Below are 66,018 nucleotides of genomic sequence, written 5' to 3'. Positions count from 1 at the left end.
AAATAGATACACCATGTATGCTGGCTCTTATAGTTCCCAAGCAAGGTACTCTGGGTTTTGCAGTTCTTCAGCAGGGCACACTGACCCAAATACTACTTCTTAAGAACATGCTGGCTCCTGTAGTTCCTCAGCAGGACACATTAGCCCATGTAGACAACAACAAGGCATGCAGTTGTTACAAGGGCACACTAGCCGCTCAACAGCAATTGCTGGCTCTTGAGGTTCCTGAGAAGGAAACAATGGCTCTTGAAGGTCTTTTAAACACTGCAGCCATTATGAAGTTCCTCAGCACTGCATGCTGGTTTATGTAGTTCAACATGGAAAGCTGACTTCTATACATGCACGACAGTGCATGCTGGCTCTTTTAGTTCCTGAATTTGCAAGCTGGCCTTTGTAGTTCCTCAACAGGGCACACTGGCTCTTGTACAGCCACAATACTGCACACAGGCTATTGTAATTAGTTCCTCAGCAGGGCATGCTGGCTGTTGTAGTTCTACAACATGGCATGTTGGTTCTGGTAGTTCCTCAGCTGCCACACTGACTTGTGTAGATTCTCTATAGGGCACACTAGCTCTTGTGGATCCACAAGACTGCATGCTCGCTCTTATAGTTCCTCAACAGGGCATGCTAGTTTCTTGTAGTTTATCAACATGTCATACTGACTCTTGTAGTTCCCAACAGGGCACACTGACTCTTGTGGATCCACAAGACTGCATGCTGGCTCCTGTAGTTCCTCAACACAGCATGCTGGCTCCTGTAGTTCCTCAACAAGGCACGCTGGCTCCTGTAGTTCCTCAACAAGGCACGCTGGCTCCTGTAGTTCCTCAACATGGCACGCTGGCTCCTGTAGTTCCTCAACATGGCACGCTGGCTCCTGTAGTTCCTCAACATGGCATGCGGACTCTTGTAGTTCCTCAACAGGGTACACTGGCTCATAAAGATCCACAACACTGGCTCATGTAGCTGTTCAACACAGCATGCTGGCACATGTAGCTCCTCAACACAGGACACTTACTCTTGTAGTTCTTCATCAGCGCACACTGACTCTTGAGGATCCACAAGACAGCCTGCTGGCTCTTGTAGTTCCTAATCAGTGCACACTGGCTCTTGCAGCTCCTCAACACAACATGCTGGCTCTTGTAGATCCTCAACACGGCACATTGACTCTTGTAGGTCCTCATCAGGGCACACTGACTCTCGTAGGTCCTCATCAGGGCACACTGACTCTCGTAGGTCCTCATCAGGGCACACTGACTCTCGTAGGTCCTCATCAGGGCACACTGACTCTCGTAGGTCCTCATCAGGGCACACTGACTCTCGTAGGTCCTCATCAGGGCACACTGACTCTTGTGGATCCACAAGACTGCATGCAGGCTCTTGTAGTTCCTCAACACTGCCCACTGGCTCATGTAGCTCCTCAATAAGGCATTCTAGCTCCTATAGCTCCTCAGTACAGCATGCTGGCTCCTGTAGCTCAATATGGCACGCTGACTCTTGTAGTTCATCCGGGCACACCGACTCTTATAGTTCCATGCCTATTCTCAAATGGGTGTCCTGAACAGACGTAGATCTCCCCATCACACATACCCGATCTCCCCAACTTCCTACCTGCCTCCCCCCAGACTGACAACCACAGAGCTCCCCCCCTCCTCCTCCAACCACTGGAGTTTCCTGTAGTTCTTTGAACTTTTCCCACCATGCCTGTCCTAGTCTACCATCACTCCCTCCCCCCATGATGCTGACATCACAGTCCCAACCAAACAGCAAGGATTAACCCATTACTAACTGGATAAATGGTGTGACCGCAGACCAAGAGCCCCCAGGAGATCGAAAGCAGAAGGTGGGGTCCAAATCCAGTTGCAGCTGTCTTGGGGGGCCCAGGCAGGTGGATGATGGATGGAGAAGGGGGGGGGGGGTGTTGGAGATACAGAATGGCCAGGGATGGCAGAAAAAGGAGAATCAGGTAGGTGGGGGGGGGAGAGATCAGACTACATACAATGACAGCACAGACAGGAAAAAGGAGGGAAAGGGGCAGTGGAGGGAGAGCGGGGAGGGGTCTGGGGGAGAAGAATGGAGACAACCACCGACAACACAAATACAAGGGAAACAATCAGAAGGATGCAAGACGTGGCTTAAAGGGGGAAACCCCCAGCTGAGCAGGAAAGGAGGAGGAGAGCATAGACAGCCCTGTGATGCCCAATGCTGTGTGCTGATGGATGAACAGGCACAGTCACCCAGAGGGAGGAGCCACAGCAAAGCTTTCTGGGAAGTGTAGTTCAGTGGCTGTGGTTCTTCCTGCAAGGCATTGTGGTCCCTGATCTTTGCTGTGCTTAGTCTTTAATGCACTCTGATCCCCACAGATCTGATCTTGGCTGCTGCATCTGCTCCTTAACCCTTCATTAGGCTACAGCCATGCTAGCCTCCTGTACTTGGTAATGTGGGAGACATTTCCCCAGAGTGATACACAAACGTTATACTTCCCAGATCACCGTCTTCTATGTTGGTCCATTCACACTGCAATGTGTGCGTTGGTCTGTTCCAGGGGCGGACTGACAACTCATGGGGCCCCCGGGCAATAGGGGATCATGGGGCCCCTGTGTCCTTGCCCAAACTCAAAAAAAACCTATGAAAAAGGTACCAGGGGCATCTCATGGGGCCCCCTACTGACCCCGGGTACTTGGGCAGTGCCCGAGTTTCCAAATGGTCAGTCCGCCCCTGGTCTGTTCACACGTCAATGTATGCGCATTTTAACCATTTCCATACCGGGCAATTTTACCCCTTCCTGCCCTGGCCATTTTTCAGGTTTCAGCGCTCTCACACTTTGAATGACAATTGCGCGGTCATACAACACTCTACCCAAACTAAAATTTTATCATTTTCTTCACACAACTAGAGCTTTCTTTTGGTGGTATTTAATCACCGCTGGGGTTTTTATTTTTTGCTAAATTAACAAAAAAAGACCAAAAATTTTGAAAAAAAAACATTTTCTTTGTTTCTGTTATAAAAGTTTACAAATAAATAATTGTTCTTCATAAATTTAGGCTGAGATGTATTCTGCTACATGTCTTTGGTGAAAATAACCCAAATTAGGATGTATTTTTTAGTTTGTAGGAAAGTTATAGAGTTCACAAACTATGGTATAGATCTGAATATTGATCAATCCTGAAGTACTGACGGCAATCTAATTTCTTGAGGTCCAAGAATGTCAGAATAGTACAGATATCCCCAAATGACCCCTTTTTGCAGAGTAGACAGTCCGACGTACTTCATAAGAGGTATGGCGAGTTTTTTGAAGTTGTATTTTTTTGTCATAATTTTTCGGAAAATTAAAAAATTAAAAAAATTATTTTCACTATTTTTTTTTTTACATACTGTCACCAGTGCAGTACAGCGTCATCATATAACTGGCATGGCGGTGAACAGGGACACTGACTGGTGACAGTATGAAAAAAAAATATATATATATATATTTTTTTTTTTTATTATATTTAATTTTTTATTACTTTTTTTTTATTTTTTTTAAGATTTTTTTTTCATATTTTACTTTGACCAAAGTAGTGCAATGTTACCATAGTAACATTGTACTACTTTGGGGAAGTGATCAGTATTTTTTTTTTTTTTTTTTTTTACACAATTTGCTTATAGCAAAGAATTACTTTGCTATAAGCAAGCATTTACCTGAATGAAATAGATTCATTTCATTCAGGTAAATTTTTTTTTTTTTTTTTTTTTGTGCTTAGCTGTGATTTGGTCACAGCTAATCACATGACATGTGCATGTGATTAGCTGTGACCATTCACAGCTAGGCACTAGTATACAATGGATGGCATCATGAATGAAGCCATCCATTGTATACAACTGTCATGTGACCTGCTGTGATTGGTCACAGCAGGTCACATGGTACCAGCAACGGGAGCCGGTACTCGGATCTGTCATCGGCCGTGTCCGAGGTGCACGGCCGATGACAGATCACACTGCTGCGCTGCTCTGCATTACCGCAAACGGCGCATGTGCGGGAGCATGCCAAATGGCGTGCACCCGGAATGAAGAGGCACATCTGAAGCCGCCAAACGGCCATTGGCCGGGCGGCTAATGGTTAACATGCAATGCAATATCTTTCTTTTTCATCTTCAGTAAGCTTTATTTCTAAAGGAAACTTCAAAAGACTGTTTTCACTGTCGTGTTTTCACTGTCGTGTTTTCTCGTGTTTTCACTCTCGTGTTTTCCCTGTCGTGTATTGCCGCGAACGTCAGATCATGGGCAGTAATTCTAGCACCAGACCTCCTCTGTAAATCTAAAGTGGTAACCTGTAAAGGCCCTGGGCCATTTCTGGCACTTTCTGTGTTTAAAATCAGTATCTTTTGCTAGAAAATGTCTTAGAACCCCAACATTATACAGAGCTCAGCATAAATGAGTACACCCCAACAGATTTGTCAGAAAACCTTTACTTCAGAGGCATCCCTAGGGTTGGTGTCACCCGGTGCGGTAACACACGGTGTCACCCCTCCAGAGAAGAAGCGGTGCCGGTGTAGCGGTAAAATGAATATCCCGTGAAGATATGTATCCCCTGAAGCCAGTGGCGTCCCGAGGCAGGTGCGGGGGGTGCGTGCCGCAGCAGGTGACACCTACCGCACAGGGTGACACCAGACCCGCTCCACAAAAAAGGTAAGTTGTAAAGCAAGCCAATGATCCCGGCAGGATGGATCCGATCCATCCTGAGGGGATCATCGGCTTTCTTTACAACCTACCTTTTCGTGGAGCGGGTCCGGTGTCATCCTGTATAGGTTGCATGTCGACGATCCCCGCAGGATGGATCTGATCTGCAGATTGGGGAGCATAATGGATCATGCAGATCTGATCTATTCTGCGGGGATAGTCGGAGGGGGTGTCACCAAGTGTTATCGCACCGGGTGACACCAACCCTAGGGACGCCCCTGCCTGAAGCAACTGCGCATGTGGCGGTTTCAGGCTGAAGAAGCCGATCTCCGACTTTAGCGCAGAGCTGCCACAGTTAACCCCTTACAGGCTGCAAACTGCTGAAGCTGATCCCGCTTTCTGTTTTTAAAATCAGTATCTTTTGCTAGAAAATGTCTTAGAACCTCAACATTATACAGTGCTCAGCATAAATGAGTACACCCCAACAGATTTGAACCTTTACTTTACTTCAGAGGCGTCCCTAGGGTTGGTGTCACCCGGTGCGGTAACACATGGTGTCACAGCTCCAGAGGGGAAGGAACGGTGCCGGTGTAGTGGTAAAATGAGTAACCTGTGAAGATATGTATCCCCTGAAGCCAGTGGCATCCCGAGGCAGGTGCGGGGGGTGCACGCCGCACCGGGTGACACCTACCGCACGGGGTGACACCGGGCCCACTCCACGAAAAGGTAAGTTGTAAAGCAAGCCAAAGATCCATCCTGCGGGGATCATCGGCTTTCTTTACAACTTACCTTTTAGTGGAGCGGGTCCGGTGTCACCCTGTATAGGTTGCATGTCGACGATCCCCACAGGATGGATCTGATCCTGCAGACTCCGATCCATTATGCTCAATCCACTGATCCGAACCATCCTGCGGGGATCATCGGCATGCAACCTATATGGGGTGACACCGGTCCCGCTCCACGAAAAGGTAAGTTGTAAAGAAAGCCGACGATCCCCGCAGGATGGATCTGATCTGCGGATTGGGGAGCATAATAAATCAGACTCCGATCCATTATGCTCAATCCGCAGATCCGAACCATCCTGCTGGGATCATCGGCATGCAACCTATACGGGGTGACACCGGACCCGCTCCACGAAAAGGTAAGTTGTAAAGAAAGCCAATGATCCCCGCAGGATGGATCGGATCTGCGGATTGGGGAGCATAATGGATCAATCTGCAGATCTGATCCATTCTGCGGGGATCGTTGGAGAGGGTATCACCAAGTGTTATCGCAACGGGTGACACCAACCCTAGGGACGCCCCTGCCTGAACCAACTGCGCATGTGGCGCTTTCAGGCCACAGAAGCCAATCTCCGACTTTAACGCAGAGCTGCCACAGTTAACCCCTTACAGGCTGAAAACTGCTGAAGCTGATCCCGCGGATCACTACGGGTTGCAAGATCAGTTAACCCCTTATAGATTGAACCTATATGGGGTTAACTGATTTTGCAACCCACAGTGATTCGCGGGATCAGCTTCAGCAGTTTGCAGCCTGTAAGGGGTTAACTGTGGCAGCTCTGTGCTAAAGTCGAAGATCGGCGATTGGCTTCTTCGGCTTGAAACCGGCACATGCGCAGTTGCTTCAGGGGATACATATCTTCACAGCTCCGGGACACTCATTTTTCCGGTACATCGGGGCAACTGTCACTGTGACGGGAATCCGGGATCACCCCAATAACTGTCCAGGACCTTCACAGAGCCCAGAAGCTCTACTGGCATCCTGCTCCTGCACCCCCTGTGATGGTGTCACCCGATGCAGCCCGCACCCCCCTAGGGACGCCACTGCTTTACTTTCAGAATCAGCATTTTCTATGGGACACTATACTGCAAAATACTCCCACAAATGCTGGCCTTTGATTGCAAACAAGATTTGTTAATTTGCACACACAAAAAAAAGTATTTATTTATGATGAACAAATTCATTCAAGACTATGTTGCAAAAATTAATACACCCCAATGAAAGTCTTAAGCCGGCCATACACGTATAGATTTTCGTTTGAGAATTTTGTTTCATGAATATTCTTTTGATTTTCTAATCGTTAGTAGGGTCAAATTGATGTTTGTTTTCGACCGCAGTGACTGGAAAATTTGAATTCGATCAAACGAATTTTCGGCCAGTATATTTGGTTATCATTCAGAAATTACATTCATTTTAATCTCGAATGTTAAAAGTAAAAGACAATTTTCAAACGACATTCGTCCATTCATCGAATGTTCAAAAAAATTTCGTACGACTTTTCGTACAAATATTCTCGTCTGAAAATCTACACACGTATGGCCAGCTTTAGGAGCAAAGCTAAATTTTAGATAACAAAATCCTAAATAACAAAACTCCAACTACAGGTGAGTCTAACTATTCATTAAACAGGTGTCCAGCAGACAGGTGATTATAAAAGGGTGTTACTTAACAAAGAAAACCCCTTCCCATTTCATGCTGTCAGCAATGGCACCACATGAAAGGCCTTAGAAAAAAAAATTTTCTTTACACAAGAAAGGTGAAGGCTACAAGAAGATCAGCAAAACTCTACTTATTAGTCAGAATACTGTATCAGAATTGATACAAAAATTTTTTACAAAGATGGAACTGCAACCATTTCACAGAGACATCCAGGCCCTCTACAGAAGTTAACACCTCGGCAGGAGTGTCTTCTGATGAGAAGGGTTGAAGAAAATCGCCATGCAAGTTCACTGCGGTTAGCAAAAGAAGCAGAAAGCCAAACTGGGGTGATTGTTTCCCGTGACACAATACAGCGTACACTGCAGAGGAATGGCATGCATGGTGTTGTCCACGAAAGAAGCCTCTTCTATAGCCCATGTACAAAAAAGCCCGCCTAGTATTTGCTAGGGCCCATGCTGAAAAAGAAGAAGACTACTGGTTCTTTGTACTCCGGAGTGATGAGACCTAGATAAATGTTTCTGGAACTGATGGCTTCAAAACTGTAAGGTATCGCAAAGGTGAGGAGTACAAAGAATAATGCATGGTGCCTACAGTGAAATGTGGTGGTGGCAGTGTCCTTCTGTGGGGCTGCATGAGTGCTGCTGGTGTTGGGGAGCTGCATTGATGGTATCATGAATTCACTGATGTACTGCTCTATATTGAAAGAGAAGGTGCTACCATCACTCCATTCCCTTGGTCGTCGTGCACTTTCCTAACATGACAATGATCCAAAACACACATCTAAGGCCACTGTTGCATTTCTAAAGAAGAACAGTGTGAAAGTGATTCAGTGGCCAAGTGCTGTATGTTTCCTGATCTGAACCCAATCAAACATCTATGGGGAATTCTGAAGAGACAAGTTGAGCATCACTCTCCATCCAGCATCCAGGCTCTAAAAGAGATTGTTCTTGAAGAATGGAAAAAGATCGATGTTGCAATATGTCGCCAACTTGTTCATTCCATGCCTAGAAGACTTGGTGCTGTCCTTACAAATCATGGAGGTCATACAAAATACTAGATGGAGTAGTTTTTGTTGTGGGATGGATTCATTTCTGCATCAACTAATTTGAGTAAAACAAGATTTTTTTAATCTAAGTTATATTATTATCCTTACTTTGAAGTAACGAGCAAAGCAAATGTTCTATAAAACTCAGTTTTGTCAAAATTTTAGAAATGCATTTCTGAATAACAGGGTGAAAATGATTCAGTGGCAGGGGTGGACTGACCATTTAGGCGCTCGGGCACTGCGTGAGGGCCCAGGGTCATTAGGGGGCCCATGAGATGCCCCTGGTACCTTTCATAGGCTTTTTTGGGTGTGGTTTGAGTGTGGGCGAGGACACAGGGGCCCCATGATTTCCTATTGCCCAGGAGCCCCATGAGTTGTCAGTCCGCCCCTGTTCAGTGGCCAAGTATGTCTCCTAATCTGAACCCAATCGAGCACCTATGGGGAATTCTAAAGAGACAAGTTGACATCACTCTCCATCCAGCCTCTAAAAGAGGTCGTTCTTGAAAAAAAAAAAAAAAACAATGCTGCAATATGTCGCCAACTTGTTTATTCCATGCCTAGAAGACTTGATGCGGTCCTTACAACTCATGAAGGTCTTACAAAATACTAGATGGAGTAGTTTTTGCTGTGGGGTGTATTCATTTTTGCAGCAACTAATTTGAGTAAAACTGAAGATTTTGTAATCTAAGTTATATTATTAACCTTATTGTCATGTAATGAGCTAAACAAATGTTCTATAAAACTCAAGTTTTGTAAAAATTTTGGAAATTGTTCTTGTGTTCATTGAGCTATTGATTCAAATTTTACTTTTCAAAAGGGGAGTACTTATTTATGCTGAGCACTGTATGTGTGTGTGTGTGTGTGTGTGTATATATATATATATATATATATATATACAGTGGGGCAAAAAAGTATTTAGTCAGCCACCAATCGTGGCTGACTAAATACCAATTGTGGCAATCACATTGGCTGATTTGGAAATAATTTATTTGCAAATTATGGTGGAAAATAAGTATTTGGTCAATATCAATACTTTGTTATGTACCCTTTGTTGGCAGTGACTGAGGTCAAACGTTTCCTGTAAGTCTTCACAAGGTTGGCACACATTGTTGCTGGTATGTTGGCCCATTCCTCCATGCAGATCTCCTCTAGAGCAGTGATGTTTTGGGGCTGTCGCTGGGCAACACGGACTTTCAACTCCCTCCAAAGGTTTTCTATGGGGTTGAGATCTGGAGACTGGCTAGGCCACTCCAGGACCTTGAAATGCTTCTTACGAAGCCACTCCTTCATTGCCCGTGCGGTATGTTTGGGATCATTGTCATGTTGGAGGACCCAGCCACGTTTCATCTTCAATGCCCTTGCTGATGGAAGGAGGTTTGCACTCAAAATCTCACAATACATGGCCCCATTCATTCTGTCCTGTACATGGATCAGTCGTCCTGGTCCCTTTGCGGAGAAACAGCCCCAAAGCATGATGTTGCCACCCCCATGCTTCACAGTAGGTATGGTGTTCTTTGGATGCAACTCAGCATTCTCTCTCCTCCAAACACGACGAGTTGTGTTTCTACCAAACTGTTCTATTTTGGTTTCATCTGACCATATGACATTCTCCCAATCCTCTTCTGGATCATGAAAATGCTCTCTAGCCAACTTCAGACGGGCCCGGACATGTACTGGCTTAAGCAGGGTGACACGTCTGGTACTGCAGGATCTGAGTCCCTGGCGGCGTACTGTGTTACTGATGGTAGCCTTTGTTACGTTGGTCCCAGCTCTCTGCAGGTCATTCACTAGATCCCCCCGTGTGGTCCTGGGATTTTTGCTCACCGTTCTTGTGATCATTTTGACCCCACGGGGTGAGATCTTGCGTGGAGCCCCAGATCGAGGGAGATTATCAGTGATCTTGTATGTCTTCCATTTTCTAATTATTGCTCCCACATTGATTTGTTCACACCAAGCTGCTTGCCTATTGCAGATTCAGTCTTCCCAGCCTGGTGCAGGTCTACAATTTTGTTTCTGGTGTCCTTCGACAGCTCTTTGGTCTTCACCATAGTGGAGTTTGGAGTGTGACTGTTTGAGATTGTGGACAAGTGTCTTTTATACTGATAACAAGTTCAAACAGGTGCCATTGATACAGGTAATGAGTGCAGGACAGAGGAGCCTCTTAAAGAAGAAGGTACATGTCTGTGAGAGCCCGAAATCTTGCTTGTTTGTAGGTGACCAAATACTTATTTTCCACCATAATTTGCAAATAAATTCTTTCCAAATCAGCCAATGTGATTGTCTGGATTTTTTTTCTCATTTTGTCTCTCATAGTTGAGGTCTACCTATGATGCCAATTACAGGCCTCTCTCATCTTTTTAAGTGGGAGAACTTGCACAATTGGTGGCTGACTAAATACTTTTTTGCCCCACTGTATATATACTGTGTGTGTATGTGTGTATATATATATATATATATATATATATATATATAAAAAATTTTTTGAAAAAAGCAGAGGCCCTAGAAAATAAATTGGTGGTTTTTGCATTTTTTTATGTTACAGAGTATTTGTGCAGAGGTTTTTCAAATGCAGTTTTGGGGAAAAAATACACTTTGATAAATTTTATTGCAAAAAAACACAATACATAACAAATATCTTTTTGTTAAATATAAAAGATTATTATTATTATAGAGGCTTTATATAGCGCCAACAGTTTGCTCAGCGCTTTACAATATAAAGGGAGACAATACAGCAAGGATACAGTTCAAGTTAGGAGGGCCCTGCTCCTGGGAGCTTACAACTTAATAGGGAGGGGCTGGTGGAACAAAAGGTAATAACTGTGGGGGATGAACTGATGGGGAAAATAGAGCATTTGGTTATTAGCTGACGGCAGGATAGGCTTCCCTGAAGAGAGAGGTTTTCAGGGATCGCCTAAAAGTGGATGGAGTAGGAGATAGTCGGACAGATTGGGGTAGAGAGTTCCAGAGGATGGGAGGGCTCTGGAGAAGTCCTGGAGATGAGCATGAACAGAGGAGACGAGGGAGCTAGAGAGCAGGAGATCTTGGGATGAGTGGAGAGGACGGTTTGGGTGGTATTTGGAGATATGATTGGTGATGTAGTTTGGAGTGGAGTTGTAAATGGCTTTATATGTTATTTTTAAGGATGTTAAGCCAAGTAAATAGATACCAAACATGTAATGCTTTAAAATTGTGTACACCTGTGCAACAGCAACAAACGATGTAAATTTTACTATCCATAGGTGACACTTTAAGTGCCTTTACAGGTTACTACTTCAGATTCACAAAGGAGGTCTAGTGCTAGAATTACTGCCCATGATCTGACATTTGTGGCGATATGTGTGGGACGCTTGCTTTTTGCGTGCGTGACCTACGCGTGCATTTCGCCTTTGCGTGCAAACACGGGGGAACAGGGCCACTTTGATTTTTAATTAAATTAAAATTTTATTTTTACACTTGAAATTCGCTTGAAATTCTTTTTATCACTTTTATTGCTGTCACAAGAAATGTAAACATCCCCTGTGACAGCAATTGACACGTGACAGGTACTCTTTATAGAGGGATATGGGGTCCAAAAGACCCCAAATCTCTCCTCGGCACTTGAAAGAATTCAAAATACCAAGATTTGTGTTTTTGAATGCTTTCAGATTTTTTTAAATGGCGCTGAAAGTTTCCGAGTAAACCGGAAGTGATGTCAGATCATCGCTTCTGGAAGAGCCGATCAAAGCTGATCCCAGCTTTGTTCGGCTGTCCAGCCAAGTGGCGGATGTGCCAGCTGGTTGCTCGGGACTCCTAGTGGAACGGGAGATCTCAAGAGAGCCGTAGAAGGTGGCGGGAGGTGGGTACATCCTCTCCCGCTGCTTGTACAAGCAATCGAGCGACTCGTTAGCCACTTCACTTGATATTACAAGAGAGCCGACCACTCTAAAACACGGTAGCGGGGAGATGCCTGCAGCTCCAGTATCACTCCTGTATAACCACCGAAAGCCCAGCATCATACGGGTCATGCAACACTGTACACAAATGAAATTTATATAATTTTTTTCACACAAGTAGAGCTTTCTTTTGGTGGTATTTGATCACTACTTTTTTATTTGTTATCATATAAACGAAAAAAAAACCAAACATTTTGAAAAATAAAAACCCCAATATTTACTACTTTCTGTTATAATTTATATCCAAATAAAATCAAATTTCTTCATAAACTTAGGCCTAAATGTATTCTGCTCAGAGGCGGACTGACCATTTGGAAACTCGGGCCCTGCCCGAGGGCCCGGGGTCAGTAGGGGGCCCCATGGGATGCCCCTGGTACCTTTTTCATAGGCTTTTTTGAGTTTGGGCAATGACACAGGGGCCCATGATCCCCTATTGCCTGGGGGCCCCATGAGTTGTCAGTCTGCCCCTGATTCTGCTGCATATCTTTAATAAAAATCAATCAGGGACACTATACTACTGGGGACTCTAGTATAATTCTGACCGTGATAAGGATTCTGATCTGTACAGACACTATAGTATAATTCTGACCGTGATAAGGATTCTGATCTGTACAGACACTATAGTAGTAATTGCGGTGATCAGTGACTTATAGCGTGACCGTGATGGCGGGCAAACTGGCACTGGCTGGGAGAGACACTAAGGGGTTTATTTACTAAAGCTGGAGTGTCCAAAATCAGACTCCCTTCTGCATAGAAACCAATCAGCTTCTAACCTCAGCTTGTTCAATGAAGCTTTGGCAATGAAACCTGGAAGCTGATTGGTTTCTATGCAGAAGGGAGTCTGATTTTGGACTCTCCAGCTTTAGTAAATAAACCCCTAACTGTCTAACTGACACTGACATTGCTAGTGACACCAATACAGTGATCAGTGATAATACTGTACACTGTACTAATTACACTGGCTGAATGATAAGGAGGGCAATCAAGGGGTTAACTGTGTGCCTAACAAGTGTATGTGTGCTGCTTTTACTTACAGATCTGGCTGGGTCAGTTCTGAATGGTAACTGAAAGCAGGAAGAAATCCAGCAAGAATTTGTGTGTTGTGTTTACAAATACACAAGTCTCTGTGCTGTGATTGGCCACAGACGATCAGCAGGTATACAAGAAGAAAAAAATAAAAAGCAAAACGCATCAAAAATGCAGCAAAAACGCAAAATGCAATGCAAAAATGGATCAAATGCAACCTGCATAGATGTGAACCTAGCCTTAGGCCCCATTCACATGAGAGCATTTTGAATTGTGGGGCAGAATCGCTGTGATTCCGTTTTTAAAACGCTATGCTAAAATGACAAATTGCAGAACCACATGTTCAGGTCCCATTAACTTTAATGGTACTTGAAAACGCTCTGCTGCGATTGTCGCGTGAAAAACTGTGCTGCAATCGCACTAATCCGCATCATTCGACACCCAATAGAAGTTACTAAACTTCTTTTGGATCAGAAGCGTCATGGGATGCGATTTGTCGCAAATGCATTGTGATTTATCGCACGACAATTGCAGCAGAACCACACCGCATTTTCAAGTGCCATTCAAATGCCACAAGCTTTCAAAACGCTCTGCTAAAATGACAAATCGCAGAACCACTTGTTCAGGACCCATTATGTTTAATGGCACTTTAAAACGCAGTGCTGTTCTGCCGCAATTGTCGTGTGATGGGCAGACTACATGTGACATTTGCATTGCCCGTTAGCAAGAAATTTAACCCCCTTTTTTTTTTTTTGTTTAACGTGCCGTTTTCAGCAGAGGAGGTCACCAACAAGGGGTTAAATCTTTTGCTGACAACTGAACTGAATCCTGTACCTGCTTACCTTGTCCATGCAGGCTTCAGCTTGTTAATGCTGGTCAGTATTTGTACAGCAAGCTTTAAGACGCCTTCCAGCAGCTGTCCTGGAGAATTTTAAGTAAACCTGTCAGACAGAAAAAGAAAAAACACAGCCCACCCATTAATAACTGGACATAAGGCTGAAATTTAATCTGCCTAGATTGTGCCTTCCCCGGTTCCTCCTTACCCCAACATCAACATGCTAATGATTTTTTTATCTTTTCAATAAAACCTTTTCCGTTTTTATTACACACCTTATTATAGACCCAGTAATGTCATCACTGGGTCTCTGTCCTTGTCTATGCAATTCAGGCAGATCATGGCTGGGGTGAGGGGATGACAGGGTGCTGTACATAGCTTCCTGAAAACATCACAGCACCCTGTTTCACACTAGCCATCAGTGGGCTAACTTTTTGGAGGAGTTGTGCAAATATCAAAATGCTTTGATGAATAGGTGTCAGTCTGGCGGAGTGCAATAGGTAACGCCCAGGGGCGGACTGACCATTTGGAAACTCAGGCACTGCCCGAGGGCCTGTGGTCAGCAGGGGGCCCCATGAGATGCCCCTGGTACCTTTTTCATAGGCTTTTTTGAGTTTGGGCAAGGACACAGGGGCCCCATGATCCCCTATTGCCCGGGGGCCCCATGAGTTGTCAGTCCGCCCCTGGTAACACCCACATGTCATGTATAGCATCCATAATAGAAGTAGCTGAAATCCAATGAATTGAAGGATTGAGCTAGAAAGGAAAATGGTAAATGGTGCTAGATGTCATCCCACCAAGAAATACGGTGGGCTGTGTATGACTTCCTGCAGCTTCTAATGCTCATTGTGAGAAGCTCACAGTGTGCAGTGAAATCAGAGGAAGTTCAGTCCAGGAAAGGAGGCGGTACAACTGTGCAAGACTGAGCTCATCTTTAAGGCTAGGGTCACATCTGTGCAGGTGGTGCCGCTGCGGATCTGCAAAAAAATCTGTACAGCTGCACCACCCGCACAGAGGAATGCGGACCCGCGTGCGGGTGCCATTATTTCTAATGGCACGTCACCCGCACTGGAAATCACAACCGTACTGGGAACCAAGGTTCCCGTGCGTTCTGCGTTTGCAGAAGTGCATGGACTTCCCTGCGTGTCCCGGGGCACGGGAGTCCATGTGAACCAGGGGTAAAGGGTTACTGTCAGACCTCATGCACACTGCAGCTGTCAAACGTCTATTTACAGGCGTTTGATTTTTTTTTTTTCTGCTCCCAAATGCCCCTCTATGTTAGTCTATGTCTCCATGCACACATAGGCATTTAAAGGCAGAAACCTGAATGCACCAAAATCACATTTAGAAGAGAAGCGTTCATTCATTTCAATGGCCAGAATAAATTAAAGTGGTTGGGGGGGGGGGGGGGGTGTCTCTTCTCTCCAATCAGCTCTCAGACCTCTCCTCACTGATCTCTGCAGTGTGTAATTTCAGCTCTCCATCCCCTTTTTTCTGAACTCTCAGACAAGCTTTATAAATTCAGTTCTTTGAACAGATGTAGAGAAGAAACAGATAAACTGGTACAACTTATGTAGAAGGATTTGATTAATTTCTGTGTATCACCTGAAGGCAGTCACTTCGCTGGGTATATGGAAGGGTTTACAACCACTTTAATATTCTGGACAATGAATATGGGGCTCTCTTCTCTCCAATCAGCGCTCAGAGCTCTCCCCACTGATCTCTGCAGTGTGTAATTTCAGCTCTCCATCCCCTTTTTTCTGAACTCTCTGACAAGCTTTATAAATTCAGATGTAGAGAAGAAACAGATAAACTGGTACAACTTATGTAGAAGGATTTGACTCATTTCTGTGTATCACCTGAAGGGAGTCACTTCGCTGGATATATGGAAGGGTTTACAACCACTTTAATATTCTGGCCAATGAAATGAATGAATGCCCATATGCTTGACGCGCCTGAACGCTTCTAAACGCATGTAAAAACACGTTTTTCCATGCTGCTTTTCTCCTGCCAGGAAGAAGAGCTGTGTGTGAGGCCTAAAACTTAACTTTGAGTTACCAATCCCCCCCCCCACACACACACTCAGCAAGGACTGATTGCTCATTATGTCTGCAGCCTGTGCTCACAGTGCCCTTTTTTTTTTCCGTGATGCCATCATGTTGCACAGTCTTCTGGAGCCTGGAAGAACCCCACCACTGGACAACCAATGGGAAGTGTCCACACCTCTCAGGCAGCAACATAGACACCCTGAAGAAGGACCCTCCCCCTCTGCAGGGAAGAAGATTGGAGACCTGGTGCATCACATGACCAAGGGTTAAAGTAAGTAAAATGGGCTTTTGGCCTACCTAGACCAAGGTCAGCCATAGATGAGTCAAAAACTGAACGTTCTGTCCATCAAAAAACAAAAATGGTGCATACGGTTGTGCCATCATTTGTTTTGTTTTTTTTTCAAAACAAAATCCAGCATGTTAAATCAGGCACTTTTGATTACGACACAAAAATCGCGTTTTGCAGCTGGCACACTAATGATGCAAAAAAATAACGACTAAGAATTTTCATTCCGTTTTCGACTCATCAATTGCCTGCTTAACCGCTTTCCCGTATATTTCCCCAAAAATAGTGCTACAGGGCGGAAGGGCTGTGCCATTGGTGGCCTCAGCTGTCAATCACCGGGTCCTGGTCGGTGATTCCCAACCAGCACCCAGTGATCACTGATTATCACTGACAAGGGAGAGACCTGTATGTAAACAATACAGATCTCTCCCCTGTCAGCTCCTGCACACTGCTTTGTATGGCTCTGCATAGCACAGCCATACAAAGCGGTGTGCTTACACAGTAAAGCACACAGTAAAACACACACATCACACTGTTAGCCCTTTGGTCACCCCAGATATTAACCCCTTCCTGCCCAGTTCCATTAGTACAGTATCAGTGTTGGTACATCTCGGTGCAGTTCCTGGCTTTTGGGCACACGTGCAAGTGCCCCCTGCTGATCTGTGCTCTGATTGGACACACTACAAGTTTGTCAGTAGGTTACAGCCAATGATTTTGGCTGTACAGCTGCTTATCGGCTGTTGACAATCACAGCACAGGGTTCTGTGTTTACAAACACACAGAACATCAAATACAGTACAGCGATCTGGCTGTTTCTTCTCCCTGAAGTCAATTCTGATTCAGGGAGAAAAGACAGCCAGATCCTGTGAGTAAAAGCAACACAAATACACTTGTTTGGCACACAGTTAACCCCTTGACTGACCTTATGATCAACCCTGTCACCTATTAGTGTCACTACTGCTGTGTTCAGTGTACAGTATTATCACTGATCACTGTTTAGTATCACTAACAATGTCAGTGTCAGGTAGTGTCCCTCCCAGGCAGTGTCAGCGCCAGATTGCCTGCCACACTATCACAGTCACACTGTAAGTCACTGATCACCACATTATAGTGTAGCGTCTATAGCTTGGTAAATTCCAGTATCTATACCATAGTTTGTAGACGTCATAACTTTCACACAAACCAATCAATATACACGCATTGGGATTTTTGTTTACCAAAGACATGTAGCAGAAATGTATGAAGAAATTTGATTTTATTGGATATATTTTATAACAGAATGTAGAAAATATCAGGATTTTTTCCAACATTTTCAATCTCTTTTGGTTTATATCATAAAAACCAAAAAACAAGCGGTGATCAAATACCACCAAAAGAACACTCTATTTGTGCAAAAGAAATTATATAAATGTCAGAGTGTTGCATGACCGCGCAATTGCCCTGCTCAAGTGGGTAAAGTGAGCCTGTCTTTACTATAGTCACATGATCATTCTTAATGTTGGTATAGGCTAGGTTCACATCTATGCAGATTGCGGCTGATGCGTTTTTACAGCACATTTTGCATTTTTGAACATGCTATTTTGCAGCTTCTTGCTTTTTTTTTCTAATAAAAATAATGACAGTTGTCTTGTAGTGCGACTTTGATGTGAATTTACACTCTCTGGCACTCAAGTAGCATCAAAGTCACATCAAAGTAGTACAGGAACCTCTATGTGACAAAAGTCGCATGGCAGGGTTAGGGTTAAGAGCTAGGGTTATTATTAGGGTAATTATTAGCGTTTCACCCCTAACAATTCCGACTAACCCTGACTCTATCTCTAACACTAATCCTAACATCTAACCCTAACATGCGACTTTTGACACATTAACCATTTGCCTACTGGGCAATTTTGCCCCCTTCATGCCCAGGCCAGTTTTCAGCTTTCAGCGTTCTCACACTTTGAATGGCAATTGCGCGGTCATGCAACATTGTACCCATATGAAATTTTTATAATTTTGTTCACACAAATAAAGCTTTCTTTTAGTGGTATTTAATCACCACTGGGGTGGTTTTCTTTGTTTCTATTATAAAATTTTGCAAACAGGTAATTTTTCTCCTTCACTGATGTGCGTTCATGAGGATGCACTGATAGGCAGCACTGATGAGGTGGCATGGACAGGCAGCACTGATGGGCACTGATAGGCTGCACTGATGAAGTGGCATGGATAGGCAGCACTGATGGGCACTGATAGGCTGCACTGATGAGGCAGCACTGGTGTGCATTGATGAGAAGGCACTGATATGCAGCAATTATGGGCACTGATAGGCGGCACTGATGGGCGGATCTGACTGGCGGCACTGACTGACGGCACTGCTAGGCACTGATGGGCGGCACTGCTGGCTACTGATGAGCACAACTGCTTGGCAGCACTGATGGGTGGCACTGCTGGGCACTGGTGGGAGCACTGCTGGGTGGCACTGCTGGGCACTGATCAGGGGCAGACTGACAACTCATGGGGCCCCCGGGCAATAGGGGATCATGGGGCACCCTGTGTCCTTGCCCAAACTCAAAAAAGCCTATGAAAAAGGTACCAGGGGCATCTCATGGGGCCCCCTACTGACCCCGGGCCCTCGGGCAGTGCCCAGGTTTCCAAATGGTCAGTCCGCCCCTGGCATTGATCATCAGGGCACTGATGATCAGTGAGATGTCCTCAGTGTTATTTGCAGGTTATTGGCAGTACTTTCCTGTGATAGCGTGAGGAAAGTGCAGTCGATAACCGGAAACTGTATTTAATCTGTGATTTACTGTGTCATTGGACACAGCTGATCACATGGTAAAAGGCCAATCACAGCGGCCTTTTACCATGTGATCAGCTGTGTCCAATGACACAGCAGATCACAGAGTAAATACAGTTTCCGGTTATCGGCTGCACTTTCCTCACGCTATCACAGGAAAGTACTGTGTCCGGTCATGGAGAGCGCCAGGGGCGTGCCGTTGTGGGCGCGCAGGAGGGCACGTTCTGGGAGGACTTCATATGACGCCCTTCCAGAACTGTACAACCGCGCTGTAGCCGTCATTCAGCTATAGCGCGGTTGGCAAGTGGTTAAGGTTCCTATCACTGCTTTGATGCCACTTGAGTGCCAGAGAGTATAAAGTTGCATCAAAGTCGCTCTACATAAACAGAACTGTCATAAACTTCTGTTAGCAAAAAAAAAAAGAAGCAAAACACAGCAAAAACGCGTGTTCAAAAACATAACACACACTGCAAAACACGCCGGAAAAACGCATCAACCTCTACCTACATAGATGTAAACCTAGCCTATAACAACATATTACGAAGTGATAGTAAAGTCTTTATTTCATGTTTTAGCTACAGATAAGCCTTTAATAAGGCTTACCTCTAGGTAATGTAAATTTCTCCTAAATTTGTGCCGTTTAGGAGATATTTACTTTAAGAGCGCCAGTGATGTAACTGGCACATGCGCACTGTGCTTTCATTGGACCGCGTGCTGTCCATTCAGAAAGCCATGCCGTGGCTGAGACTCCTGTACACATGCGCAGGAGTGACATCATCGTGGCTCGGCGAGTCAAACGGCTGCAGCCCCGGAACCCCGAAGGAAGACCAGGTGAAGATGCCCTGGGGAGCCGTGACAGCGCAACACTGGAGTACATTATGCTCTTACCTTGCAGGGAGAAGTTAGATTTTTTTGGGGGGTTTACTACTACTTTAAAGCGGAGTTCCACTCAACCTATCAAAAAATAAAGTCAGCTGCTGATAGCTGTAGCTGCTGATTTTTAAAAAACAGCCACTTACCTGTTCCTCTGTCCCGCAGTGTGTCCCCTGCAGCCCGATTCACCGGCTGTCCTGTATTCCAGGAGACCGGCATCTTCAGTGTGGGCACCTGGCTGTGACATTTTGCAGCTTCACAGCCGGATGCCCACTGCGCATGCGCGAGTAGTGCTGCGTTTCATGAATGGTCCTGTAGTCATCTGGGACCTGTCACGTGTCCAAAAAGACTACGGGGAGGGAGGACACCTTCCGTTTCTGATCTCCTAGGTGATCGGACCGGAAGTGGGAGCGGGTACCTGTCAAATTCGGGTACCCGCTCCCCCCCCCCCCACACTCCCCAAAGGTGCCAATTCTTAATGGGGAGCGGGGGAGCAGTCCTTAAAGCAGGACTTCCCCTTTTGGGTGGAGCTCTGCTTTAAGAATTATTCCTGCACTACTTTGATGCTACTTGAATGCCAGAGAGTGTAAAGTCATATCAAAGTCCCACTGCATGAAAAGAACTGTCATACATTTCTATTAGCAAAAAAAAAAAAAAGCAAAATGCTGCAAAAACACAACACTTGCTTTTTGGTGCAGGTCCATTAAAGTCTATTACATGCATAACACCATCTGCCACAGGAAAAAAAGTCTCTGACTCATTCCAAAAAGCACGCTGGCTCAAAACGCACCAATGTGAACTAGATCCATAGGAAATCATGTTAAATGGACTGTAGTGCATTTCTGCAAACTGGAAAATGCACTGAAATCCGCATAAGTGTGCACCTAGGGTTAAATCCATTAAACAAATGTATTTTGATTAATGCTAACATAAGTACCTGAAGTCTAATTTTATATTAGACTAGCACCGGGGGGGGGGGGGGGGGGGCTTGCAGTGTGAGCCACTTAAGGCTCGTTTACACAAGCTTTGGTCTCTGCAGAGTGATTCGCATCTGGATTGCTCTTCAGAGAGCATTTGACAGGAGGCGAGGAGGCGTTGTATTTCTTCCTCACCACCTGCTTTAATCCCTTGATTGCTGCAGTAGTGTGTCACAACGGCGTGCACTGCATGCCATTACGGGGTGCTTGCAGAATGGCCTCATTCACTTGAATGGGTTGCATTCAGCGGACATAGTGAAAGTAACAGGGGGTATAGTTCCTGCCACGAAGCAAAGCATTGTGGCTCTTGCATGTGTTCACCCCCAGCTGCTGCCTCTGCAGCTAGAGGGAGTTGCGGCTGGGGGGGGGGCGGAAAAGGCACTGCACAACCTCAGGGTTTTACAGCCCCTCAATTGCTAGTGTGAACAAGCACTTTAAGTGATATTGCATCGCAGTCAACCTAAGGCAGTGGTTCTCAACCTGTGGGTCGCGACCCCTTTGGGGGTCGAACGACCCTTTCACAGGGGTCGCCTAAGACCATCGGAAAACACATATTTCTGATGTGTAAAGAGCAGCTACTGTGTAGAAAGCAGCTGCTGTGTTGAAAGCAGCTACTCTGTTAAAAGCAGCTACTGTGCTGAAAGCAGCTACTCTGTTAAAAGCAGCTACTGTGCTGAAAGCAGCTACTCTGTTAAAAGCAGCTACTGTGTTGAAAGCAGCAGTATTGGAGGTAAAACGACACTCATGAATTATAATTACTGGGTAAATAATTTTATGGTTGGGGGTCACCACAACATGAGGAACTGTATTAAAGGGTGACGGCTTTAGGAAGCTTGAGAACAACTGACCTAAGGGCTTGTTCACACCATCAGCTGCGTTATACTACGGCCGCTAGTGTGCGATGTGATGAAGAGAGCGGTGCTGATGTTTCCCAAGCGGTGCATCGCACTGTTTACTTTTCTATTTTTTTTTTTCAAAGCGAGTGAGAAAATACTGGGTTGATCACTGTGCTGCTGATCCTTCTTTGTCCAATCAGCAGGCTCGGGACAAAGTGGTGGCCAAGTGAGAGCATTTGTATCTTTAGTAAGGAAAAGTGAGGTCACCCACCTGACTATGCAGCACGGCAGGTGTCGCTGAATCTCATATCTGCCTGGAAAGGACTGTAAATCTTTTGTTGTGGATGCATATTTCAGCTGTGGGTCGGAGTTCAGCTTTAAATGCAACCGGTCCACATCCGACTCCATGCTGCGACTAGAACCGCTCTGCCTTTTCCAGTCTCCATGTAACCCTTTCTATTGATCTGTCTCCCAATGAACTCTGAGCCCTGCCATTGTCCTGTACAGGGCCGCAGCTTCTGATCTCCTGTCTGGTTCATCCCTCTGATCCTAAACCGTGCAGAATGTTCACTCTGTGTGCTCCTGGGCCCGGCTATGGACAGCATGGTGAACCCCCCCCCCCCCCCAATGATCACTTCCGCATCAGAATGCCTCATTGGCTGCATTTCATATCATTGTTCGAAAGGTTGGACCATGTCACATGTCAATCAAAGGTCACATCTGCCAATCACATGTCAATCTGCTGGCCAATAGTGAGAACATTTTAAAGTCCAATGTGTCCGTCTGCCGTCAGACTCGGTGGAAATATATCAAACTCCCTTCGTAGTACAGCCTGTCATGGCTCTTCCTGGGGTGAATACAACTTTATTTTTATTTTTAAGGGCCCCTTCACTCTGATTAGTTTTTCAGTTAAAAAAAAAGCAGAAGAAAATGCATTACAAAACGCAGCAAAAAGCGCGTGTGCGTTTTTACAGAGTTTTTGCAATGAAGCAGTATGAAAGCAGTCTTATAAAAATGCACCATAAACGCACAACCCTATTGAAGTATATGGAAACCGCACCAAAAACATTTTAGAATGGAACTCGCAGTTGCGTTTTTGGTGCATTTTTTGGAAGACGCATCAAAAAGGCGGTTTTTTAGAGTTTTTGCAAAGGAGCAGTATGAAACCAGCCTTATAAAAATGCACCATAAACGCACAACCCTATTGAAGTATATGGAAACCGCACCAAAAACATTTTAGAATGGAACTCGCAGTTGCGTTTTTGGTGCAATTTTTGGAAGACGCATCAAGAAGGCGTTTTTATAGAGTTTTTGCAAAGGAGCAGTATGAAAGCAGCCTTATAAAAATGCACCATAAACGCACAACCCTATTGAAGTATATGGAAACCGCACCAAAAACATTTTAGAATGGAACTCGCAGTTGCGTTTTTGGTGCATTTTTTGGAAGACGCATCAAAAAGGCGTTTTTAGAGAGTTTTTGCAAAGGAGCAGTATGAAAGCAGCCTTATAAAAATGTACCATAAACGCACAACTCTATTGAAGTATATGGAAACCGCACCAAAAACATTTTAAAATTAAACTCGCAGTTGTATTTTTGGTGCATTTTTTGGAAGACGCATCAAAAAGGCGTTTTTACAGAGTTTTTGCAAAGGAGCAAAGAAAGCATGAAAGCAGCCTTATAAAAACGCACCAAGAATGCACCACTCCATTGAAATGAATAGAAACCGCACCAAAAACGTTTTGGAATGGAACCTGCAGTTGCATTTTTGGTGCGTTTTTTTGAGTCACGTGTCCAAGTTTCACAGCTAGCAAGCATGTGGTGGAGTGGTACCACAATGCCGGCTCCTCCTTCCTAAACGTGTTGCGCCCCCTCTCAGGGCTTCCTACAGGGCCGTTCTACCAAAACCTTTATATAGCCACAGCCATAGGTGTAGAATGGCTGTCTATGTACTGAGGAAGCCCTGAGAGGGGGTGCAACGTGTCTAGGAAGGAGGATCCGGCATTGTGGTACCACGTCGCCACGTTCTCGCTAGCTGAGCGGTGAGCTGCATGTGGACACATTTTATGCTTTTCATGTTTTCATGCCTGTAAGTACAATTTTAGTGGGGGATACAATGAAGTGTTATACAGAGAGCACTATGTTTTTGTCTTTCTGTTGCACGTGATAATTTTTGGCCTGATGTCAGAGTAAGTGGAAGGCGAGAGGAGATAAGAAGAAGATATGCCACTGTGATTGAGGAGTTTGAAAACACCCAGATGAGGGCATATTATTTTTTCTTGAGGTGAGCAGGTATTTCACCTGGTGTGGTGGCGGAACACTGAATATTATCAAAGGAGAAGATATTCATGGAAGTGATACTCGTCACAGGGGGGATTGTTTATGGACTTTAAGTTTGGGGGTCTCTTATATATGATTTTCACAGAATTACTTTTGTTTTCCAACAATTATTAATTTAGAAAGTTGCGCTGCACTAGTTACACTTTATTGTATCCCCCACTAAAATTGCACTTACAGGCATAAAAACAAGAAAAGCATAAAATGCTCACCGCTCCGCTAGCAAAAACATGGTGGCATGGTACCACATGCCGGGTCCTCTTTCCTAGACGCGTTGCGCCCCCTCTCAGGGCTTCCTCAGTAGGTACAGGGCCGTTCTACCAAAACCTTTATATAGCCAAAGCCATAGATGTAGAATGGCTGTCTATGTACTGAGGAAGCCCTGAGAGGGGGCGCAACGTGTCTAGGAAGCAGGATCCGGCATTGTGGTACCACGCCGCCACGTTCTCACTAGCGGAGCGGTGAGCTGCATGTGGACATATTTTATGCTTTTCATGTTTTCATGCCTGTAAGTACAATTTTAGTGGGGGATACAATGAAGTGTTATACAGAGAGCACTATGTTTTTGTCTTTCTGTTGCATGTGATAATTTTTGGCCTGATGTCAGAGTAAGTGGAAGGCGAGAGGATATAAGAAGAAGATATGCCACTGTGATTGAGGAGTTTGAAAACACCCAGATGAGGGCATATTATTTTTTTTTGAGGTGAGCAGGTATTTCACCTGGTGTGGTGGCGGAACCAGTGGCGGACTGACAACTCATGGGGCCCCCGGGCAATAGGGGATCATGGGGCCCCTGTGTCCTTGCCCAAACTCAAAAAAGCCTATGAAAAAGGTACCAGGGGCATCTCATGGGGCCCCCTACTGACCCACTGCCCTCGTGCAGTGCCCAAGTTTCCAAATGGTCAGTCCGCCCCTGGGCAGAACACTGTATATTATCAAAGGAGAAGATATTCACGGAAGTGATACTCGTCACAGGGGGGATTGTTTATGGACTTTACGTTTGGGGGTCTCTTATATATGTTTTTCACCGAATTACTTTTGTTTTCCAACAATTATTAAATTAGAGAGTTGCGCTGCACTAGTTACACTTTATTGTATCCCCCACTAAAATTGCACTTACAGGCAGAAAAACATGAAAAGCATAAAATGCGTTCACATCCAGCTCACCGCTCTGCTAGCAAGAACGTGGCGGCGTGGTACCACAATGCCGGATCCTCCTTCCTAGACGCGTTGCACCCCCTCTCAGGTCTTCCTCAGTAGGTATACTCATCACTGGGGGGATTGTTTATGGACTTTAGGTTTGAGGGTCTCTTATATATGTTTTTCACAGAATTACTTTTGTTTTCCAACAATTATTAATTTAGAGAGTTGCGCTGCACTAGTTACTTGTGTATGTTATCAGCAAACTGTTCAGGTTGCAAACCCTCAGTTCCCTCAGGTAGGCCAATGGCCCTTACGCTGTTTGGATGCCTAGCTCTGCACCATCCACCTTAGAAGAAGGAAGCTCAACAGTTTGTTGCAATTCTACTCACATGGCAAAGTGTGTAAAAGAGATAAACCTCCGAGGCGTGGGATTCTGCTGAAGACTAGAGGCCCCAAGATCTTGTCTAGGTCATGTCTGATCAGGGTCAGTCCAGTGGCTTAGTAGTTATCACTTCTGAAATGCCATGCAGACATTGCTAGGGTGCCAGTAGTCTGGAAGTAACTGCAAAGAGGCTGCATGAGATCAGTAGCATTGAAATACAACAAAGCGTGAAAAAAATGGTGAAGACAGGTATTTCATCAAAATAAATAAATAAAAGAAAAGCCGTGGCAGTTGTTTATGACACACACGGGTTTATTTACTAAAACTGGAGAGTGGAAAAAATCTGGTGCAGCGCTGCATAGAAACCAATCAGCTTCCAGGTTTTTTTGCAAAAACTTAAAGCGGAGTTCCACTCACCCTGTCAAAAAATAAAAGTCAGCAGCTACAAAAACTGTAGCTGCTGACTTTTAAAAAACAACCACTTACCTGTCCCTCGGTCCCATGGTGTGTCCCCTGCAGCCCGTTTCACCAGCCGTCCTGTATTCCAGGAGGCTGGCATCTTCAGTGTGGGCACCCGGCTGTGACAGCTTGCGGGTACCCACTGCGCATGCGCAAGTAGCGCTGCGCTTCATGAATGGTCCTGTAGTCTTCTGGGACCTGTCATGCGTCCCAAAAGACTACAGGGAGGGAGGGAGGACACCTTCCGCTTCCGATCGCCTAGGCAATCGGACTGGAAGTGGGAGCGGGTACCTGTCAAAATCGGGTACCCGCCACCCAAAGGTACCAATCCTTAATGGGGAGCAGTCCTTAAAGCGGAACTTCCCTTTTTGGGTGGAGCTCCGCTTTAATTGAACAAGCTAAAGTTAGAAGCTGATTGGCTGCCATACACAGCTGAACCAGATTCTGAGTGCTCCAGTTTCAGTAAATCAACCCCACAGTGTGTTAGCAAGCAAAATGCATTCAGTATGGGTCCTTTCACACGGGGCGGACCCGTTTAGCGGATCTGATTGCTCAGCATCTCTCCTTTGATCCCCGCCGAGCAAGCGGATGTCTGCTCTGTCTCTGCTCCACTGCTGCAGTGCAGACACAGAGCAGCTCTCTCTCCTCAATGGGCGGTCGGATGAAAATGGACCGCCTGTCCGTTTTCATCCGATCCAATCCAACGGATGGAAAGGGAATTGGATCCCCATCCATCCCTTTTTTGGCAGATCAGATGTCGGTGGGTGTAAACGGACACATGTCCGTTTACACCCGCTGCTCCATAGAGGAGAATGAAGGTTCTGATTGGGTCCACCTGAAAATCGGGCAGGCGGACCCAATGTTCATATGACAGAGCTCTTAGGGTTTACCCCATCCTATATGGTGACAAAACTCTGTCCCCATCTGCATTGTCAGCATGTCACATGTTCTCCCAATGTCAGCTACAGATGACTGTACCCACTCACACTGCACAGGCATGTGTAACTGTTGTAACCGTCAGGAAACCCACTCTGAGAAGTGACATGCGTATTCTGCTGATGGGTATGCATGTGGGCAGGAAATGGCTGTTTGCTGTTCCTCTTATCTGACTTCAAGTCTACCAGACTGAATCGTTTTGACCAAAATCAATAAACTCTTGTCAGTCTCTAAAATTCACAGGTCGAAAAAAATCATTGGTGTAAACAACCCCCCCCCCCTCATCTATATCCAAAAGTGCCCCTTAAAGCCCCCCCCCCTTACATCTAGCAGTGCCCATCAGCCCCCCATCCCCTCTACATCCAGGAGTGCCCAACAGACCCCCCCCTTCTATATCCAGGAGTGCCAAGCAGAGTCCTCATCCCTCCCACATCTAGGTGTGCTCAGCACAGTTCCCCCCTTATATCCATGTGTGCTCAGCAGAGTCCCCCCTTACATCCATGTCTGCTTAGCAGTATCCCCCTTATATCCATGTCTGCTTAGCAGTATCCCCCTTATATCCATGTGTGCCCAGCAGAGACCCCCTTTATATCCATGTGTGCCCAGCAGAGTTTCCTCTTACATCCATGTGTGCCCAGCAGAGTGCACAACTAACATTGACGTGTGCCCAGCAGAGACCCCCTTTATATCCATGTGTGCCCAGCAGAGTTTCCTCTTACATCCATGTGTGCCCAGCAGAGACCCGCTTACATCTATGTGTGCCCAGCAGCATCCCCCCTTACATCCATGTGTGCCCAGCAGAATCCCCCCTTATATCTATGTATGCCCAACAAAGTTCCCCCTTACATCTATGTCTGCCCAACAGTGTCACCCTTACATCAGTGTGTGCCCAGCAGAGTCCCCCCTTACATCTATGTGTGCCCAGCAGAGTTTCCCCTTACATCAAGGTGTGCCCAGCAGAGTTCCCCCTTACATCAATGTGTGCCCAGCAGAGTTCTCCCTTACATCAATGTGTGCCCAGCAGAGTTCTCCCTTACATTCATGTGTGCCCAGAAGAGACCCCCTTATATCCATGTGTGTCCAGCAGAGTTCCCCCTTACATCAATGTGTGCCCAGCAGAGTTCTCCCTTACATCAATGTGTGCCCAGCAGAGTTCCCCCTTACATCAATGTGTGCCAAGCAGAGTTCTCCCTTATATCTATGTGTGCCCAACAAAGTTCCCCCTTACATCCATGTCTGCCCAACAGTGTCACCCTTACATCAGTGTGTGCCCAGCAGAGTCCCCCCTTACATCTATGTGTGCCCAGCAGAGTTTCCCCTTACATCAAGGTGTGCCCAGCAGAGTTCCCCCTTACATCAATGTGTGCCCAGCAGAGTTCTCCCTTACATCAACGTGTGCCCAGCAGAGTTCTCCCTTACATTCATGTGTGCCCAGAAGAGACCCCCTTATATCCATGTGTGCCCAGCAGAGTTCCCCCTTACATCAATGTGTGCCCAGCAGAGGTCTCCCTTACATTCATGTGTGCCCAGAAGAGACGCCCTTATATCCATGTGTGCCCAGCAGAGACCCCTTTACATTCATGTGTGCCCAGCAGAGTCCCCCCTTACATCCATGTCTGCTCAGCAGAGTCCCCCTTACATCCATGTGTGCCCAGCAGTGACCCCTTTACATCCATGTGTGCCCAGCAGAGACCCCTTTACATCCATGTGTGCCCAGCAGAGTCCCCCCTTACATCCATGTCTGCTCAGCAGAGTCCCCCTTACATCCATGTGTGCCCAGCAGAGACCCCTTTACATCCATGTGTGCCCAACAGAGACCCCTTTACATCCATGTCTGCTCAGCAGAGTCCCCCTTATATCCATGTGTGCCCAGCAGAGACCCCTTTACATTCATGTGTGCCCAGCAGAGTCCCCCCTTACATCCATGTCTGCTCAGCAGAGTCCCCCTTACATCCATGTGTGCCCAGCAGTGACCCCTTTACATCCATGTGTGCCCAGCAGAGACCCCTTTACATTCATGTGTGCCCAGCAGAGTCCCCCCTTACATCCATGTCTGCTCAGCAGAGTCCCCCTTACATCCATGTGTGCCCAGCAGAGACCCCTTTACATCCATGTGTGCCCAACAGAGACCCCTTTACATCCATGTCTGCTCAGCAGAGTCCCCCTTACATCCATGTCTGCCCAGCAGAGTCCCCCTTACATCCATGTCTGCTCAGCAGAGTCCCCCTTACATCCATGTCTGCTCAGCAGAGTCCCCCTTACATCCATGTCTGCTCAGCAGAGTCCCCCTTACATCCATGTGTGCCCAGCGGATACCCCCTTATATCCAAGTGTTGTGCCCAGCAGAGACCTCCTTACATCCATGTGTTGTGCCCAGCAGAGACCCCCTTACATCCATGTCTGCCCAGCAGAGACCCCCTTACATCCATGTCTGCCCAGCACAGACCCCCTTACATCAATGTGTGCCCAGCAGAGTTCTCCCTTACATCAATGTGTGCCCAGCAGAGTTCTCCCTTACATTCATGTGTGCCCAGAAGAGACCCCCTTATATCCATGTGTGTCCAGCAGAGTTCCCCCTTACATCAATGTGTGCCCAGCAGAGTTCTCCCTTACATCAATGTGTGCCCAGCAGAGTTCCCCCTTACATCAATGTGTGCCAAGCAGAGTTCTCCCTTATATCTATGTGTGCCCAACAAAGTTCCCCCTTACATCCATGTCTGCCCAACAGTGTCACCCTTACATCAGTGTGTGCCCAGCAGAGTCCCCCCTTACATCTATGTGTGCCCAGCAGAGTTTCCCCTTACATCAAGGTGTGCCCAGCAGAGTTCCCCCTTACATCAATGTGTGCCCAGCAGAGTTCTCCCTTACATCAACGTGTGCCCAGCAGAGTTCTCCCTTACATTCATGTGTGCCCAGAAGAGACCCCCTTATATCCATGTGTGCCCAGCAGAGTTCCCCCTTACATCAATGTGTGCCCAGCAGAGGTCTCCCTTACATTCATGTGTGCCCAGAAGAGACGCCCTTATATCCATGTGTGCCCAGCAGAGACCCCTTTACATTCATGTGTGCCCAGCAGAGTCCCCCCTTACATCCATGTCTGCTCAGCAGAGTCCCCCTTACATCCATGTGTGCCCAGCAGTGACCCCTTTACATCCATGTGTGCCCAGCAGAGACCCCTTTACATTCATGTGTGCCCAGCAGAGTCCCCCCTTACATCCATGTCTGCTCAGCAGAGTCCCCCTTACATCCATGTGTGCCCAGCAGAGACCCCTTTACATCCATGTGTGCCCAACAGAGACCCCTTTACATCCATGTCTGCTCAGCAGAGTCCCCCTTATATCCATGTGTGCCCAGCAGAGACCCCTTTACATTCATGTGTGCCCAGCAGAGTCCCCCCTTACATCCATGTCTGCTCAGCAGAGTCCCCCTTACATCCATGTGTGCCCAGCAGTGACCCCTTTACATCCATGTGTGCCCAGCAGAGACCCCTTTACATTCATGTGTGCCCAGCAGAGTCCCCCCTTACATCCATGTCTACTCAGCAGAGTCCCCCTTACATCCATGTGTGCCCAGCAGAGACCCCTTTACATCCATGTGTGCCCAACAGAGACCCCTTTACATCCATGTCTGCTCAGCAGAGTCCCCCTTACATCCATGTCTGCCCAGCAGAGTCCCCCTTACATCCATGTCTGCTCAGCAGAGTCCCCCTTACATCCATGTCTGCTCAGCAGAGTCCCCCTTACATCCATGTCTGCTCAGCAGAGTCCCCCTTACATCCATGTGTGCCCAGCGGATACCCCCTTATATCCAAGTGTTGTGCCCAGCAGAGACCTCCTTACATCCATGTGTTGTGCCCAGCAGAGACCCCCTTACATCCATGTCTGCCCAGCAGAGACCCCCTTACATCCATGTCTGCCCAGCAGAGACCCCCTTACATCCATGTGTGCTCAGTACAGTCCCCCTTATGTCTACATTTTCCCAGCAGAGTCCCTACTTACGTTTCAGGAGGCAGAGGAGCAGGGTGGAAGCCTGGAGGTGGACCAGGTTTGGACAGAGGACATCCAGGCCTACAGCAAATGCTGGGGGTGGGGAAACACGCCATTGGTTCCTAGGATGCTGGCTTTGGGGATGGGGAGGGTCATGACTGGCTGTTTAGAAGTGGATGTGCTGGTCTCTGTATTATGATTGGTGCAATCATTCGCAGATTTGGCGTGCGGTGTGCTATCTAATGTTGACAGTTTTACCACAATATTAAAAGTGACACCAATAAGGGCTGTCAAGCTTCAAGTTTGAGTAAAACATGTTTTTGAGTTTATGAGGTTTCATTACTAGGGAGGTCTTTTGATAAATTGAAGTATTTCTAAAGTTGTATTTTTTACTTGGTATATGTGAATAAAAGAAATGTTGTTTTAGATTGTTGTAGTCCTTGGCCACCTGAACCGTCCACTGACTGTAAACTTTAGAGATCTATAGCTGTAGAGTTTGTTCTAAAAGATGTCCCTCTTTCTCAGCGGAGAACGCCGGGAGCCATGCTTGGACCTTTTACATCTGAAGTCTCTGTCTCTGCCAGTCTGGGGAAGTGCAGTATTGCCAAATTGTATTTTTACAGAAATTTGAGGTACGGAAGATAAGACTTCCTTCCTTCCCCAAAGACTGACTTTTCATCTGTCTTCTAAATTAACAGGAATGAATAAGGTCTCATTCACACGTGTAATGAAGCCTGCACCCATGGGAGGGCAGTGTTTTACCTGCACAAGATGCTCAGGTGTTCCGTGTATCGGCGTGCAGGCTGCCCCATTCGAGTCAACTGGGACACAGACATTGCTCCCAATTTGACATTCGTGTGGGTGCAGGGTGCGTCCCCTCCAGCTGAACGGCTCTCTGTGCTGTGTCTGTCACTGACCCAGTGTAGCAATACTCCCACAGGAGCTGCTTGGATTTTGCCCATGTCTTCACCTATCTTCCCCAAGCAGCCAGGAACAAGGTATTTTCTATAGCCAGGTGTACAGACACTTCAGCTCGTTGTCTCCAATGATCAGTCTAGGGGACATTGTTTTTACACTTTTATTGGAGAGCTGGGATAAGGATGGGGAATTTAGTAGGATACTCCAAAAACAAAACTAATTACAGCTGAGGACCAGGGGAGAACTGACCATTCAAGCACTCCGGCACTGCTCGAGGGCCCAGGGTCAGTAGGGGGCCCCATTAAAATGCCCCTGGTACCTTTTATAGGCTTTTTTGGGTGTGCTTTGAGTGTGGGCAAGGACACAGGGGCCCCATGATCCCCTATTGCCTGGGGGCCCCATGAGTTGTCAGTCCGCCCCTGCTGAGGACACTATCTGATCTCTCGGTCAAGCTTTAGGTAAAGTCCTTGCTGGAGAAGGGCTTCTCATTTGTAGTAACTTCAGGTTAGAGCAAAGTCCCTTGCAGCACAGAGTAAATGGACAGAACACCAACCAGTGGACCCTTAGCACTGACACTGTACTAATGACACTGGCTGGGAAGGGGTTAAACATCTAGGGCAGGGGTCTTCAAAGTTTTTAAACAAAGGAACAGTTGATTGTCCTTAAGGCTTTGGGGGGCCGAACTGTGGTCAGTGTAAGTAGAAAATGTCCCAGCATCAGTGGGAGTAAACACTGCTCCATTGTTGGTTTTAATAGGAGGAATAGTTCCCCGTTGTTGGCTTTAGCTGGAGGAATAGTGAACCGTGATTGGTATCAATTGCACATATAGTGCCCTATCAATGGTGTCAGTGGGAGAAATAGTGCTTCACCATTGGTCTTAACAGGAAGAATAGTACCCCATCAATGGTATCAGTAGGAAGAAGTGTGACCCATAAATGGTGAAAGTGGGAGGAATGGTGCCTCATCATTGGTGTCAGTTAATAGTATCCCAAGGGCCACATAGAGGCAAGCAAAGGGCCACAGTTTGGAGACCACTGATCTAGTGTGATCAAGGGGCTAACTATGTGCCTAGCTATGTGTAATGCTTAAGATGTGAGGTGTTTTCACTAGGTAATGTGCTGGATTCTCTCTCCCTGCCTTGCAGGGAAAGGGAATCCAGCACTTAGCCACCGACAGAACACACCTCTGACTTGTTTTATAGGCAGAGCTGTGTTCTGTCCATCTCCTAGATCAGGGGTCTTCAAACTTTTGAAACAAAGGGCCAATTTACTGCCTTTTTAGACTATAGGGGAGCCAGACCGTGGACAATGGATGCATTGCTGGGAGTAAATTTCATAGGGTTGATGGGGGAGTAAAAAAAATTACATCATTGGTGTCAGTGGGAGGTATAATGTCCCATCATTGGTGTCAGTGGGAGTTATAGTGCCCCATCATTGGTGTCAATGGGAGGAATAGTGCTCCATCATTGGTGTCAGTGGGAGGAATAGTGCCCTGTAAGTGGTGTCAGTGTGAGAATGAATTCCCTATTTCTGGTGTCAGCGCCCTATTGTTGGTGTCAGTGGGAGGAATAGTGCCTTGTATCAGTGGAAGGAATAGTGCTTCAAGGGCCATATAAAGGCAAGCATAGAGCCACATCTGGCCTCTAGTCGTATTTTGGAGCCCCATGTCCTAAACGATTGGCGGGTGCCGGCGCTCATCCATTGGTCGTCACCCGCTGATCAGCTTCTGCTGTGACCAATCAAGCAGAAGCGGTGCGCCGATTGATTGGTCACAGCAGATAGTGCCCCATCATTGGTGTCAGTGGGAGGTATAATGCCCCATCATTGGTGTCAGTGGGAGGTATAATGCCCCATCATTGGTGTCAGTGGGAGGTATAGTGCCCCATCATTGGTGCAAGTGGGAGGAATAGTGCCTCATCATTGGTGTCAGTGGAAAGAATAGTGCCCCATAAGTGGTGTCAGTGTGAGCATGAGTTCCCTATCTCTGGTGTCAGTGCCCTATTGTTGGTGTCAGTGGGAGGAATAGTGCCCTGTATTAGCGGAAGGAATAGTGCCCCAAGGACCAGATAAAGGTAAGAAAAGGGCCACATCTGGCCTCTGGCCATAGTTTGGAGACCTCTGTCCTACACGATTGGCGGGTGCCAGCACTCATCTATTGGTCGGCACACACTTCTGCTGTGACCAATCAAGCAGAAGCGGTGCGCCGCTTGATTGGTCACAGCAGATTGTGCCCCATCATTGGTGTCAGTGGGAGGTATAATGCCCTATCATTGGTGTCAGTGGGAGGTATAATGCCCCATCATTGGTGTCAGTGGGAGGTATAGTGCCCTATCATTGGTGTCAGTGGGAGGAATAGTGCCCCAAAAGTGGTGTCAGTTGGAGAATTGGTTCTCTATCTCTGGTGTCAGTGCCCTATTGTTTGTGTCAGTGGGAGGAATAGTGCCCTGTATCAGCAGAAGGAATAGTGTCCCAAGGGCCAGATAAAGGCAAGCAAAGGGCCACATCTTGCCTCTGGCCGTAGTCTGGAGACCCCCTGTCTTAAACGATTGGTGAGTGCCGGTGTTCATCCATTGGTCGGCTCCCACTGATCCGCTTCTGCTGTGACCAATCACGAACATGTATGTAAAAAGTGATGACGTCTCAAATAGAGTTGCTACCTCACCCCTTTAAATCCGAACACATTAATTACATAGGTTGTGTGACTAATTTAATGCAGACAAGGCACTAAGAGAGTTCAACCCTTTGGTACCGGCGTGGCAAGCCATTTAAGGGGTTTGTGAGGCCAGGAAGCGGGGCGGGGTTTAGGGTCATGTGATCGCCGTGATTGGCTATCATGGCGGTCACATCATCGGAAAGCTCCCGACACAAGCAGCAGTTCCGTGAGGCGCTAGTGAATGTGTCAGTAGCACGCAGGGTGAATGTGATGAATGTAAAATGTTATTCCGCTGTCACCTGATAAGTAACAGAGCATATACACTATACTGCCAAAAGTATTGGGCCAGCCCTCCAAATCATTAGATTTAGGTGTTCCAATCACCTCCATGACCACAGGTGTATAAAATCATCACCTAGGCATGCAGACTGCTTCTACAAACATTTGTGAAAGAATGGGTCGCTCTCAGGAGCTCAGTGACTCCAGTCGTGGTCCCGTGATAGGTTGTCACCTATGCAATAAGTCCATCCGTGACATTTCTTGGCTACTAAATTTTCCACGGTCAACTGTTAGTGGTATTATAACAAAGTGGAAGCAACTGGGAACAACAGCAACTCAGCCACCAAGTGGTAGGCCAAGTAAAATGACAGTGCAGGGTCAGCTCATGCTGAAGCGCACAGTGCGCAGAAGTCACCAACTGTCTGCAGAGTCAATAGCTAAAGACTTCCAAACTTCATGTGGCCTTCAGATTAGCACAACAACAGTGCATAGAGAGCATCATGGAATGGGTTTCCATGGCCGAGCAACTGCATCCAAGCCTTACATCACCAAGTGCAATGCAAAGTGTTGGATGCAGTGGTGTAAAGCACGCCGCCACTGGACTCTAGAGCAGTGGAGACGTGTTCTCTGGAGTGACAAATCATGCTTCTCTGGCAATCCGATGGACGTGTCTGGGTTTGGCGGTGGCCAGGAGAACAGCACTTGCTTGACTGCATTGTGCCAAGAGTAAAGTTTGGTGGAGGGGGGATTATGGTGTGGGGTTGTTTTTCAGGGGTTTGGCTTGGCCCCTTAGTTCCAGTGAAGGGAACTCTTAAGGCGTCAGCATACCAAGACATTTTGGACAATTTCAGGCTCCCAACTTTGTGGGAACAGTTTGGGGATGGCCCCTTTCTGTTACAACATGACTGCACACCAGTGCACAAAGCAAGGTCCATAAAGACATGGATGAGCCAGTTTGGGGTGGAGGAACTTGACTGGCCTGCACAGAGTTCTGACCTTAGGGTTGCCGCCTCATCCCTTTAAAACCGAACACATATTAGTTTCACAGGTTCTGGGGCTGATTTAATGCAGATAAGGCATTGAGTTTAATTACCACCTTAATCAACCACAGAACCTGTGAAATTAATATGTGTTCAGATATTCAATAGAGAAGATGGGACTTTCAGGGTGCATGAACATGAATACCAAACATATTAAAAAGTTATATAATTTTTATTTCGTATTTTTAAAAAAAAAACAAAAAAAGGAAAAAATACAGAAACATAAAAGCAATTTCAGTACTAAGAGTGGAACTGAGATTCAAACTTGATTATATAATTGTAGTTACTCCCTACATGTTTCGCCCTCACAGGCTTCTTTAGGAGAGATTTTTGAACTCTACTGTTACTAATATGTGTTCAGTTTTAAAGGGATGAGGTGGCAACCCTAAGATACTGCAAGCCAGGCCTTCTCGTCCGACATCAGTGCCTGACCTCACAAATGTGCTTCAGGAAGAATGGTCAAACCTTCCCATAGACACCCTCCTAAGCCTTGTGGACGGCCTTCCCAGAAGAGTTGAAGCTGTTATAGCTGCAAAGGGCGGGGCCATCTCAATATTGAACCCTACGGACTAAGACTGGGATGTCATTAACTACTTGCCGACCGCAGATAGCCGAATGACAGCTACACTGCGGCCGGCCACTTCTGGGTGGCCATCATATGACGTCCTCCCAGAACGCGCTCTCCTGCGCGCCCCTTGGGGCGCGCACCTGGCGATCTCCGTGATCGCTGTGTCCTACGGACACAGCTGATCACGTGATGTGGTAAAAGGCCAATCACAGCGGCCTTTTACCATGTGATCAGCCGTGTCCAATAACATGCTGATCACCGGAAAATGCAATTGCCGGTTTCTTGGCTGCACTTTCCTCACGCTGTCAGATCGTGAGGAAAGTACTGCTGAGAGTTGTTAGAGCAGGGATCGGCACCGATCATCAGGGCACTGATGATCGGTGCCCTGATGATCGGTGCCCAGCAGTGCCACCCACAAGTTCTGCCCACCTGTGCCCAGCAATGCGCCCACTAGCTCTGCCCACCCGTGCCCAGCAGTGCACCCACATGTGCCACCCAGCAGTGCCACCCACCTGTGCCCAGAAGTGCCACCTAGCTGTGCCCAGCAGTGCCACCCACCTGTGCCCACCAGTGCCACTCACCAGTGCCCATCAGTGCAGCCCAGCAGTGCTGCCAGTCAGTGCCCAGCGGTTGTGCCAGTCAGTGCCTAGCAGTGCCGCCAGTCAGTGCCCAGCAGTGATGCCAGTCAGTGCCACCTATCAGTGCTGTCTATCAGTACCCATCATCAGTGGCGCCTATCAGTGGCGCCTATCCGTGCCACCTCATTAGTGCTGCCTATCAGTGCTGCCTATCAGTGCCCTTCAGTGCTGCCTATCAGTGTCCATCAGTGCCGCCTATCAGTGCCCATCAGTGCTGCCTCATCAACGCACATCAGTGAAGGAGAAAAATAACTGTTTGAAAAATTTTATAATAGAAACAAAGAAACTTTTTTTTTCAAATTTTTTTGCACTTTTTTTGTTTATAGCACAAAACGTAAAGTGCCCAGCGGCGATTAAATACCACCAAAAGAAAGCTCTATTTGTGAGAAAAAAATGATAAAAATTTCACATGGGTAAAATCTTGCATGACCGCGCAATTGTCAAAGTGCTACAGCGCTGAAAGCTTAAATTTGGCCTGGTAAAGAAGCTTAAATAAGTGCCCGGTAGGGAAATGGTTAAAGTTCATGTGTGTGGAAAGGTGGGCGTCCCAATACTTTTGGCAATATAGTGTATGTAAGAAAAATGTTGATGACCGGCCTAGTGGGCCTATCTCAACAAAACATTACTATGATATTCAGTGTTGTTTACATATATTGTCTGCTGTCCCTGCGTGTCAATAAAGTTCAGTTTAGAGGAAAAAAAAGTGTGACATTTGCTTACATAACCGTGTGGAACATAACTATGACACACAGCCATTCCGGCCAATCAGGAGCTCCCTCTCCTCCCGTCCTGCCTATCAGCGCTGTCTTCTCTGAATTACATGTCCTTGCATCACGCAGAGAAGGCGGGACACATTTGTCCAATCAGCTTCGAAATCTGTGATGTAAAGTTATATGGACCAATGGGACGCGCTGTTTTGGCACTCCTTTGCCCAATCAGCTAAGTGACGTCTCCCGTGACGCTCCGCCCGGTGCCCGGCTAGGTTCCGGTCTCTCGGTTGCCATGGCGGCGGCTGCTGGCAGCCCCGGGGCGGCTTATGAATGTAATATCTGCTTGGAGACGGCCCGGGAGCCGGTGGTCAGTGTGTGCGGCCATCTGTACTGGTAAGAGGACCTGTTTGCGCCTCCGATGGGATGATGTGGGTCAAGGATGGTAGCTGTGGGTATAGGATGGGGCCCCTGAGAGTCCTATAGGGCCACATATGTATCCACGTGATCATTGAGTATGACTGAACCGATCAGATGAACTGGAGACCTTCCATGGGATCAGATCAGTGAGGGTTACATTGATCATGCAGTGCTGATAGACCACCAATGACATTTGTCACATTGGATTCCCATCGTTCCATTTTTGTTTGATGCGTTTTACATCGAACTTCAGTGAAACGCATCAACGCGCATCATCTTGCGTCACAATACATGTAAACACCGTGACGCTCATTGACATTCAGTAACGTGCATTGAAAATGTGCAACAACACAGATTAACTAGCATGCATTGCGGTGGGGTGATCCGTGTATTGATGTGCTTCTATTGGTTCAATCAAAATTGCATCGGTTGTGGGGGGGGGGGTTGCATCCAGGTTTGAATCTGACCTTCACCCTCCCCCCACCCACCAATGGTCATTCCACTCCTACCCCTCCCCCTCTCCAACAATTGGAATTTTTTACTTTTTTTAACCCTTTGCTGTCGCAGCCCAGTGGACCTTTAAGAGGGTTTTAAAGTGTTACTAAACCCACAACAGTACAATCAGTCTGTATATGCAGTGAAGCATGCTTGTTGTACTCACTGTGGAACCTAAGGGGTTAATCCCCTGCATTGTGTAAAAAAAACAGTTTGATCCTGTCTTCTCTGATTTTCCCTTTCTGCTACTGTCCCCAATCCATCTGCCGATAGAACAGAGCCTTGGGGTGAAGCTGAGCATGCTCAGTTTGGTGTGTATTGCTAGAGTGGTGGGGGTTTTTTTTCTGGGAGGGTGAATGTGATCAACAGAGGGCCAATCAGCACTTTCCAGACAGAGGGTCAGGGGTCATGCAGCCTCATAGGACAGTCAAAAGAGAATGAAAACAACTCCTACAAGCTTTAACCAGTGCTTATCTGGACACTGATAGAAGTCACAAGATTTCTATATACTGCTGATGAGAAAATGTATTTAGCAGTTTATATTTACTAAAATAATTGCATTTCCATTTAGTGTGTACTGTGGGAGACCAGATATAGTGGATGCAGGGTCCGGGGAGACCAGATATAGTGGATGCAGGGTCCAGGGAGACCAGATATAGTGGATGCAGGGTCCGGGAGACCAGATATAGTGGATGCAGGGTCCGGGAGACCAGATATAGTGAATGCAGGGTCCCGGGAGACCGGATATAGTGAATGCAGGGTCCCGGGAGACCGGATATAGTGAATGCAGGGTCCCGGGAGACCGGATATAGTGAATGCAGGGTCCGGGGAGACCGGATATAGTGAATGCAGGGTCCGGGGAGACCGGATATAGTGAATGCAGGGTCCGGGGAGACCGGATATAGTGAATGCAGGGTCCGGGGAGACCGGATATAGTGAATGCGGGGTCCGGGGAGACCGGATATAGTGAATGCGGGGTCCGGGGAGACCGGATATAGTGAATGCGGGGTCTGGGGAGACCAGATATAGTGAATGCGGGGTCCGGGGAGACCAGATATAGTGAATGCGGGGTCCGGGGAGACCGGATATAGTGGATGCAGGGTCCGGGGAGACCGGATATAGTGAATGCAGGGTCCGGGGAGACCGGATATAGTGAATGCAGGGTCCCGGGAGACCGGATATAGTGAATGCAGGGTCCGGGGAGACCGGATATAGTGAATGCAGGGTCCCGGGAGACCGGATATAGTGAATGCAGGGTCCCGGGAGACCGGATATAGTGAATGCAGGGTCCCGGGAGACCGGATATAGTGAATGCAGGGTCCCGGGAGACCGGATATAGTGAATGCAGGGTCCGGGGAGACCGGATATAGTGAATGCGGGGTCCGGGGAGACCGGATATAGTGAATGCGGGGTCTGGGGAGACCAGATATAGTGAATGCGGGGTCTGGGGAGACCAGATATAGTGAATGCGGGGTCCGGGGAGACCAGATATAGTGAATGCAGGGTGCGGGGAGACCAGATATAGTGAATGCGGGGTCCGGGGAGACCAGATATAGTGAATGCGGGGTCCGGGGAGACCAGATATAGTGAATGCAGGGTCCAGGGTTTAGTAACACTTTAAGGGGGGAGGGGTGCAGGTTTGAGTGTAAGGCCCCTTTCACATGGAGGGACTCTGTCCCTAGCAGTATCGGCTCTCAGATCCCCCGGTGATCAGAGCAGATGACAGGTCTGTGTCCGCTCAGTTTCTGCAGAGTGAATCTGGACATGGCCAGCTCTGCTCTATGGGCGGCCGGGATAAGTGGACTCCGCTGTCGGTTTACACCTGACTGCCTCCAATCCTATCTGCCTACATGGAGGAGGATGGATCTGAATCCATTTGTTTTTAGTGGACCAGATCGGTTCAGAGGTAGGTGGGTGTAAATGAATACAAGTCCATATACACCCACCAATCCATAGTGATGAATGGACCTTATTTATTACAGGTACTTATATAGCGCCCCCAATTTTTGTAGCACTTTACATATATATTGTACATTCACATCAGTCCCTAACCCTCAAGGGGTGTACAATCTAAGGTCCCTAACTCACATTCATTCATATACCTACTAGGGCCAATTAAACTACCAGCATGTCTTTGGGGTGTAGGAGGAAACTGGAGTACCTGGAGGAAACCTGCACAGGGAGAACATGTAAACTCCATGAAGGTGGTGCCGTGGTTGGGATTCAAACCAACAGCTCTAGTGCTGCCAGGTGGAAATGTTAACCACTTAGCCACTGACCTTCCAATCAGGTTTACCTGAAAAACTGGTAGGATGACCTGACAGGAACAGTCGTGAAAAGGGCCTAAGCCGTCATGCACTCCGGGCATTTACCCACCTCTCCTAGAAGCTTTTCTTCCTGGCTGCAGCGTTGTGGCAGACAAAATGCTTGACACCTGTAAGTGCATCTAGACACGTTTAGGCACATCAAGTGCTTGGGCATTAATTCATTTAATTGATCATCATAATTTTTTCTGGACATTGAAATGAATTAACAGTCGGCACTTGATGTGCCTATGTGTGTATGGACAGGATAAACTAGGGGGGTGTTTAGAGGCAGAAAAAAAACGCACCAGGTACCTCTAAGGCCTTGTTCACATTTGCTCAAAATACTGATGCTGAACAAATGCGCTTGTAGCATTGATGCACAACTTTTGACGTAAGTAAACAAAAGTTCCCCAAATTCCCTATGCACAATAAACATGCACCCCAGATGTCTATTTTTTTGTGGGGTTTTTGTCTGTTGTGAACAAGGCCTAATGCGTTGCAAACATGTACCAGCATGTTTATGGTGATCACCCTAGACTTGAATGGAAGGAGTTGAGATGCTTCAGCTCCTTTCTTAGACCTGTTTCACATGGGTTTCAGCTTGTATAAGAGCAGTGTGAACAGCAAGTTTAGAAAAAGTACACTATATTACCAAAAGTATTGTCCCCGCCCTCCAAATCATTAGACTCAGGTGTTCCGATCACCTCCATGGCCACAGGTGTATAAAATCATCACCTAGGCATGCAGACTGCTTCTACAAACATTCGTGAAAGAATGGGTCGCTCTCAGGAGCTCAGTGACTCCAAGCGTGGTACCGTGATAGGTTGTCACCTGTGCAATAAGTCCATCCGTGACATTTAATGGCTACTAAATATTCCACAGTCAGCTGTTAGTGGGATTATAACAAAGTGGAAGCAACTGGGAACAACAGGAACTCAGCCACCAAGTGGTAGGCAACGTAAAATGGCACAGCGGGGTCATCGCATGCTGAAGCGCACAGTGCGCAGAAGTCGCCAACTGTCTGCAGAGTCAGTAGCTAAAGACCTCCAAACTTCATGCGGCCTTCAGATTAGCACAACAACTGTGTAGAGAGCTTCATGGAATGGGTTTCCATGGCCGAGCAGCTGCATTCAAGCCGTACATCACCAAGTGCAATGCAAAGCGTCAGATGCAGTGGTGTAAAGCACGCTGCCACTGGACTCTAGAGCAGTGGAGACGAGTTCTTTGGAGTGATGAATCACACTTCTCTGTCTGGAAATCCGATGGACGTGTCCGGGTTTGGCAGTTGTCAGGAGAACGGTACTTGCCTGACTGCATTGTGCCAAGTGTAAAGTTTGGTGGAGGGGGGATTATGGTGTGGGGGTGTTTTCCAGGGGTTGGGTTTTGGCCCCCTAGTTCCAGTGAAGGGAACTCTTAAAGCATCGGCATACCAAGACATTTTGGACAATTTCATGCCCCCAACTTGTGGGAACAGTTTGGGGATGGCCCCTTCCTGTTCCAACATGACTGCACACCAGTGCACAAAGCAAGGTCCATATAGACATGGATGAGAGAGTTTAGGGTGGAGGAACTTGACTGGCCTGCACAGAGTCCTGACCTTAGGGTTGTCACCTCATCCCTTTAAAACTGAACACATATTAGTTTCACAGGTTCTGGGGCTGATTTAATGCAGATAGTCCTGACCTCAACCCCATAGAACACCTTTGGGATGAATTAGAGCGGAGACTGTGATCCAGGCCTCCTCCCCCGACATCAGTGCCTGACCTCACAAATGCTCTTCTGGAAGAATGGTCAAACCTTCCCATAGACACCCTCCTAAACCTTGAGAACAGCCTTCCCAGGAGAGTTGAAGCTGTTATATCTGCAAAGGGCGGGCCAACTCAATATTGAACCCTACAGACTAAGACTGGGATGCCATTAAAGTTCATGTGTGTGTAAAGGCCGGCCGACCAATACTTTTGGCAATATAGTGTATGTGCAGAGCTTTCCGTGAGCTTTGTTGAAGCTGTTAAAGTACCCTGCAGCACTAGTTTGTGGATGTTGAGCACAGATCCTAATCTGTGTTCGACATTCACAAACTGAAGCTGAATGCTGCTTGAACAAAACTTGATGTTCACACTGTTCTTATACAAGCTGAAGCCTGAAACCTCAATGAATGGGAAAGAAAGGGGATTTAAGTGACTTTGAATGTGGCATGGCTGAATATACTGTCTGTAGTGTGTATGTGCATAGAAGGGAGATAAGATAGTGAGCTCTTCACATTTGCTCTGTATAGTTCTTTCTGATTCACATAGACGCTGATCTGTACACTCATGCGAAGGGCCGTCTTCACCCACATAAAATGCACAGATGTTCAATGCAGGCAGCCTGTTCAAATCAATGAGAGGTGAGCTGTCCCGCTGACATGCATGGATCTCCGAGCACATCCCCAACTGCACATCTGTGTGGGAGCAATGCACAGATCAGAATGCAGCTGCCCACCTGTCATTGATTTGAACAGGCTGTGGGAGAAGGCGGTCCTTCGTATGAGTGTATGGATCAGAACGCCATCTAAATGAGGCCCTATGGTGGCTTTCTGGAAGTAAACGTAATCAATGTAGCGAGGTACAGCACACAGCTGCACACATATGGATCACAAATGTGGAAAATGTTTATGAGATGGAAACCTGACTGATTGAAAGCTGGTCTGTTTTCTTTAACTTCCAATTTTTATCTTTTTTTTTTTTTTTTGCATCTCAGTGTCTGCTGATCTACTCCAGCTTCTTTCATCTGCTTCCTGTCATCAGGTCCTCACTTCGCTGTCAGCTGTACATCATTGCTTCCTAATAGTGACAGCAGGGGAGCTTGCCATGTACAGACCCTTATAGTCTGCACCAGGGGTGCATGTAATAGCGTGACAACACAGGTGCACATTTTGGAGACAAGTGTCACCCTAAAGCCTCATGCACATGGAAGTGAGGGGCTGAAAATATGTTGAGCATAAAATTCCAGACGTTTTCCCATGGCCAGGGAGCGTGCCAGTACATCCTGTACATGACCATGATCTTGCAATTTCTGCATTCGGGAAATGTCACATCCATAGGTAAAAACTGATACATAGAGGCATCAACATTTAGAGTACAGCCGCAGCACTTGTGGCTGCCTGAGTCTGAAATATTATGCTGGGCATGTTTTCAGCCTCTTGCCATCTGCCTGCATGACGACTTAAACAGGAAATGCCTAAACAAGGACATTTATGGCAGGACCACCAGGTGCAGTCATGCGATAAAGTAAATACTCCCCATGGAAATTGTTGACTTTTCAACTTATTTGAACAACCAAAAATTAGATTTTTGTTCAAACAGTGCCTGCAGGTAATATTTAAAAACAAATGACACATAAAATCGCTGTGATGTATTAAAGCTGAATTTTAGGAATTTGTAGAAAGTGAAGGCACTCTGTCAGTTAACGTTGTTGTAAACCCTTACATATACGCAGTGAAGTGACTGGTCTCAGGTGATACACAGAGATGAAACAAATCCTCCTGCATAAGGTGTACATGTTTATCTGCAGTCTTTTCTTCGTCACACCCATTAATAGTCCAGAATTTATAAAGCTTGACTGAGCTGTCAGAAAGCTGGGGGCGAGCAGCTGAAGTTACACTCTGAAGAGCCCAGTGAGGAGAGCTCTGAGAGCTGATTGGTGGGGGGAAGGGACGCACCCCTCTTCACCCAGCTCACAGGAACAAAACTGAGGCTGTCAATCAGCTGAGGCTCCCTCCCTTTGTCACCATTTTGTTTGTTTTTTTGGTATCAGGAAAACTTGTCAGACAACACTATAGAGGGATATGCTTTGTTCATATTTCATGTCTGAGGTTTACAAGTCCAAGGAGCTGCATTACATCTCCAGGGTTTATCTCTACCTCGATCTGACCAGTTTATTGCACTCCAGGAAGACAGCTACGTAGTTAAATAGTCAGTCTGGTTGAAAAAGGACTCAAGTCCATCCACTTCAACCAACATAAAAAAAACACCACACAGACAAATAGAAAACCTCCATATACACTATCCTATACCCACAGTTGATCCAGAAGAAGGCAAAAAATACCCCAATAAAGCATGATCCAATTTGCTCCAGCGTGGGAACAAAATCCTTTCTGATCCCCCGAGAGGCAATTAGATATTCCCTGAATCAACTTTATCTATAAATGTTAGTATCCAGTTATACTTAGTTATGTACATTTAGGAAATAATCCAGGCCTTTTTTTAAAATAATCTACTGAGCTGGCCAGAACCAACTGTTAGGGGAGTCTATTCCACATTTTCACAGCTCTTACTGTGAAGGTGCCTTATCATTTTTGGAGATTAAATCTTTTCCTCTAGACGTAGAGAGCCCCCTTGTCCTCTGTGATGACCCTAAAGTGAATGATGACCCTAAACTTAATGTGAATAAATCTACACAGAAATCATTATATGGACCACCTATGTATTTATACATGGAGATCATATTCCCCCCCCCCCCCCCGTAATCACCTCCATTTTAGATTGTAAGCTCCAAGGACCAGGGCCCTCCTAACCCTCTTGTATTGAACTGTATCATTGCTGTATTGTAAAGCGCTGAGAAAACTGTTGGCGCTATATAAATCCTGTATAATAATAATCTCCTCTTCTCAAGAGAAAATAAATTCAGTTCCTCTAATCTTTCCTCATAGCTGAGCTCCTCCATGCCTCGTATCAGTTTGGTTGCCCTTCTCTGTACTTTCTCCAGTTCCCCAATGTTCTTTTTGTGAATTGGTGCCCAAAACTGAGCTGCATATTCCAGATGAGGTCTTACTAATGATTTGTACCGATGGAAATGATATCTCTCTCTCTGGAGTCTATACCTCTGCTAATACAAGAGAGGATTTTGCTCGCTTTAGAGACCGCAGCTTGGCATTGCATGCCATTATTAAGCTTGTGATCTACCAGAACCCCCAGATCCTTCTCCACCATTGAATCCGTCAGTTGTACCCCCCCCCCCCCCAGTATGTATGATGCATGCATATTCTTAGCCCCTAAGTGCAGAACCTTACATTTATCAACATTAAACCTCATTTACCACATAGTTGCCCAATTAAACAGAGCATTGAGGTCGGCTTGTAAGTTTTAGACATCCTGTAAGGACATTATTCCACTGCACAGCTTGGGGTCATCTGCAAAGACTGAAATGGGATTTTTAATCCCAGACCCTATATTGTTTATAAATATATTAAAAAGTAAGGGTCCCAACACTGAACCTTGGGGTACACCACTGATGACCCCAGACCATTCAGAGTATGAATCATTAACCACTACTCTTTGATTACAATCTTTTAGCCAGTTTTCTATCCATTTACAAACTGATTTTCCAAGCCTGTAGACTTTACCTTACACATTAGCCAGGTGTGGGGAACTGCGTGGAGAACACTTTTGCAAAATCCAAGTATACCACGTCCACAGCCACTCTTTTGTCTAACGTTCTGCTTATCGCTGTATTTCCTGGAGCCTGATGCTGATGCTTCACATCTAAGCATCTTCAGTATTCAAGTCGGTGCAGCTGCTATGCTTTCCTCGTTCCTCCTGCCCAATCACACAAGCCTTTGTATTATGTGAACTCATTCACAAAATACAAAGGCTTCTTTGAATGGGCAGTAGAGGGGCAGGCATAGCTGCTCGGTGTGCCTCTCACAGCCCCAAGTCTCATTGTATGGTCTGGCAGAGCCATAAACCTGTCAGATATAAATAATAGAGATACGTTCAGGAGATATCTTGTACCTCATTGGACATAAAGTGATATTAAAGTCTTGCATGAAGGTAAAAAACCTTCTGTGTGCAGCAGCCAAACATGTTATACTTATTTGTTTTGTGCAGTGATTTTGCACAGAGCAGCCCGGATCTTCCTCTTCTCGGGTCCCCCACAGGCGCTTCTGGCCCCTTTTCTCCTGCTGAGTAATCAATAATTCCATTGTAAATAAAAAAATCTACAAGTGGCAATGAAGTCTAGAACATTCAAACCAAGAAGTACTGTTTGATGTTATAAGGCGTCTCCACAACCCCAAAATGTAATTGCAGGCTGTTCAGGTAGCTCTTGCAACAGCTGGGATCAAAGTACATGCATCAACAGTGAGAAAGAGATTACCCCGTATGGGAGGTGTGCCAGGCAAAAGCTTTTGCTTTCCAAAAAGAATATTATAGCAAGATTACAGTTTACCTTTGAACATGTATGCAAAGAACAGGCCTTCTGGAACCATGTGCTGAAGACTGATCAGTCGAAATTGTTTGGTAGACATATTTGCTGCAAACCAAAGACAGCATTTCAGGAGAACTTCATACCAACTTTGAAGCATGGTGGTAGAAATGTTATGGTTTTGGGTGGTTTGCTGGTTGAGGGTCTGGGCAGCTCGCAGTTATCCAGTCAACTGAACATTCTGCATCATATCAGAGTGTGCTTAATGATAATGTAATGCAACCCATCCAATCATTGAGGTTGAACCAGAAACAAAGGTTTGAACACCATAATGATCTGAAGCACGCTAGCAAATCCACAAAGAAATGGCTCAAAGAAGAAGAAATAAAAGTTTGTAGACTGGCCTGGTCAAAACCCCAATTTGATTCCCATTGAAATTTTGTTAATCCGTTGTTTCTTCAAGGAAACCAAGAAATATGTTACAACTGAAATTATGTGTGGAGAGATGTTCAAAAATTTCATGGGGTTGATGTAAGAGACGGCTGGGCAAGTTATACATAATACTCCTACAAGGAGTCATTTCTGCTACAGGGAACAATATCAACTTCTGAGGCCACGGATTTACTTCTTCCACAGTTCTCCATCATATCTATTGATATTTTTGTTAAATAAATGATACAAAAGACACATTTTCCTTCCTATCTTATTCACGTACAGTATATCACCTTTATCTGTAGACATTGATTGAATAAGGATCTAATATTTGCCTGCTCAAATTAGTAGAAAAAGTCAACATTTTCCATTTTGAGTCGTATTTACTTTTCCACATGATTGTATTATTTTAACAAAAGCAGCAGAATTTAATACATTGAAAAGCGTCCTATTTCTTGAGCTAGGATACGTAGGTGTGGGCAGATCTGTGTGAAGCTGTACAGAGTCCTCCCTGGCCTGAGGTGTGTCTGGCAATGCCACATGACTCATTGTGCACCGGAATGTTTGTGTTGCAAATATTATATGAAGGTCGTCTTTGAATCATTTTGGGATCAGGCTTTGTACACACCAGCCTCATCTTGTATGGGACCAGTGTGTACAGCTCCTTTTTAACACAGAGGAACCCTTGAAATAATCTTCCAGTCTCAGGGAACCTCTGCTAAAAAATGACTATATCTACAACGGCTGGCCAGTGAGAAGAATGTTCCTTGCACTTGTCATTTGGGAAGAATTTCCTCCTTACAGATAGTTAAACAGATCAATGGTGAGAAGCAGAAATTGCTCATTGCTCAATGAACCCCTAACAACCTCTGGAAGAACCATGGCTGAGAGAGCCTGATATACAGCAAGTTTTTACAAAGCTTTTGGCAACTTTTAAGAAATTGTCTAGTAACTACTAAAGCACCTTCATCTCCCATATGGAGATTTTACAGAAGAATTCCAGGTATGGTGTTTTTTATATAGTCGCAGTGGTCCAGCTTGGATCAATGTAACTATGCATATACCATGCCTGTGGGGTCCCTCTAGAACAGTGGTTCTCAACTTTCCTAATGTTGTGACCCTTTAATACAGTTCCTCATGTTTTGGTGACCCCCAACCCTATAGTTATTTACCCAGTAATTATAATTCATGAAGTGTCGTTTTACCTCCAATACTACTGCTTTCTACACAGTAGAAAATTTTCAACACAGTAGCTGCTTTCAACACAGTAGCTGCTTTCAACACAGTAGCTGCTTTCAACACAGTAGCTGCTTTCAACACAGTAGCTGCTTTCAACACAGTAGCTGCTTTCAACACAGTAGCTGCTTTCAACACAGTAGCTGCTTTCAACACAGTAGCTGCTTTCAACACAGTAGCTGCTTTCAACACAGCAGCTGCTTTCTACACAGTATAATATATGTGTTTTCCGATGGTCTTAGGTGACCCCTGTGAAAGGGTCGTTCGCCCCCCAAAGGGGTCGCGACCCACAGGTTGAGAACCACTGCTCTAGAAGCTGGAAATCTCTGTAGTACTTACTGCTACTCCAGTAATCTCCACTAGCTTCTGGGTCCCATGCTAAGTGGCTGACCTGATGCATTCTGAACACAGGGGGTCAGCTGCTCAACGCAGGTTCCATTCAGATAAAACTTTGCATTTTATCAATGAATTCAAAGCATTCTCTGTTTGATGCTACCAATCCCGTCCCACCATTCCACCTCGACCAGTCAGTGCGTTCAGAAAGCAGCAGGACAGGTGTTGAGCAGAGGAATTGGAAGCTAATGGAGATCACTGGAGTAGCGGAGTCTACTAAAGTGATTTCCAGCTTCAAGAGGGATCCCACAGGTATGGTCTATGAATATAGATATAAGTTCTAGTGGTCCAAGCTGGATGTAAATATATACCATACCTAGAATTCCTCTCTAAAAATAGATCATAATGGCGCTACAACTTCGGTGTACTCTCCAAAAATGTCAAGTAGTGCTGAAGTTTTTGTGAAAGCCTGCAGCTGCTTTCTTATCGTGCCAACACTTTTTTTTTTTTTTTTACATAAATGGTCTTATTTTAATAAAAGAAAAGATAAAAAAAAAATTTTAAGCACAGGATGTCCAAAGACATCTCGTGAGACATGTATGTACAGTATAACACAGGGGTACATGGTATGACTACTTGGTAGGTCCACAGAGGTAGTTAGTGGCAGGAAATGTCCTCATCAGTTTGAAGATGTTCCAGTCTTAGATCTTTACATAGTTAGTATGGCTGAAAAAAGACAAAAGTCCATCCAGTTCAACCATTAAAAAAAAGGTTATAATCCTACACCCACAGTTGATCCAGAGGAAGGCAAGGGATAGGGTTCAAATGCTTGTGGACCAGTATCCAGCCAGATGATAATCCTAGTGGAGTGTCCAAGATGAAGAAGCACAAAAATTTACTAGAGTGGAAGTTGGGGGGAGACAGGTATAGAAAGAAGGAGAGAGAACTGTATGGACTACCAACACTCTTAGTATGTTCACCAAATAGGAGGTTCCTTTATTGGACAACTTCACTTTTTAGAGATGTTGACCTGTAATTAAGAACTCTCATTAATGTTTCTCACAGATCTGCCCCTGTAGGACAAAGTTCATGTAGTTTTTTTTTTTCTTTTTTTTTTGTCCCAAGTTGCTAGGTGCTTCCTAACACTATGAGGTCAGACTGGGTGCCCCCATCTCCCCGTAGATGTCCAGCAACATAGCTAGCAAGGAGATTGCCACTATATAATGTCTGTTTCCTTCTGCTCTAAGCATTTTCCTGAACATACAAATGCTGTGCACCCTGTAGCCCTGCTGAGAATTGAAATCAAGACCCCAGTGCTTCCATACATGAATGCTTACATTGTAGCCACTGTTATAGCAATATTCATGTTTGTATGAATCCTCCTCAATATCCATACCCATTATTTATATTCTTAGCTATCCCTTTAGGATGGTCTTTCTCAACATTTTTTAACACAGAGGAACCCCCTGAAATACCGATCACATCTCAAGAGATCCATTTCCAATAATTACTGTATCTACAGCTCACCATACATTAGTGTGAACAGTAAGTTGGGACAAAAAAAAATTCAATTGTTAGAAATGTGGAGTATTTGACACCTAGGGCTTCTCTGCCTGATAAAGGAATAGGAGGCGCCACCATCTAAGTGTAGACTTCATTAACCATGAGTAAATAAAAAGATAATATGCACTCATAAACCTCCAAAAAAGCATTAGAAAAAACAAAAAGGTTCCAAAGCCCTAAAATGTGTAGCCATGCTCTTGTTGACGTCATCACGCTTCTGGTTTTGGGGTCCAGCATTGTGGTGTATTTCACGCTGGTTTAATTGGCGTCTTCACGGTCAGCCGCTTACTGCACACCTCTGTATTGCCCGGCAATGCTTCTATGATGAATTCTGCACAAGCTACACTGTTGCTTCCAGGCGCTACTCTGCAACGCCTGGCTGTTTCCCTGGCAAATTCTGCAGACACCCGCGGGACTGTTTGATGTGCTTTTTTTTTTTTATCATTTATAGCATGTGAGTGCATATTATCTTTTTATTTACTTGTGGTTAATAAAGTCTACACTTAGATGGTGGCATCCCTTGTTCCTTTATTTCTTTGCAGTATACAGCAGCAGAGGATCTATCCTACACTATGACCAAGAGTGCTGCAGCCATCCATAGGAGTGATTTTAAGACATTGGTTTTACATCTATATTATATATGGACCATTTATTTGGACTCTTAAACTATTTAGGATCCATTTTTCCCTATTTTGTTAACCCAGTTTTTGTGCCATAAACATAATTTCTTTTAAAGTAATATGTGCTCCTCCACTTTGGTGGCCAGTGGAGAAATACCCCTTTACAGTGGTTATTGGAGAAGGGCCACTTAAAATGTTACTATACCCACAGCAGTAAAATCAGTCTGTAAATGCAGCAAAGCATGCTTGTTATACTCACTGTGGAACCTAGGGGGTTAATCCTCTGCATTATGTAAAAATTCTGTTTGATCCTGTCTTCTCTGATTCTCTCCTACTGTCCCCAATCGTTCTGCTGATAGTACAGAGCTCTAGGGCACACTCTGCACATGCTCAGTTTTGTGTATATTGCTAGAGAGGTTTTTTTTTTTTTTTCTTCAGGAGGGTGTATGTGATCAGCACCGTCTTCTCTGTTCCTCTCCTTTTTCAAGCGACCACCACTTATCTCCAGACTGAAACGTAGGATGCACATACTCAATTTGGTGTATATTGCTTGAGAGGTTTTTTTTTTTCTCTTGGGAGAGTGCATGTGATCAGCACAGGGCCAATCCGCACTGTCCAGACAAAGGTCAGGGGATTTGCATCCTTGAGCAGAAAGAAAACTCCTACAAGCTTTAGCTAGTGCTTGGCTGGACACTGATAGAAGTCACAAGACTGCTCTAACTGCTGATGAGAAAAGGTATTTAGCAGTTTATATTTACTAAAATAATTGCACTTCCATGCTTTGTGTACTGTGGGAGACCAGATATAGTGGATACAGGGTCCTGAGTTTAGTAACACTTTAAGGTTCCCCTTGTTCAGCCCTGCTCCCTGAGCGAAAGAGATCACTTGGATTCCCCCATCCACGCCAAGTAGCATGGATGGATAAATCTGCAGTGCTGGCAATTGTACTCTGGCAGTCAAAACCGATGACTGTCAATACCTGAACAGTTACTGCAGCTGATTGGATGTAGGGACTGTACTGCAAACTGTTTTCTGCCCAGCTCCTTTGACAAAAACTGAATGGAAAAATTGGCTTTTGACAAGCTGGGTGGTACCATGGAAAGACGTTTGGACAGTTCCTGCTGAATCTGCCAAAATTCAATCTGTGCATGGTCAGGGTTAGATTGGTGGTCAGTGGGAAAGGTATCCCAATTACACTGGTGGGAGAAAGGCCTCCATAGATGGTGAGTGGGAAAAGGGCCTCTTTTACTGGAGATCAGAGGGAAAAATGCTCCTTACATTGGTGGTCAAAGGGAAGAGTGTCTCTTTTGCAGATATCCAAAAAGACCACTGATGTCAATGTCTTTTTTTTTTTTTTCTTTTTTTTAAATCCAATGGCTAGAAATTTCTCATGGAACCTCTAGCAACCTCTAGAGGAACCCTGTTTGAGATGTTGGGTACCCCGGAAGATGGTGTGAGGGCTCCATTAGCAAAGTGTGATCTTCTATTGCATGATCGTAATTGTGCTCCACCAAACAACACGGGCAGTTGGCACTTACTTTGGTTGCCCATATCTCTCTACCAGTTGACAAATCTCTTGCAGATAGACTACCTGAGGCTGAAAGGTCTCAGGCAACCTAATTTGCTTGTTCATGCTGGAGTCCAAGGGGACATCAGGGGACATAGCCTGCCACTGGCTATAACCAATCTCCAAAGATCTAAGAATCTGATATATCTTTTGAAGAGATAACCTGGTTCCTGCAACTTGTCTGGCTCTGAGTTCCTCAGTGTCAGCTGCATGTTCCTATATATTATAGTAGTAATATTATTAGATTGCACTGTTTCCAAACTGATTGTGTTTGTCTTGTTTTGCAGCTGGCCGTGTCTTCATCAGGTATGTATTTTTTGCTTGGCAATGTATAAAGGAATTACTTTGAAAATGAGCTGGTATAGTGTTACCTGTATGTGTGGAATATTTTGTGGAACGTTTTGTGGCATATTTCAGTTATCTGCCATTGTCATTCCACAAATAGATATGGCACAAGTCAGTGAAGAGCTGCTATACTTCTTGAATTTCGGCAGATTTCTGCTGACCTGGTTGTGGGTGGCCCTGTTGGCACCCCCCAGCTCATCAAATTTCATTGAATAATTGTTGGCCAAACAGTGATTTCATCCAATCAGATGCAATCACAGCTCAGGTATTCTGACAGCTGCGGGGTCTGTGGATGAATATGAATACAACAGCCATCACTTCCCTAATCAACGCTATTTAGCATGAATGCGACAATTGAGTGACTTCTCTTGTGAAGCCCGCAGGCAGAATGAGAGAACCTACAAGTTCTAAATGATCAGCTGTAGGCACATGTGTGCTTTATGCCACAGTAAAATCTCTAGTTCTTGGCGAATTAATAGGCTGTGTTCTGTGGGGGAAAAAAAATCAGACCTTTTAGTGTTAATTAAATGTATAAGTGACATATACACTTTAACTACCTCAATACTCATACGGGTATATTTACGGCTTCACATTGAGGTGGTTATACCGGGATCATAGTTGAGGCTACAACCATGATCCCAGTACCATTTTTTTTTTAAAAGCCAAAGATTCTCTTTTATGTAAAAGTGATCAGAGCAGCTTTACAGAAGTTGGATCACTTTTACCGACCACCCCCTCAGCCCCCCAAGGTGCTGCCCTTACTGGGCTCTCCCATCCCATCAGGAAGCCCAGTAGGGACGCAACTGGTGGCATCGGCTTCCCTGGACACAGTAAGAGGAACTAATAGAGAGAAAACAGGTGGCGCACGCACCTAGTGCATTATCCAAGGCTTATTGTAGGAATGAAGTAATAAAAACATACTCACAGACGAAGCATGTATCTAAAAAGCATAGAAAAATGACAATGGCCACAACGGCGGGCAAGGTGTTCTCACTGTCAGTGCAGTCAAATAACTGATGCGTTTCGGGGACGAATCTCTTTCCTCAGAGCTGATGACCAACCTCTGATGCTGATGTATGGAAAAAAAGAGCCTCGCTGTTGATGCCTGTTGGTGGCATCGGCTTCCCTCGACACAGTAAGAGGAACTAATGTTCCTCCCACTGTGTGATGTCAGAAACCAGCAATGACAAGAATTTTGTCACTTCCGGTTTCAGTTACCAGCTTGTGAAAGCATCTTCTGATTAAACCGATCTCCGTTTGATCAGATGCTTTGGAGGCCAGAGGAGAGATATGGACCCCAGATTTCTCTATAAAGAGGACCTGTCACGACCCATGCTATGGTGATGTTGTTCACCCCTTGTGATAGCAATAAAGCTGATCAAAAAAATTAAATGTATGGTGTAAACAAATTTAAATAACGTAAATAAATGTAAACAAATGAAGTGGCTGAACTACCAGCTACCAGGTCCTGCACGTGTATATATAAACTGTGATTGCACCACACATGTGAAGTATCACTGTAAACGTCAGAGTGAGAGCAATAATTCTAGGACCAGATCTGCTGTGTAAATCTAAGGTAAGCAACACCTATTTGGATAAGTTCTTGTTGAGTCGGCATTAAATGACATCCAGTGTAATATCTGATTGGAAATCATGTTTATGGTTCTACAGAATGAACTTGTGTGTCCCATAACACCGATAAGCCCAGGGGTGGCTTAGGTCACATAGTTGTCTTCGATATCAGGCTATTAATTTCTGGGTTCTCAAAGGACGAGCCCAGCTCATAATGATCTGTTAGGAGGCTCCTATAGGATTGTGAAACCTCAATGTTGACACTTGTAAATGGAGCCACCTTGCACTCAGAGACCGGCCACGTCAAGTACTACTTAGTGTCTGCGTTTAGGATAAGGTCATGTTACACCATAACAACTGTGCAGGCACCAAATACAAAGGCCTTGCACTGGGTGAAATGTGAATTTAAGGATTAGTGTACACAGGAATTTTGCTGCTGAAATACATTTGTGAAATATTTCTGAAGGCTCTGGAATGTAGGGTTTGAATTTGGAATAGGCTTGTATGGAGCTGTGCTGACTTGTATTTGTAGGGTTTTGTCATGCATCGTGTTCATTTTTTCTAAATGCAGCATGTCCTTTTCTGCTGGGTTAGACACCAAAATCATGAATGTTAAATAGGCTGAATTCACACTTTCGCGTAGCGCGAACAAGAGTTCCCAATCGCAATTTTGATTGAATGATTTGCATGTGATTTTGCGTGTCACAGAGGGCAGCCCATTCACTTTATGGGGTGCCCAAGCATGTTTGTTGCCCAAAAAGTAGCTCCAGCTCCTTTTTGGGCGACAAGTTTCATGCGAATTTGAAAGGGCATTTTGCCGTGTGATCCTGTTACGAGTCAATTTGCATTGCACTTGGGGTGCCATTTAGGCTCCATTCACAATTTGGGATCGCGGGCAGAATTACCGCAATTCTGTCCGTGATTTCAAATCGCATGACAGTCACTGCACAATGTGCGACTTTAATGGTACCCAAAGTGGAATGTGACCCTGTCGCATGACAGCATAATGCGTCAATTGTGGAAAACCGCACAAAGCTTGATGCAGAAAAGTGCTTCTTTTCGGGCACCAAACGTGCATTAGGGCAGCCTATGAAGAGAATGAGCTGACCTATGTGTGATGCGTGCAAATCGCTCAACCAGAATGACAAGCAGAAATACTTATTCCCGCTACGCAAACTTTAAATGCAGCCTGAAGGATAATAGCACTCAAACGCGCATTGTGCAGTGATTACCATGCGATTTGCAATCATAGCAATTCTATCCGTGATTCCAAATCATGACGTGTGAATGGAGCCTGAAATGTTTCGGTAGCGTTGTGCTATGAATCTCATACTAGCATACGTTGTTAAGTAAGAAAAGACGCATGGTTTCCAGGCTCACAGACCCCACTCCTGTCATCTCCAGAGAGGGAGGCCCCCTAGAATATTTTACTTAAGGAGGTCCCCCTGGTGTCCCATGGAAGGTGGCCCTCATCTGGTATAGCAGAGATGGAGGACACCTCGTGCCCAGGCTCACAGACCCCACTCCTGTCGTCTCCATAGAGGGAGCCCCCCCGTGATATTTTATATAAGGAGGTCCTCATGGTGTCCCATGGAAGGTGGCCCTCATCTGGTATAGCAGAGATGGAGGACACCTCGTGCCCAGGCTCACAGACCCCACTCCTGTCGTCTCCATAGAGGGAGGCCCCCCGTGATATTTTATATAAGGAGGTCCTCATGGTGTCCCATGGAAGGTGGCCCTCGTCTGGTCTAGCAGAGATGGAGGACACCTTGTGTCCAGGCTCACAGACCCCACTCCTATCGTCTCCATAGAGGGAGGCCCCCCGTGATATTTTATATAAGGAGGTCCCCATGGTGTCCCATGGAAGGTGGCCCTCGTCTGGTATAGCAGAGATGGAGGACACCTCGTGTCCAGATTCCCAGACCCCACTCCTGTCGTCTCCATAGAGGGAGGCCCCCCGTGATATTTTATATAAGGAGGTCCCCATGGTGTCCCATGGAAGGTGGCCCTCGTCTGGTCTAGCGGAGATGGAGGACACCTCGTGTCCAGGCTGACAGACCCCACTCCTATTGTCTCCATAGAGGGAGGCCCCCGTGATATATTATATAAAAAGAGGTCCCCATGGTGTCCCATGGAAGGTGGCCCTCATCTGGTATAGCAGAGATGGAGGACACCTCGTGTCCAGGCTCAAAGACCCCACTCCTATCGTCTCCATAGAGGGAGGCCCCCCGTGATATTTTATATAAGGAGATCCTCATGGTGTCCCACAACATGAGGAACTGTATTAAAGGGTCGCGGCATTAGAAAGGTTGAGAACCACTGCTGTAGATAAAGAATTAATACCTTTGTTGGGTTCTGTTTGTGTTTTATTCTAACCAGAGAGGTGTGTGGAAAAGGTTACTGTGTTAGAGAATAATATTACACAAGTCCTGGGAAACCAAGTCATGACATGATTTCATACACTGCCACACCAACACTGAGAAGATGAACTTTTACCCCTTTTCAAAACACTGGAATCTTTAGAAACTCTTTTTGTAAATGTTCCAATGTATTATCTCTGATGTCTCTCTATTTGTTTTTCTTGCTTTTAGTGGTTTGAAACGCGACCAGAGCGACAGGAGTGCCCTGTGTGTAAAGCAGGCATCAGTCGAGAGAATGTCATACCAATATATGGCAGAGGAGACACCAACCAGCAAGACCCCAGGTGACACAGGCAGAAGAGAGCTAGGGGTCTGCCCCTCCTCCTGCAGGGTGACACAGGCAAAAGAGAGCTAGGAGTCTGCCCCTCCTCCTGCAGGGTGACACAGGCAGAAGAGAGCTAGGGGTCTGCCCCTCCTCCTGCAGGGTGACACAGGCAAAAGAGAGCTAGGAGTCTGCCCCTCCTCCTGCAGGGTGACACAGGCAGAGGGGAGCTAGGAGTCTGCCCCTCCTCCTGCAGGGTGACACAGGCAGAAGAGAGCTAGGGGTTTGCCCCTCCTCCTGCAGGGTGACACAGGCAGAGGAGAGCTAGGGGTTTTCCCCTCCTCCTGCAGGGTGACACAGGCAGAAGAGAGCTAGGGGTTTGCCCCTCCTCCTGCAGGGTGACACAGGCAGAAGAGAGCTAGGGGTTTGCCCCTCCTCCTGCAGGGTGACACAGGTAGAAGAGAGCTAGGGGTCTGCCCCTCCTCCTGCAGGGTGACACAGGCAGAGGAGAGCTAGGAGTCTGCACCTCCTCCTGCTGGATGACACAGGCAGAGGAGAGCTAGGAGTCTGCACCTCCTCCTGCTGGATGACACAGGCAGAGGAGAGCTAGGAGTCTGTCCTCCTCCTGCAGGGTGACACAGGCAGAGGAGAGCTAGGAGTCTGCCCCTCCTCCTGCAGGGGGACACAGGCAGAGGAGAGCTAGGGGTCTGCCCCTCCTCCTGCAGGGTGACACAGGCAGAGGACAGCTAGGAGTCTTCCCCTCCTCCTGCAGGATGACACAGGCAGAAGAGAGCTAGGAGTCTGCCCCTCCTCCTGCATGGTGACCGGGATAGAAGGGAGCTATGAGTCTGTCCTCCTCCTGCAGGGTGACCGGGATAGAAGGGAGCTATGAGTCTGTCCTCCTCCTGCAGGGTGACCGGGATAGAAGGGAGCTATGAGTCTGTCCTCCTGCAAGCTGACACAGCAGAAGGGAGTTATGAGCCTGTCCTCCTGCAGGGTGACACAGACAGAAAGGGGGCGGGCTAGGAGTCTGTTCTCCAAGTGTAGGGTAACACAGACAAGGGGCTGTGAGCCTGTTCTCCTGCAGGGTGACACAGACAGAAGGGAGCTGTGAGTCTCTCCTCCTCTTACAGGGTTACAGAGAGGTGCTATGAGTCTGCTCCTCCTCCTGCAGGGTGACACAGACAGAAGGGAGCTAGGAGTCTGTCCTCCTCCTGCAGGGTGACACAGACAAGGGAGCTGTGAGTCTCCTCCTCCTGCAGGGTGACACAGACAGAAGGGAACTATGAGTCTGCCCCTCCTCCTGCAGGGTGACACAGACAAGGGAGCTGTGAGTCTCCTCCTCCTGCAGGGTGACACAGACAGAAGGGAGCTATGAGTCTCTCCCCCTCCTGCACGGTGACACAGACAGAAGGGAGCTATGAGTCTCTCCCCCTCCTGCAGGGTGACACAGACAAGGAAGGGGCTGCTGCCTCTTTCCCTGTAAGCCTAGTCTTTTTACTAATATAAAACTTTGTATTGTGACAAGTTGTCACTCTTTATTCTGTTTTCAGGTTGAGGACTCCCCCAAGACCTCAAGGACAGAGACCGGAACCAGAGAACAGAGGGGTAGGTTTTTGTGGTAGAAAATTAACCTTATTGAGTTTTTAAATTGTAGTTTGTGTTTTAAGTCTATATTTCTTAATTTGTAACGAGTCCTCGCTGAGTGTGGACCAGTATTTCCTTCACGTTCTAAAATTATTCTGAATCTTTCACATGAAAATGCTATAGTTTAAGTGCCCTTAGGGCTCATGCACACTGGGCTTAAAAAAAATGCTCATATAGAGCATTTTTGTACATGTGTTTAGGAGCATTTAGTGTATTTTTATTTTTTTTTCTGTCAAATAACTCAAAATCACAAACCAAAAGGTTTTTTTTTATTTTTTCCTGCCTGTAAACGCTGAGCTTAAAATGCTCTTGTCTGTAAACATCCTAATGTGCATGGACTCATAGGATAGCACTGAGCTGCTTCGACAGGCAAAACACAAAACTCCTCAAAAAGCAGCTTTTTTTTTTTTTTTTAAGCCAATGTGCATGGACCCTTATTCCTGTAGATCAGTGGTTCTCAACCTGTGGGTCGCGACCCCTTTGGGGGCTGAACGACCCTTTCACAGGAGTCGCCTAAGACCATCGGAAAACACATCGTTCCGATGTGTTGAAAGCAGCTACTCTGTTAAAAGCAGCTACTGTGTTGAAAGCAGCAGTATTGGAGGTAAAACGACACTTCATGAATTATAATTACTGGGTAAATAATTTTATTGTTGGGGGTCACCACAACATGAGGAACTGTATTAAAGGGTCGCGGCATTAGAAAGGTTGAGAACCACTGCTGTAGATAAAGAATTAATACCTGCTTGTAGACATAAGGTGGCGCTGTTGTTACTGTGAAATGCATTTTGGAGTTAAAAAAATAAAACAAAAAAAACATAACTGCACTAGTCTCTTCTGCATAGAGTAGCTTTTGGTGACCTTTGTTGGAATTAGAAGTCCCAATCAGGGGCGGACTGACAACTTATGGGGCCTCCAGGCAATAGAGGATCATGGGGCCCCTGTGTCCTTGTGCAAACTCAAAAAAGCCTGTGAGAAAGGTACCAGGGGCATCTCATGGGGCCCCCTACTGACCCCGGGCCCTCAGGCAGTGCCCGAGTTTCCAAATGGTCAGTCTGCCCCTGGTCCCAGTTTTCTCCATAGTCCTACCACAGTCAGAATAGGGAGTGACTTTGCTGTGTATAAAAAGCCCTGGTATTCCTCGAAGGGGGTATCTTGTCTCTTTCCTGGATAGCAGACTCTGCAGCTTCTTGTTTTAAATGCATTGTGATGACACCAGCATGACAACAGTGTAATATTCTTTGTACACAGGGTGTTCCAGGGTTCACAGACACCGGCTTCCACATGTCTTTTGGCATCGGAGCATTCCCTTTTGGCTTTTTTACTACAGTCTTTAACACTAATGACTTCCAGTCAGCACCACGTGTAGGTAAGTAAATGTGCAGCTAAGCCACTGCCGACAGACGGTATGTCAGACTGCTGTACAAACACTGCTGCTCTTTATGTGCAGACTGCTGTCAATTCTTTGATTGGCGCAGGGGGAATTAAGAGCTCTGAGAACAGTAAAGCGAGCCATACAAGCATTGATTTCCCTCATTCAGGTGCATCAAAACAAAAGATGTGCAAATTTTTACAGCTCATTTTCTTTAGAAAACAGCAGCAGCCTGAGTAAAGCAGCCTGTGCCAGCATGATGTAGAGAGACTCTGTGAGGAAGCAGTGGTCTCTCTGTAGAGGTCTGAGCTCTCCAATCAGCAGAGAGCTAGGACAATATATGCACCTGGTTCTTTTGTTTTTGAAATCTTTTGTTAAGTCTAGTGCCAACAGGGCCACCCATGGCTTGAATTTCAACTAATTCAGTAGGAATCGTCCAAAAAATTCAGGCTAGGTTAACATCCTACAGACAGTACAATTTTTTTTTTTTTTTAAATTAATTATGAACTTTCCCTTTTAATATTTCATGTGTGCTGCGCAGTACGTATCACAACTTGCACACTCCTAGGGTCTGTTGGTAGCTGACAAACGTCGTCCATTGCAAACCTCTGCATCCAGAAAGTGATTCTTCAGCTATAATATGATCAAGGGCTTCAACAACTTTGTTCATCTGTAAAACCTCATTCATATAGGAAGTACTACAGCATACGTCTGTGAGAGGCCGTGTTTACCTTCACAGGGATGCACAGGTCTTCTGTGCATTCTCGTGCAGGCAGTCCCATTGAGGTCAATTGGGATGCAGCGGCTGCATGGACATAGCCGCCACTCCCAATTTGACATGCTTGTGGGTGCAGGTGCATGCCCCCAGACTCACACTTTCTGCATTCTGAGCTGTGCGCCTGCTTATATATCTAATTAGGAGCAGCGGCTGTGTCTATGCAGCCACTGCATCCCAACAGACATAAATTGGACTGCCTGCATGAGGATGCATGAAACATCTGTGCATCCCCCTACAGGTAAACATGGCGCTCACACGGGTGTACACTGTAGTACGCCCCATGTGAATGGGGCTTTACAGTACTCAAAACATGTTTCATGCTGTGATATGACTTCATTTCTTAATGAAGAAGGGGAGCAAAGTCTGCCATAGATGTTATCACCTGCCCTAAGCTACAGGAAAGTGATACTAAACACACACTGTTTAATTTACGTTGTCCCTTCTATTTCTGTATGTGGATGATGGCACTGTAATTATTTTATATATACTGAATACTGTATTTAATCTGAGTACCTTTTTCCTTATGAATATACAGCTGTCACATGACCCAGCTGTTTCCCAGCCTGTCTGCAGGGAAATGTAAGCAAGAGGAGCTTCTAGCCCTCTGCTGCTGGTCACATGTTCAAAATTTAAAAAAAACAAAAAACCGCCTTTGGAATACAGATAAAATAATTTATTATCAAAAAACTTTTTAAAATTGTCATACAAATATACAGTGCTCAGCATAAATGAGTACACCCCAACAGAATTGTCACAAAACCTTTACTTTCCTTTCAGAATCCACATTTTCTATAGGACACTATACTACAAAGTACTCCCACAAATGCGGGCCATTGATTGCAAACAAGATTTGTTAATTTGCAAACACAAAAAAGTATTTTTCCTAACAAATTCATTCAAAACCATGTTGCAAAAATGAATACACCCCACTGAACGTCTTAGGAGCAAAGCTAAATTTTAGATAACAAAATTCTAATTAACAAAAATTCAACTACAGGTGAGTCTAATTATTCATTAAACAGGTGTCCAGCAGACAGGTGACTATAAAAGGGCGTTACCTAACAAAGAAAACGCCTCCCATTTCATGGTGTCAGCAATGGCACCACATGGAAGAGAAATGTGACAAGGCCCCAGGAAGAAAATAATTTCATTACAAAAGAAAGGTGAAGGCTACAAAGAGATCAGCAAAGCTTTACTTATCAGTCAGAATACTGTAGCAAAAGTGATACAGAAATTTAACAAAGAAGGAACTGCAACCATCTCACAGAGACGTTTAGGCCATCCATGGAAGTTAACAGCTCGATAGGAGCGTCTTTTGTTGAGGAGGGTTAAAAAAAAATAGCCGTGCAAGTTCACTGCAGTTGGCTAAAGAAGTAGAAAGCCAAGATGGGGTGATTGTTTCCCGTGACACAATACGGCGTACACTGCAGAGGAATGGCATGCGTGGTGGTGTTCACGAAGGAAGCCTCTCCTGAAGCCCATGCACAAAAAAGCCCACCTGGAATTTGCCAGGGCCCTTGCTGAAAAAGAAGACGACTACTGGGACTCTGTACTCTGAGACCAAGATAAATGTTTCTGGAACTGATGGCTTCAAAACTATATGGCGTCGCAAAGGTGAGGAGTACAAATAAAAATGCATGGTGCCTACAGTGAAACATGGTGGTGGCAGTGTCCTTCCGTGGGGCTGCATGAGTGCTGCTGATGTCGAGGAGCTGCATTTCATTGATGGTATCATGAATTCACAGATGTACTGCTCTTGTTCTTGTATGTGCCCTTGGTCGTTGTGCACTTTTCCAACATGACAATGATCCAATACACACATCTAAGGCTACTGCTGCATTTCTGATGAAGAACAGGGTGAAAGTGATCCAGTGGCCGAGTCTCCTGATCTGAACCAAATCGAACACCTATGGGGAATTCTGAAGAGACAAGTTGAGCATCACTCTCCATCCAGCATCCAGGCTCTAAGAGGTCATTCTTAAAGAATGGGAAAATATAAATGTTGCAATATGTTGCCAACTTGTTCATTCCATGCCTAGAAGACTTGGTGCTGTCCTTACAAATCATGGAGGTCATACAAAATTCTAGATGGAGTGGTTTTTGTTGTGGGATGGATTCATTTTTGGATCAACTAATTTGAGTAAAACTGAAGATTTTGTAATCTAAGTTATATTATTAACCTTATTGTCATGTAATGAGCCGAACAAATGTTCTATAAAACTCAGTTTTGTCAAAATTTTGGAATTTGTTCTTGTGTTCATTGAGATATTGATTAAAATCTTACTTTTCAAAAAGGGTACTCATTTATGCTGAGCACTGTATATTTGATATCAAATCTTTATTATTTTTTGGCAATGACATGGTGTGGGCGGACGTCTGCCAGTCATAGACTGTATCATGCCCCTCTAGTCTGTGTCTTAGGCTGGCCATACATTATACAATTTTCTTTAGAAAATTGGTTTAGATTTACCAAAAACCATATAATGGGAGGTCAAACCTGAACAACACTTTCAATTGTATCCAATTAGGCAGGCCCTGCAGAAGGTAAATCTAAAGGAAATTGGTCAGAAATTGAACAGAAAATTGTATAGTGTATGGCCAGCCTTAGAATAAGATGGAGGTGAAGCCTTGATCAATAAAGATGTAATATCCCACCCCTATTGTGTTTTTAGCTTGTTTGGGGACATGGAGGAGGAGGGAGGGAGTGGGCTTTCATTTACCACTGTATATTTGCCCACATGTGTGACTGTATTTACATGGACTGCTCCGATGTGATAGGGAGGAAATGCTCTGCATAGAAACTCACTGAAAACTGAGCATATGCAGAGCTGCCAACACTGCTCTGCAAAATCCCCAACTGCATTGGGGACACGGGCAGAAGGGGGAGATAGAAAACAGCAGGGTCAACCAGTTTTTTTTTTTTCTGCAGAAAACGAATCCCATAGTGAGTATGAACAGCATGTAATACAGAATTTATTGATAGTGGTTTTTTTTTTATATGGGTTTAATGACACTTTAAAGGGAGAAGCTGATTTGTTGCTAAGAAGGACAGACTATTCCTCAGTTGTAGATGAGTTCCAGTCTCAGATTGTTGATTGATTAATCATATTCCTTGGTCTCTCCTCATTTGTAGATACTGGCCTCCCCCAGGGCAGGATGTTTGGGTTACCCGACTCTCTCTTCCTCATCATTGCTGCCTTCTTCTTTCTCTGGTTAATCAGCGTGTGAAGCCTGGGAGCGTCTTTCTGACTCGCCAGCTGTAAGGCCTTATAGCCATCCACAGCACATCATCCATCAGAGAGGCCGCTGAGCCATTCGTCATCCATCCCCTGTAAACACTCCCTTCGGTCCAGGCGGTTTTTACTCCACATATCCCCCACTCCAAGTCCATCTTCTCTTTTTCTACGGCACTTTAATACGATCCACTCCAGTGACGAGTCATATTTGTAACCGTTAAATTTTTATTTGAAGATTTGTAAGTAGCCTCCTTCCTGTTTTTTGGACATTGTAAATGTTTGAGATGAAAAATCATGGAGATCCAGGATAACTGTATGTGGACACTGAATATGATTCATTTCTCTAATGGTGGACATGTCCCGGCTTCTTCCACTTCCAGGAGTATCACCTTCTTTAATTAAAGGATCATTATAGGACTGTCCAGCTTGTTTAGGTCCAGCAGGTTTTAGGGCTGGTAATAAGCGCATTGGGTAGCAGCAAAATAAAACTGTGATTAAATGGGAGGTGTGATGGACAATGTTAAGTGTTTTTCCTACTTAGAAAATAATGATTTACATCCCGAATTCAGATACGATGCTTTATCTTGTTATAAACGCACATATATCAGAATTGTATTTCTCAGATTATCTTACATCAGAAATGTCTGAATCGCCTCACCGCAGCCAATCAGGTTTACACCTATACCACAAAATGACGTTTCAGTTCAGGTCTTATTAGTTGCTGCAAGGCAGTGGAGATAGTCTGGTAAATTAGGCTGACAGTCTTCTGCTCCTTCCTCGTCCAGGAAGACAGCCATGATGAAAGGATGAAGAACCTACTCTCCTAGCCCCCGACCTTACCCTGTTCTACTAATTTGTAATAACATCCCGGGATTTGCATTGTTGTACTGCCGATTGCGCTCACTCCTGAGGGCACGTACACGTAGTTAGAGTGGGAGAACGTCATATGATGTCCTCCCAGAATGAGAGAACCGCCGCCATCCCATCAGTACCTTATATTGCAGGCGGGAAGCGGGTAAAGTACAATTCAGCTCCAGTTTGTAAATGTTGAACACGGTCTCCCACAGTACACAGAACATGGAAATGCATTGATTTTAGTAAACATAAACTAAATGCCCTGCGCCAATCACATGCACACTCCTAAAAAACCTCTCTAGCCAGACACTAAACTGAGCATGTGCAGAGTGACTCCTAGGGTTCTGTACTATCAGCAGATGGATTGGGGACTGTGGAAGAAGGGGAGCATTAGAGAAGACAGGATCAAACAGTCTATTTACACAATGTGGAGGATTAACCCCTTAGGTTCCACAGTGAGTATAACAAGCATGCTTTACTACATATACACTGTGTGCACAATTATTAGGCAAGTTGTATTTTTGAGGATTCATTTAATTATTGAACAACTACAGTGCTCTCAATCAATCCAAAATGTTAATAAACCTCAAACCTGATTAGTTAA

At 45.7% G+C, this 66,018-nt stretch overlaps 2 protein-coding genes across 2 annotated transcripts in view; one reads left to right on the top strand and one right to left on the bottom strand.

Moving 5' to 3' along the window:
- AGPAT1 (1-acylglycerol-3-phosphate O-acyltransferase 1) overlaps positions 1-2,238 on the bottom strand; it is a 101,589-nt gene extending 99,351 nt beyond the window's left edge. The window contains exon 1 of the mRNA XM_089693921.1: positions 1,787-2,238. The gene's annotated coding sequence lies outside the window, so the exon portion shown is untranslated. The remainder of the gene's footprint in view (positions 1-1,786) is intronic.
- Positions 2,239-38,010: 35,772 nt separating this feature from the next.
- RNF5 (ring finger protein 5) lies at positions 38,011-65,077 on the top strand. Its single transcript, XM_089693918.1, has 6 exons — positions 38,011-38,168; positions 53,215-53,233; positions 57,436-57,548; positions 59,080-59,134; positions 60,425-60,542; positions 64,457-65,077. Exons 1-6 carry the CDS (start codon positions 38,068-38,070, stop codon positions 64,549-64,551), a joined length of 501 nt encoding a protein of 166 aa, XP_089550044.1. The 5' UTR covers positions 38,011-38,067; the 3' UTR covers positions 64,552-65,077.
- The last annotated feature ends 941 nt before the right edge of the window (positions 65,078-66,018 follow it).

This window comes from Staurois parvus, unplaced genomic scaffold (genome assembly GCF_062004578.1).
Source record: "Staurois parvus isolate SC_StPar_1 unplaced genomic scaffold, SC_StPar_1.0 ptg000640l, whole genome shotgun sequence".
Taxonomy (NCBI): domain Eukaryota; kingdom Metazoa; phylum Chordata; class Amphibia; order Anura; family Ranidae; genus Staurois; species Staurois parvus.
This window is presented reverse-complemented; position numbering and strand designations above follow the sequence as displayed.

Coding starts and splice junctions, on each gene's coding strand:
- RNF5 (XM_089693918.1), top strand. CDS start 38,068: ATGGCGGCGGCTGCTGGCAGCCCCGGGGCGGCTTATGAATGTAATATC. Junction 57,549..59,079: donor ACCAACCAGCAAGACCCCAG/GTGACACAGGCA, acceptor TTCTGTTTTCAG/GTTGAGGACTCCCCCAAGAC. Junction 60,543..64,456: donor CCAGTCAGCACCACGTGTAG/GTAAGTAAATGT, acceptor CCTCATTTGTAG/ATACTGGCCTCCCCCAGGGC.